The sequence below is a fragment of the Paramormyrops kingsleyae genome, chromosome 16, assembly GCF_048594095.1.
Source record: "Paramormyrops kingsleyae isolate MSU_618 chromosome 16, PKINGS_0.4, whole genome shotgun sequence".
Lineage (NCBI taxonomy): Eukaryota > Metazoa > Chordata > Actinopteri > Osteoglossiformes > Mormyridae > Paramormyrops > Paramormyrops kingsleyae.
The window spans coordinates 8,217,675-8,289,763 of NC_132812.1; the positions used below are offsets into that span (position 1 = coordinate 8,217,675).

A 72,089-nucleotide genomic window follows, 5' to 3' on the forward strand; every position below is an offset into this window, starting at 1 on the left:
ACAGCTTTGGCGGGGGGGGCAGACAAACCCTGACAGGATTCATGGTGTTTATGTGTTTCTTTTAATGACAGCAGTCAATTTAACAACTGAACTAATCATCAGAACATTTCTTTTTATGACAATTATCCACAAAGTGTGCAGCTTTTGTCACTGCAGTGTATCTTTCTGGGCTTCTGGAAGGACATTACTAGAGCCTCTTGATATGGGAAGTCAGAAACATCTGGCCCATTTATTGAGATCTGTATGCAGGCTGCAAGATGCTCTCCTGTTTGTCTTGACCTGCAAATACATTAACTGTTAGGCTTTAAAAATAATAGCTGATAGCTTAAAATAGTGATAGTGTAAAGCAGAAAATGTGTGAAACATTGTGAGACGTATTTATTACCCTGTTCATGGTTGAGAAGTCCCTCTCCCAGTTTACACTGTTGACCGGGACCGTCAGGGCAATGGAAAAACGCAGATTTTTGTCTACATTTGAGGTGGTTGATGCGACATATTTTCCGACGCACACTCTCGGTCCGCTGGTGGAGCGTGCTCACCTGTGTGTCTGTGCGCGCACATCGGGGCGGAACTCCGCCATGTGCGATACAGAGAGCACAGGAGAATTGTAAACGCACAACTGTGTAGAGACAAAAATGACAAGCTGTTGTGTAAATAAGACAAATAACATAAGGCTATTTAGTTTGTTTAATAAAAGGACAATTTATAGACCTGTTCTATAGGAAAGGCAACCTTAAATGACTTCTGTTGTGATCTAGCGCTATATAGAAAATAGAATTAAATAAAATTAACTTGACCTTCAAGGGGGGCGGGAGGTGCCGTTGGGGGCGGGGCGCCCCCCTAATATAATGGTAGGGGAAACACTAGAGGTTTAACGATACGCGTATTCGTATTGAACCGTTCGGTGCAAGGCTTTCGGTTCAGTACGCATTACAAACCGAACGATTCAGAAAAATACTTTTATCCCTCTGGAGTCGACGGCATCGTCAGCGATGCCGAGTATCTTTCTTGTCTATTTCAGTTCATAACTCGCTGAAATCTTATTATAGAAACGTGAAAAAAAACGCTGACTAAATCCGTAATCAGTCTTCTTTTCAAAACGTCCATTGTCGGAAGTATTAAAGTTTTTAAAATTAGGTTAAATCGGCAAGAAAGTAAACCATGTCACCTTACTTTGTTTTACCTGCATCGGGGGCGTGTAGTAATTAAAGCTCTCACCCGAAGATCGCTATTCACATTCTAAATAGCCGCATTATCGCGTATTCAAATCGTATTCGCATGGTAATTTTATTAACAGCGCAACTGTGAAACGCGATCCAGAAATGTTCCAGTCAGAGCCATAAAAAGGGGGGGGGGGGGCGGACGTGGCCAGGTGACAATGGCTCATTCATACACATTAAAGTTGCTACATATTCAATGAAAGGAGCCAGAAATAGTGGCATGAGTTCGGATTTTCTTATTTATTTATCCGACTGAATGTTGCAACTATACCATTTAGTCATCTTCATGTAGCCAAGACTTTGGTGATCAGATATCTGGGATCAAAACAAACTGGCACCATTGCTTACTATGTACTTTTATTATGTGTCTGCAACTATTCCAAGCTGCATTTTGCAATGTCTATACTTTGATGTGAAATTACAAACTTAACATAAATCTGACATATTTACACTAAGATAAAGATGAGTTTAATGCCAAAACAAATATATAAGAAAAAATTTATTTGCCATGAATTAAGTTTATGATATTGAATGAAATGTGTGATCATGCCCCAATCAGTGAAAGTGTGTTCCCTACCCCTAGACTCCAGAGGGTTATATTTGAAAAAAATAAAAGAGAATCAAGTGTGTAAAATATAAAGTTTTCAGTGCTACTACGCTCAACAAGGCAGCCCAAACGACGTGACAGGCAACGTGCTGACTGCCCCTCCCACCCCCAAACACTACTCCAGTCAGTTGCTGCACTAGCTCGTTGCAAAATGGCTAGTAACGTTAATGCAATTATCAGACCAGAAATAGAGGATCCTCCTATAATCAACAGGTTTGAAGTTTGGGAGCACTTTGGTTTCCCTGTAAGTTATGAGGGTGATGGCAAGAGAGTGGTGGATAAAATGTGGACACACTCATCTTTCTGGAAAAAAAACTTAAAAATTGATTGAAACTGAGTTCCATATGAAAACAAAATTTCTTTCTATTAGTTTATAACTACTACAAAATTACATTAAATTTTTTTATCAGGAACTTTTTGGTTTTGGTTATAAAGGAGGTTTTGTTTTATTTGCTGCTAAAAAGAAACCTCAGAAGATGGGTGAAGAATAGCTTCATCATTGTTTAAAGTAAAAGAAAAAAACAAGATCATACTTTTTTGATGTTTTAATAAATAAAAAAGTGAAAAAAATCAAAGAAATTATCTGGCTTTTTTTTGCTGTATCGAAAACATACCGAACCGTGACACCACTGTGTCGTATCGAACCGAACCGTGATTTTTGTGAACCGTTACACCCCTAATAATTACAACGTCGTCGGTGATTGGCTGTTGTTCTGGCGTTCAGTAAACCTCTGCTCGATAGGCCATCGAGTTGTTTGTCTCAGCGCATTCTCTAAAACGGAGCAAATTTGGTTGATCGAGTTTTATAGTCTGTGTGTATCATCGTGATCGTCCTTATTTTTTATCGATAAAAAATCGAGATCGTTTTATCTCCCAGCACTAATGGCATAGTTATAATTCAATTAAATTAAGTATTTCACATTCATTAGAAAGCACGGTCTTGGAGGTGCAAGTCAATCTGGAGGCTCATTCTCTTCAATTCAAAGCAGAGGATCATCACATAGCCGTATTCATAGCTTACCCGAGGCCTCTCTCCCTGGTACTTAATATGAACATCTTTCTGGTACATCCCATCTCTTTCCCTTGACGAGGTCTGATAAAATGGTTATAGGAAAGGATTGCTGAGAATATTATTTTCCATCAGGCCTCGTAACTATGACAAATCTGGGAGATTTTAAATGAGAGACATATGGACAATATAATTGAAAAGATAACATGAATTTGATTTAACGAGTAATGACACTTTACAGCAATGCCTTTTTTCTTTACAGTTGATCTGAGTAATGTGATGTCGATTCTAGCCCTAGTCTGTTTTTGGTCTTGGTCTTGGTCTCGACCAGTCTTGGTCTTGGTCTCGCCTTAGTGTGTCTTGGTCTTGATCTTGGTCTTGGTACCCTCAAGTCTCGGCAGTGTCTTGGTCTTGATACCCTCCGGTCTCGGCAATGTCTTGGTCTCGGTTTAGGCGGTCTTGACTACAACACTAGTAATTAAAAAACAATTTTAAAGTGGCATAAGAGACAAGAATCTTTCAATGCATGTATGTTCTTCTAATCTACTTACAAATACCTGTAACGTTTAAATTTCAAGATGAATGACATACATTAATGCATTAACTTATTTATATAGATTTAAAAAGGGACCTCGGTGATACAATCAAATAAGTAATGATTACTTAGGTGATAGAAGTCGCGATGCTGAAGTAATGTATACATTCCACCCTGAAGTAATGTATACATTACTGTACATTTGAGTCTGCGGAATAATAAAATATTTTCATTCAAATAAAATACCATAACTACTCCCATCACTACTGATAATAATAGTAAAAATAATAAAAGTAATAATCGACATCACTTCTTCTTTCACTGTCCTCATTATAATTCTAAAAGAGAAGAGGAAAATGCATTTTGTGCTTAATGCATTTGTAGGGTTGCATGTGGCATTAGCCCGTGGGGTTTTTTCAGGTTAAGGTGGTGTAAATATGGTTTCCAATTTTCTTTTCCCAGAAGTATGTCATTCTTGTTCAAAGCTGTAATTTTCTCCCTGCATATATATTCTATCATCAGACTGCCACCGTGATTTAAAGTGAGTGTGTTTTTAGATTTCCAGTTCTGAGAATTGCTTTTTTGGCCATACTAAGTATATTGTGCATGTACTGTATATGGTGGGGGTGTTTGTCTGTGTAAGATCACCAAGCATGCAGAGTGAGGGAGAAGGAGGGATTCTGCAGTTTAGGGTGGAGGAGAGCTTTTCAAGGTGCAAAGGCCCACATGGAAGGAAGATAATTATCTATGGCACCCAAGGATGCACTGTGAACTATACTTTTTATATTGACTATTATGTGTTTTTGTAAATTATTCTGTATTGGATAAGCTGTAGGTTGGTATTTGTTATCATTGTTAATGTGTTATTGCTAACTTCCATCCAGAAATCAGAGTTGGAGGAAATGTTAAGGTCCTTTCATTAAATTTTTGGTACAGATGTCACGGTATCTGTCATGGATATAAATTTAAATATTTTAGAGGATTCTTTTTTATTTTTGAGTTGGATAATGTTTAATATATTAAGAGGATTAAGGGTATTAGGTTTAGGGTTCAGGTATTTGTGATGTTCATTTTAGTTTTGATGGTGAATTTAATATGTAAATATTCCAGATATTGCAAGTTCCCAGCTCTGTATTTCTGGATTAAATCTTCAAATGACATGAAGTGATTGTTACTGAAAAGAAGGTGATGATGTATAATCCCTTTCTATTCCTTGGAGTAGTGGATCGTAGTATTTTGAAGGTGGAAGTCCGGATTGTGCCAAATGGGGGTGTGTTTACAGGGTTTAAGAGCAGACTTAGTCATTTTAATGACTTTCTTCCAGGCTGTCAGAATTGTAAAAATGGCAGTATTTTAAAGCAGTTATGTTTCTTTAGTGATATATTGAAAAAGGGTAAGTCTGCAAGCTTGAGGTTCTTACAGTACAATTGCTCCAGCTTTAACCATGAGGTGGTGTTACTACTGTAGTGTAACCACTTAGCTACGTATTGCAGATGATTTGCTAAATGGTAATGAAGGAAATTCATAGCTTCTATTTTGTCTTGAGAATTTTTTCTGTTTTTGAAATATGGAATAATTGATTTTTCCATTTTTGTATTTGCGGTAAAATATGAGATTAAAGAGTTAAGAGCTTGAAACTTTTCTAAAGGCATGACAGGAAGCATTGTGAAATCATAATTAATCCGAGGGGGAATTTTCTTTCTGATTGTTGTAATATGTCCTATTAGTGAAAGTGGGAGATTCATCCAGGGCCAAAGATCATCTTCAATTGTTTCGAGTAAAAGGGTGTAGTTGATGGTGAATAACTCTGACAGCCTAGGGGGAAAATGTTGATACCCAATACCTGATATTTCTAGTTTGCAGTGAAAGGGGTAAATCCTGATCTGCAGAATCTCAGGCATCTTCAGAGAGTGGGAGTATGGTGGATTTGTTCCAGTTTACTGTGTCGTTTGATGGTTTGGAAATGGTATTAATAAGATGAAAAAAAAAGAATTGTATAGTGAAGGTTGAAGGTTCTGTAAAAACAACAAGATATCCTTTGCATAAAGACTAATTTTTATGTTGTGAGTTATTGATTTCCATTTATTTTACTGTTTTGTGGTATTGCTGCAGAAGGCACTTCTATGTAGATGGCAAACGATGGAGAGAGAGAGAGGGTTCTTGCTGTATTTCCCATTGCAGCACGACTGCAGGTGATGTGATCCCATTTGTGATAACTGTGGCTTTTCATGAGGTGTACAGTATCTTTTTCAGTGGATATAGAAGTCTCCAAAGCCAAATCTGTGTAATGTATAAAAAATGAAATGTCCAGTTGACTTTGTCAAATGCCTTTTCTGTGTCTAGTAATGTAATTGTTGTTTTAATTTGATTTCGTTGAGCAATATTGACTACATTAAATAATCTATGAATATTGTGTGTAGCATGTCTTGCCATGCTGAAACATGCCTGATGAGGATGGATTACAGTGGGGGTGACTGCCTCTAATGAAGCGCCTAGAGCTTCTGTATTGATTTTCAGGTCTGAATTCACTACTGAGAGTGGCCAGTTACTGTGGTTGTGTTGGGTCTTTATTGGGTTTCAATAAAACTCTTATGGCTGCTGTGTTCATATGTGATGGGATTTTGGATGTATGTTTAAGTCCCCTTACTAGTCCATTGAAAAGTGGAGATAACATGTTCCTTAAGTGTGTATGGAATTCTGCAGGGTAACCATCCGGATTGGGCGATTCTGTTGTTAGGTATTTGGTTGAGGGCCTTATGGTGTTCTTCTGATGCTAATGGCGCATAAAGACTATCTCCTATTTTATTGTTTAATCTGGATAAGTCTAGATAATTTATTCTTTTATGTATTAATATAGTCTGCTGTTATGTTGATGAAACTTTGATTGTATTGTACAGATGTAATGCATTGTAATTCTGAATTTGCAAAGTGAGTTTCTTGTACTAGACATACTGTATATCTGCTCTTATTTTAAGGAGGTAATTAAGTATTTTTTTTTAGCTTGAGTACAAATGCCACAGACATTCCATGTCAGCAGGTTAAGTGTTTGGGGTAATTATTGCCTTTACATTGCTGAGTATATCCATTCATGGGTAACAGAAGAAATAAAGATAATACATCTAACATTAAGCACTTAACAGCAATTACATAAAGACAAAACGAAATTAAACAATTATACTGTGGAGTCAACATGAGGGAATCAATGCACATACAGCGCAGAGGGGAGGGAGGCAGACTACTTGTTGCTGTTGCTTACAAGAAAGACAAAAGAAAAAACAGATGTATGAATTACAAATGTGTGATTGTTTTTTTGTAGTGAGAATGAGTGGATAAAAAGGAGGAAGAGTGTTTAGTAAATAGAGTGCATGTATATGTTTGTGGGGGGGGGGGGGGGGGCAATATCATCACCTTGGGAGTCCAGTGCAAGGTGTGAAGTCATCATTAATGTTATTAATATAGTTGTTTGTGGTCTGGTTAGACAAGCCATGAAATGATCTTGGTATTTCAAAACAGTTGTCCTACTGTCAAAAAAAGTTTTAATATCATGGGTATATACGGAGGTCTATTTTCCAGAAAGTCTTACAGTAGTGGGAAAAACACTGGGATTTGAATGCCTGAGCTCTTCATCGTTAGCAGAATGCTCTATTTGTTGAGATACGGGGAAATGATGATGTAATGCTAAATCGTCCTTTAGCCTTTTATTTTCTAATACGGGGTCATCACACAAGATACAGAATGAATGCCAAATAAAACACTGAACAAAAAAATGAACTTTTTATTTACAGTATATACAAGGCATTAGCAACAATAAAAAAGAACAGTATTTACAAATCAAAGTATTTTTAACTCTTGGTTCTTTCACTTAGAAAGAAATTGTGTTCTGAATGGTTACAAATGGCTAATCATTCTCCTTTTCAGACATACTCAGATATCATATTTCCTCAAATAATGGTCGGAGCCTTTTTTTTCCTGCCACAGTAACTCACCTTTATTTGAGGCAGCCTCGCATTAGAGGTAGGCTGGATTAGAACCAGGCCTCCATTTCGAATTCCCTATGTTACTGCATTACGCTGTTAAAACAAATTCTGTATATGAATGAATAAAATGCCAGCATTGTGTCATTTTGTATAAATGTGCATACCAATTTGTTTTTGTCTATTTAATTCATACCATGTCTTTAAAAATGAGTCCCTAGGAGTTTAATCACTCTTGCCCCCCGGCCTGTATTTGGGGCCTGGACTTTATATATTCATGTTGACCATGCCCCCAGCCATTATCTGAGACTTGGCTTTTAATTGAATCCTGTTTTTCATTTGAGAAATTGAAACGCAGAGTGAAGCTTGGGGTCCGAGTGCCTCATTAAGCTGGCGAACATGGAGCACTTCGTGTGACAAATTTTGGTGAATGAAAACACCACAGTATAAAAAAATATTAGTACAAGCCTACCTTACACACTTTCACCACTTCTCCAAAAAAGGACGATGAAATTCATCCACAATACATTTCCCTGAGTTACCCACAATACATTTCACTGATGGGTTACCGCACTGCTAAAGAATTTACCAAACGGCGGCTAATGATCAAAAATCCATAAAAACGTTATTATAGAGTATGCATAAAATCATCTGACACCCCCACAGTTTCAAAAAGACTCACTTGTGCAAAGATCCATAGAATAACTGAGTTTAAATGATTCATGGAAGATTTGTGTATACAAGATGGTAGCTGCAGGCTCCATTTTTCGCTCATGGCTGCACTTAGCTGGAAGTTCTAATTTTGCTTCTCTCTGTAATTGCAATTTTGGATCTGATCAAATGTACAATTTTAGGTGTAGATATTCATCTGTATGTTATTTGTGTGTGTTTCCTAAATAGGGAAAGTAGAGTAAATAATGACAAATAAATCATGTTCATAAGAATAAGCCTGTATAATCATCTCATCCTTTTCTTTGCTGTCACTAAGTGCTGTTGCTTTAGTTTTGGTGCAATTTGTGAAAATGCCCAGATCTTCAAACATCCAATGTGCCTGCTAAGTTAGGAAAAGGTCGGACAAATACTTTTTGAGTTATTGTGCTAACGGGACCTAATGTCTGAAAGCACCCCTTTTTGGCTATCATTGTGTGGCACTGCTTCCATGTTCGAGTGATCTGTCTCAAAATTTAATCACTTCCAGTTCTATGACCATACGATGCCTCTTAAAAGATCTCTTAAAAAGGTTTTAAGTTATCTTAACAGGAACAATTGTCAAAACTGCCACTTTTTCTGTTGCTGTGTGGCACTGCTTGGGGTGACACTTTGATCATTTAAAGCATGTCATTCTTAGTGTCCCTGCAAAGTTTGAAAACTTATGTAAAGCTTATACAGTAGTTACTGTGTTCACAAAACCAAGTATCTTCAACAGCTGCTGTTTTCTTCCTTTGCTGCCACACAGCTGCTTGTTTTGTGGGCAATTTGTCTGAGAATGAATTCAGGTGTAGATCTTCATCAATATAATGTTTTTGTGAAGCAGTAATAAGATTGATCAAATACGTTTTGACTTACAACATTCATAACGTCAAATGTCATCTGATTTCACACTTCCCTTTGCTGCCACTAAATGGTGTCGCTTCAGTTTTGGGGTGAACGGTCTCAAAACTTAGTCAGTTCCACATCGCTACAAAATTTGATAAAGATCTGTCAAAAAGTTTTTGAGTTACCATCTTAACAGGATCAACTACCCAAACTGTCATTTTTTTGCCATCACTATGCGGTGCTGGTTCAATTTTAGGGCAATCTGTCTCAAAATTTGGTCAGTTCCATTCCAACCCCCTGTAATGCATCTGAAAACTTTGAAAAAGATCCATTAAACCATTATTAAGCTATCATCTTAATAGGATCAAGTGTCAAAACTGCCTTTTTTGAGTAATCACTATATTTTGGGGCAATCCATGACAGACTTAATGATTTTTACTTTCCCACCCATACAATACTTGTGCAAAGTTTGAGGAAGATTTGTCAAACAGTTTATGAATTGGGTTGCATAACAAAGTGTCTGCAGTGATGGAGACCAGCAGGGGTCAAAAACAAACTGGGAGAAATAAGAATAAACTACAGGAACCATTATGAACACGGCTAATAAACTGGGCTAAAAAGGGAGCAGGACTTTTTAAAATTATATTTAAATACACTTAAATACACACAGGCAATCAGGGCAAACAAGGGACAGGTGTAACTCGATCAATAATCAATTAACCAGTCATGGGAGGCGCAGGAATAACGAGAGACGGGTGAAATTAACCACACAAATGTGAACAAAAAAACAGACACCAAAACTAGTAAATATAATCGCTGACGGAGAATGTTAGGATGACACATAGTACAAAACAAATTCAGAATGGAAGTTAAGCAGGGTAATCTTAAACAGGGAGACAGAGATACTGTAGGAAAGAAATACAGGGGAACCAAAAAACATTAATTACAAATAAACCCATGACTGAGAGTGTTGTAGTCTTTACCACACACTCAACCCACTTAGCTATGCAGCTGTCCAGGGGAAACACACAAGGGTTAATGGATAGAGAGGGGGAAACACAGAATGACCAGCAATGCCTGCTGGCCAAATGGGGAAAGGTCATAAAGGGAGGGTTGAGAAGGCATTGACCCTGACGAGGTTCAGATTAGGCTTGGGTGATATCTCATTTTTCATAGTGTCATTCTATCCAGACATTACACCGCAGTATATGGCATTTTGATGGTACGGTATTTTCAATTTGTGGTGATAAAATTTTCTTGAACGGTGACTCACTGTTACGGTAATTAATGTATTACCGTAATAGAGCCAAACTTAGTTGAGATCATCATTAAGTTTCACTAAAACGTATTTACTTTATCATAGCAAACGAAACCTCTCTATTGTAATGTTCCTTTTCAAAATTATGTAGTATGTGTTAAAAGATCAATCTAAAGTTTCCCGCTGTTACTTTCTCATCTGCATGTGATCTCAAAGCCAATCATAATCATTTTTGCCCTTGCAGTCAGACTCATAGACAGTGTGGTGCACATTGAAAAAGAATTGGCCCCCAAAGACATTCGCTGTCCTCTGAATGGAAATATTTTGGATTCTCCAGAGAACATATTCTGCAACACCACCAATTTAATGAACAGATTCTATTGGAAAGTAACAACTTCAGTTTTGCTGTAATTTATTTTGGGTAATTTTTGTCTTGTTTTGCTTTATACATGTCAAAATATTTATCATAATCATATGTAATTTTTTTCCTTTACTGTGCAGCCGTAACTCATTCACTGACTAGAGAAGATATGCACATGCAGGACATACAGTACCTTTCAAAAGTTTGAGTACTTCTCATATTGTAGTAAATAATTTTCTATAAATACAAAAAAAGGCATTGCTATATTAAAAACAAATTATAAGATGTCCCAAAGCAATGTTCAAGGAAAGAGAAAATTGTCAGATTCCTGAATATAACCACAATTTCTTTTGAAAACAGCTTAACAGACACAAGGTATCCCGTTAACAAGTTTCAACAAGGAATCATCCAAAACGTTTTTCTCTGCAGCAATTCTCAAGAAATAAAGGATTTTTTTTTTTTTTTTTTAAATCTTCTGTCAAATTCCTTCTTTAAAAGTTCAACAGGATTACAGACAATACTGGGAAGACCAATTCAAATTTCCAAAACTCAGTCCATTTTATCTTTTTTTAAGGTAATACTGCCAGTTACGTAAAGTCAGGCTTTGTCATCGTACATTACAGTACTGGGAACCAAAACTCACTAAGCCCTCTTGGCAATCCAATGAAAAATGTATGTTAAATTTCCAAAACACAGTCAAGTTACACAGTAATGTTAATGTACGTTAAATTTTCAAGTCCACAAAAATTTTCTCAAAAACATCTTGTGGAATGAGCGTATTTTGGAAATTAGTTCATTAGTTCATTCACTTCATATTTTATCAGATAGCTTTTGTATAATTTTGAGGTGTGTTTTGGCTTATTATCTTGCTTAATTAATACCAAATCAACTGATACTGAAGGAAAGGCCTGCTTTGAAGTATTCTACGATGGACAAGCTGGATGAGATTGTTGTGGTTTTGGTCACTCAGCAGCAGACCAACCTCAGAGCATGATACTGCCTCTCCAATGTCCGTAAAACACAGACACAGGTATCGTGCTTTGACCCTATCTGTAGGAGTCCATTGCCCACAGCAGGTGCTTATTCCCCGTTTGGCCAGCAGGTGTTGCTGGCCATCCTGTTCTCTCCTCTGTCTTAGTCCTAAGTCTGTAGTGTGTTTCCTTACTCCCTGGACTTGGCTCAGTGGGTTGAGTGTGTGGCTCAGGTTGTTAACCCTTTGGTTGTGTGTTTAAGGCTTGCCTAGCCAGCCTCATTTGGTATTTTGTATTTATTGGTTTTTGATTCCCCAGTTTTTATTATTTTCCATTTGTCTTAGGTTCGCCCTGTTTGTATTGTGGTTCCTTGTTACTTAACCTAGTGTGGCATTCTTGGTCTGGGCTTTGTTAGCGTTTCCTCGTCCTATGTTTGATGTTATCAGTTACTCCACCTGTTGCCTGTGTTCCAGTGCCAGTGTTTAGTTATTAATCTGTTGCTTGTTGTCCTGCACCCTCCATGGCTGGTTGATTGTCTTATGTTTCGCACCTGCTCATCCTCATTAGTCCAGATATCAGTGTATTAAAGTGTTTTCCTTTGTTTTGCTCCTTAGTGAGCTATTGTGTGCTTTGTTGCTGTACTGTATGTCATGCTGTTTCTCCTAGTTCTGGTCCCTGTGTTGCCCGGTTTCCTTTGTATGTTAGCTTATTGTTTTTTTTGTTTTGTTTTGTTTTTTTTTATTGTTGTTGTTTTTCCTCATGTTTAGTTCTGAGCCCTTTGTTTTTTTACCTTGGTGTACTGATTTTTGTTAATAAACTTCTTTTGTTTTGGAGCTGCAATTGGATCGTCCACATTTTTTCCCACCTGCCCCATTCTGTGTTGTGACAGTGGGTGCTTTCACAATGAAGTTCTAGAACCTGTTCCCAGTCTACAAGTCCCTGGGCTGTCTCGACATGGGCCTTTTATAGCTCCTGGCCACTTTTGTGTGTGTCACTTTCACACCACACAACAGGAAATGGGACCTTTATGCTAAATAACTGTGGGAGAGGCAAAAAAAATTTGTGGGTTAAACTTGAAACACAATCTCATACAAAACTACACTGCCACGGCAACACAATGAATAAGTTGTTTTGTTCGTTATTTGTTATTGGTTGGATTGATCGCAATCAAAATGGGACACAGCCTTTTATTTATATTTTACTTGTATGACCCACAACATTTTCAAGATACTTATTAAATCTAGCCTGGAGATCAACCTTTCGTTTTCCACAGAATAAAAAACAATGCAACGTTATCCCACTAATAAGCGCTGGCAAGTTTCACTGCCAAGATCAGTGATATTAGACAAAAGTATATTGCTTAGCAATCGACCTTTCTGATGCAGAAATATGGAGATGCAAACACAAATTTATTGATTGATGCATTAAATTAGGGGTCTCCAACTCCGGTCCTGGAGAGCTACTATCCAGTAGGTTTTCTATCCTACTTGGCTTCTGATTAACCACACCTGTTCCTGGTATTTACCTGAGAAGTTGGAGTTGGATACCCCTGCATTAAATGTAATTTGGGTATTCAATATGCTCAATATTGCTCTGCTACATCTGGTCAAGTATAGTCAATCAATCAGCACGCTATTGCTGTAAGCGCTTCCCTAGTAGTTTGTGTTTGAATTGAAAGTACTGGTGTAGGCATGAAAGTTCCAAAACTACCTCCAAGGAACTACATTCTGGTCAAATTCTTGTAGTGTGAACATGACAAAAGTCCCTGGTACAGAAAAAAGGTTCTGGTTCCACAAGTTCCACTGGCGTGAAAAGCACCTTGTGTCATACAAATGCAGGACAGTTGGTCAAAAATATTTCACCTTTTGACTTATTATTCATTATTTTCGTGGATTTTTTTTAGGTAAGCCATATGTTGCTCACTTTTTAAAAAGCTGTGCATGAATAAAAATGAGGCAGTAATTATGATGTTTATTTGCATTAGGCAGATATGGGGTGTGTTCAGTTGCAGTACAAATGCTGTTTAATGTATAAAGTTAAACTAGCAAGTATTGAATGTTAAGCAATCAAAGAATTTTACATGCACACTGAAACCAAGTGAGTTTCGGGAGGACTGTTATGTCAGATTTAACTCTAGTTGGAGTGTCACAAACTCAATAGGGGGCACCTGAATGCCAAGGAAGTTTCAGTGGTTAATAGGAATTATATCTTTAATCAAAAATACAGAATGATATTCTGCCCATCCTAAAGGGGCAAAACAGTATATCACTGTTTATGGGTTCAAAGCCAGCTCCATACCTCTGTCATGTACATTTTACTAATGTTAATTGGATAAGAAATTATTTGTCTAGGTATTCAGTAATTTAGAACTTTTATAAAACAACTGATAAGAAATGTAAGGGATATTATGACACTGAGATATATCATTATATGAATCTCTTTATAGGATTATAGTTATTTCTGTACGTTTGAGAAAATGTTTGCTATGTATTTGTAATTTCATTCCAGTCACAATGTACCTATCTTCTGGAGCACATTAAGCAAAACATGCATTATAAATCTTTAGCCGTTGTTGTTGTTACTGAGGTCTTCCATCTTTGATGGGGCCTTTCTTATACAGAAGGGCCCCATTGAAGTTCCCTTAAGAATTTTTGAATTAGAGTTTGTTATACATAGTTTTTATCCCTGAGTTCTGTATCAACAAGAGCCACCTAATGAAAGACAGACATTTGCTGTCTGCTGAAGTATGGAGAGTTCTTCCTTCCTTTATGGGTTTCTAATAGCTGCTTTTGACCAACCCATTTACCAGATGCACTGAAGATTTGTGCTTTCAGTCCAGGGCAGCTGAAGGCTGCCAATGTGCAGATCTCTAAATAAGGAAATTCAGACATTTGATATCCAGAGAAACCATATCTCTTACTCTTCCCAGCGTAGACTTTTATAAATCCTAGTCCATGTGGTCTGTTTGCATATGAGAGGTTATGTCATCTTAGGGTAATTTAACTGTCTTTGTGCATGATTACAGTGGTTTGTTTTATAATGCCTGGTTCTGTGGCCCAACTGGTCACATTGTAAGATTTGTCAACACGTTTTAATTGTTCTGCATGGAAAAAAGGCAAAATTGTATATTTGCACACATCAGTTATTGAAAATTATTATGGTAAACGTATGTTTGTGTTCCTCATTTTTATTCCCTCTGCTTTAATATAACACATGACACATGACAAAGGAAATGTATTAGGAATAAATACCATTTCAATTTGTAATTACAAATTCAGTATTCAAATAAAATAAAACATAAAGAATATTCAAATTATGTATAGTCATTCATTATATATATATATATATATATATATATATATATATATATATATATATATATATATATATATATATATATATGTATGTAAGCATGTATATGTGTATGTGTGTCTGTGTATGGAGGTATATGTAATGTGTGTGTGTGTGTGTATTGGTTTGTAAATTTTGTCTGTGTGCCTATATATGTGTGGATGGAAGTAAATTAATAACAGAACTTCATGATGCAAAAAAAAAGCAGGTGAATGTGTGCATCAAATAAAAATTCATTCACGTTAAATCTAATGTATATGAAGGTGCAGTGTTTTTTAAAGCAGTTTTTGTTTACTTTTGACAACTTTTACTATACATAGAATATGCACATTCTCCTCTGTCTACTGATAGCATTTGACATGCGATTGACCAATGAAAAGATATGTGATGAATTCATCTATTTAACTACTATTTAAGTTTGTATTAATTAACATTTGTGTTCATAATGGTTATTTGTATGGGTAGATTTATATAATTAATTTTGAATAATGTAACATTTATAACTAGATAATTAGCTAACATCATTGTTAATCCTGAATATGAAGTGTGATGTGATTGTATCTTGTATCTTAACACTAACAGCAATCCACATAAGTCCATTTAAAAATGTAACTATTCACTGGCAGCTATGTAATGGTAGGTTTCTATGTGGAGTCTCTGATTACATTTTTTGCATTTCTTTTATAAAGCAGCTTCTGATAAAATGCATTTTTTTCCACATGCAAGAGATATATTTTTGCCGATACTTGATTTTCATTGGACAACCATAATATGTTTATTTAGCACTATGCCCCAAGTTAGCCATCCTTAAGGTCGCAAAGCTTAGTGTTACCTCTCTATCAACTTGTTCACACTTGTTCCAAGGTGAAAACGTGAATCTCACCCCTGTTCACTGTGTGTAGAATTTGCATATTCTCCTTTGGATTGGATTTCCTTCTACAGTCCAAGGACATGAAATTAGGTACAGTAAACTGACATCTCTGTATTGCTTGTAATATGTATGTGCTCTGCACAAGTGTAAATAAGTGTAAATACTTTTGTCGAATTATTTCCTCACCACATGATCTTCAAACCAATGAGGTCTATATAGCCCTACTTATGTTAAATCTGATTTAAATTTCACCTGCACTTCTAGGTGTAATACTACTAAATTTTAAAATCACTCCAACAGGTTACCTGTGTTTGCTACCGATTTAGTTTGCATTTTCAAGGTGAAAAACATTTTCTGCAAATGATTGGCCAGAATTGCTTTGTAAGATCAGAATAAGCTTCAATTTTTGGGACTGATTTTCTGCATCCATCCAGATGCAGTAAAAATTCTTTTTAATGACCAACTGGCTTCCTTCTGCAGCCCAAACCTTTTCAGTAGCTGTTTGCACAGCTGGACATTCATTTTCCAAATACTTTAGTTTTAAAAGATATTGATATTCAGCCCTTTTGGTACTACAATTAAACAATTTTCCAGTCCCATACCCAAATGATTCTTCTGTTCTATCCTTCTATCCCTGTGTCAAAGCGCACGTTATCTCACATATAACCCACACACTGATGAAAGGTACTGTATGTGTTTATAAATCCAAGGTGCTTCTGACATCTTGTGAATATTTCCCCTTCAAAACATAACACCAACCACGTTTAGTTACTACTGTTGCCATTATTATGTAAAATACTTTTTTGCTGTTTTTTCACTAACTTATGAGACGAGTTTTAATAAGTTTGCAAGCAAGGTGTTAGTCTGTCTGTCTATATGGATAAATCTGAGCATGTTACCATGTGACAGGGAACTACATGCTTTATTTCCTCAAAAAAAGAAGACAATCCATAACAAAAACGTTCTTGGAATCTAGGTTTAAATTATTACTGGAAATGTAGTATGATGTGGACTGTGATGTTGTCATACTGTACAAAGATGTTACGACTGGATATGTAGGAAAATGTTCATATGTTAGAAAACTTGGCAATCTCTGGCATGTCGTTTTTTTCGGTGAAATTGTATCTTCTTAATTTTGTTTAATAACTTGATCATTGTTTTACTCGTAAATTTATTTCGACTAGAAATAATCTACAATCAACATATATTGTGCAAAATATGTAACTTGAAAACGTGTTTTCCTCTGCATTCGAGGTACAAAAATAGTGCATTCATATATTATCCTGTAATTGTTTGACTGTAACAAATAAAATCAGGTACGTTTTAAACATTTTTAACCAGGTTCCGTTTCATTCTTAACAGGATCAAAAACCTTTTCTCAATTCTATAGCTGCACTGAAATATGTATAACGGGGCACCCTGGGAAATGCTAAATAACTTCGCTATTTTCCAATATCTTACTTTGGATAATCCGTAACCATAAAACAATGCGGAGCCCAAACCGTATTTCATCATAATGTTTTCTCCTAGTCGGTGCAGCTGGGGTTTACGGGTGTGGGAGTGGCAGGGCGGTCGGGCAGGGCGGAGCAAAGAGCGTCCATGTGCGGAGAATCGGCCGGAAAACCAGCCTTGGGTCCCGCCCACATATTTAAAGCGCCGGTCATCATTCGGCTGTATAAACATGTTTATTGGTCCGCGCCCCTGTCGCTCAGGCTTGAACTTCGGCTCCCTCTTCCTTGTCGGGAGCGCTTTGAAATTGTTGGCCACCCTAAAGGGGAGGAAGTCAATCGGCTTTTTGTTTGAGCAACGTCGGATAGATACCGGCCCTTCTGTATAAGTTTTCTCTCCTTTGTGGTTCTGGTGGTGGGTGTAGGAAGAAGCGCCTAGGTATTCCCCAGGAAAGAAGTTTACATTATCTTTTTTGCTGTTGTTGTTTGGTCGTTTTCATTGTCTTCGTTACGGTCGTTTTGTTTGGATGTTTTGTTTCGTTTTGTTATCGGTTGCGGAAAAGTGCGCTTTGCTACGTGCGAACTGTCTGGCTGCCAGGCGAGGGGACATGAGCGTCTAACGGGACAATGCGGCCCCGCTGGGGAAGGAACGGGGATCCCAGTGGTGCCCGTCCGAAACCGAACCCAAAATAATAAGAATAATCATAATCATAAGTAGTAACACTAAAAGCTCCGCAGAACTGAAGTGGGGGCGCAGTCGGTTCCGGAACCGGCACCGTGTTGGAGTAGCTGGAAGGAGTGGTGGGGGATTGCGGCGCGTTTTCTAGGATGGCATCGGCCAAAGGCGCACTGGGGGCGGACAATGAGGACGGTTCATTCCGGGACACCGGCGGCGCCACAGGCGGCTCCCAGATGCATGGGGACGCGCCGCAGCCACCCGGCAGCAGCAGGACGTACGCTTTGGACGACCTGGACACCGTGGCCACGGTTGGTGAGTCCAGGCTAACCAGTCTTTCAAAGTATACCTTTAAAACGCATATGGATGGATATTCATATTTTTTACAAAATGAAAAAAACCTGCACGGGCTGCTACGCATCCAGGTCGGATTCTCATTTTTCTTCATTTTAATGCATACTGACAGGGTCGCCGGGCTTAATTGTCCGCTTGGGTACCCGAATCTGAGTAAAAAATACTACATGACAGGTCACACTGGTGCAAACTTTCCTTTCTTTTTTGCACTGGGGCTGCTGACGAATCCGGCCTCAGTGACGGTGTGAGTATGAGTATATTACTTTATTATAGTATATTATGGTACAGTATTTACAATACTCGTTTTCTCGTGTATATGGGAGGTTTATTGTGTAATAACTAAGATATCATTGTTACCCAGCAAAAGAAGTGGCGTCCATAGTATTAACAATTTGACCAAAATAACATTATTGATGTGTCTGTTTGGGGGGTTTATTGTCCGTTTCTCTTCTCAGGACCTTGGCTGAAGTTCAGCCTGAATGCGATCAGGATTATCAGTGAAATCAGGCGCTCTGACTAGCGTACTGTTTAATGATGATGCCTATGCTTGTACTTTTTTCTTACTTTTAAATCATTATACTTTGTTATTAATTTTGACTTTGTTGGTTCTTTCCATGGAGATCGAAGAAAGTGCACTGTGGGTCAAACTCACTATTCTTTTCATGAAGAATTAGTTTAATTAATAATCTAATGCAGTTTCACTGGTATAATCAAATCATTGATAATTTATTTCTGGGAATCCTGTTAGAGATGTGGTGGTGATTAATTATTGTAATTCCCCTATTGTCTCTTCTCAAATGGAAAGAAATTAATTGAGGGAAAGTATTGTGGGATTGTGTAAAGGGCTGGTGGAACTGGCTTAGTCTTCATTTTTTTGATGGGTAGTTATTCCCGCAATTTGTTGTGATATTTCCTTCAGCGCTAAGACATTACTGTCGATCTGGCAGTATGATTCTTGGTAAACAGGAAGGGGAGGTAATAATGGGAAAAACAAATGAAATGCTTCTCTGTTTGCTCCAGATGTAGCAGGACATGCCCCTTCAGGCCTGCTCTACCTGCTGCTCTACCTCATTTCTGAGCACTGCTGCTCTGGTTGCCAGGTGCTGGCCACCTTGCTGTTTTACAGATGGGTGGGGAGTGCTAGCATAGTTTTTATTATGGCATGGCAACCTCTACTCACTGTGCTGCATCATCGGAGGAAAATATTTCCACAGAGCCTGCAATTCATGAAATGTCATGGGGCTTTTTCTTGATTTATGACCAGTTTCTGTTTAAAGGAAAAGTAAAATCTGACCTCTGGTATTCTGTAGGTTTCTTCAGGTAAAGTCAGGCCAGTAACCCATAAACCAAATTTAGATACACGTTCTGTAGCAATAACGTCTTTTGATAATTATTTGCCTGTCACTTATGGTAACGTTTGCATGTATCAGGTATGCAGATTGGATTATGCTTTGGAAAGATTTTGTTATGCGTTGCCCTGGCAGCTTTGCAGGGCTGTTACTGTGTTTAATGTGTCTGGGCAAGCATTATTTTTTAAATTTTTTTTGTGGCCTAGTCACACCAAAACTTGTGCCTGCAATCTATGCGTGACGTGTTTATGTGTAACACTGCCGTATCTCTGTTTAAGTGTAGGTGTGTCTTTTATAGGGATGGTTTGAGGTGGTGCGTCAAGCCAAGAGCTTCACAGGCAGTGTGGTTTTTGAGAGCAGCACTTTCGGCCTTGTAAGCTGCAGTTGTGCTGAAGTAAATGTCAAATGAGCGTTTCCCCCTTCCTCAAAGTGAGTCCTGCCATCAGAAAACCCTGTTTCCCTTATTTCCCTTATTCCCTTTCTAGACACCTGTGCAGGCCAATAAAGTTTGGGATTTATCGTACAATGATGCTTGGTGGTAAATGTCATTTAAGGGTGAGTTTTTATTGTTAACCATGTTAAGTTCATGGAAGCATATCAACCTCTGATGTAAAGATAATGGAAAATACTGGGGTCTTGTTGGGTCATTATAATCCTTTAAATGGCCAAGACCCTTGACTGCTGTGTAATGTAATGGATGTTAAATTAATGAGAAACTTCAGGGACCATAGTCAAATACCTGCAGCTACCAAGAACTTAATTTTGTTGAGTTTATATTCAGTCACTAATACGGAGCATAGTTATACCATACTATATTGCATATTTTCCTTTAAATTCCAAATGATTGTAAATATGAACAGCTGTGGGAGAAATAGCTTGTAATTTATTATGGTGACAATAATAGTTTCTACTGAGTTGCATTTTGAAATCATCACAAGGTCATTAGACCTAGGGAAGCATACCATACTATCTTACAGAGACGCCCCAACCTCGGGTTACCATACATCTGGGTTCCCCCGGACACGTCCTCTTTTTGGGCCCCTGTCCAGGCAGTTTTTTAAAAAAATGTGCGGGTTTAGCGCTGCAACCCGTATGACCCAATGTGGCAAGTTACGGTGGAATACCAAGTTAAGGAAATGGCACCAATTTTCAATATATCGCAGCCACTCAGTATCATCACACAGTATTTGCAAGGTTCGTGCACACATTTACTTTAAAAATTAAACGATATGCACATCCCTACATGTCACACTCCTCATGAGTGAGGTCTGCTTCCGTAAACCATTGTCACTTTGTATTTGCGTGAACCAGAGCATGTGAGCGAAGCGGAGCGGGAGTGGAACGATTTTGGCCGGAGCAGGAGTGAACATGGAGTGGAATATTTGAAGAAAAAAAAACACTTGAGCATCAGCTTATCTCTCGCACCGTCTCGCATGACTGTCACATACCGGAGCCGCCCGCACTATGCCTCTGTAGCATGACTGACCCAGAAATACATTTTGGCTTGAATGTGGATTTGGCTGCTCAGTTATTTTGATGCCAGGCTACAGTTTAAGCTAAAATGAAAAGACAATGCAGATTAGAGCTGGGCGATATGGCAAAAAAAATGATCACGATATTTTTTCCTGCATTGACCGATATCGATAATTATCAATATTATACTTTCACAATGCTGTTCCGTGTAATAATCAAAATAATAATCAAAATAACCCTATTCTGAAATGAATAATGAATACATGGAAATAAACAATATTAGTAAACAAATACTTATTTTCTAACTTAAGTAAGTTTTACTGTTTACATACAAAATTTGCTTAAAATTATAAAAGGTTATTGATTTTCAAGTATTCAAAGAAACATGGCTCAAATGAACAAAACCATATAATAATGTAACGATGTGCAAAACTGTATAATATTGCAAATATGTTAAAGGGCAAACATAAAATAAAGCAGGACAGAACTGACTGCAACAAATATCTTCCTTTATTCTTGGTCTCTTAAAAACTTTTTAAAATTCTGAGGTAGAAAAGTATCTAAACCAAACAAAAAACACTTATTAAAAAAATGCCAAATCATGGTTAGATTCTTTTGTCTGGCGCTGCAAAACGTCACCACACGTCATGTCACATGGTACAAAATCCTCGCGAGAGCAAGACGACTCGAGACAGACCGTGCAGCACAAACTTTAACCGCCGTCACGACACAACTTTGCCCTTATTGGCTGAAGATTTTAGTCACACACATGACGTTTGTATCCCAGGAAGTTCCAATGCATTATCTGTTATTTCTCCCAAAAAGCACGTAAAGCAGTGAGAACTGGTTTTCAGTTCATTTACCTGGTAAAATTAAGTTTAAATAAATTACATAAATGCTCTAACAGTCCACGTAAGTTAGTGGTTTATTTATTGTTAGTTACTATAATGTTGCGCTGCTTTATTTGTTTAATCGTCCAGTCTGTGAAGGCATTCAAGTAAAAATTGCATTGTACTCTGTACATGACAATAACTTATATTTCAAGGATTCAATGTATTTGATCTTTTTCCTGGCAGCTATATTTTTACATAGAGCCACTATACACAATAGTTTTATTCACTGCTAACAGTTTGTATCAGGAGTTGGTTATGGTAAAAGAAGTCATGTGCATGCAGGTGGTATTTGTATAGATTTATCTACACCCTTCTGGCAGTGCTGCCATTGCAGTCAGGTCTCACAGACTACGAGGAGTAGAAGTTGTCCGACTTGGCCGCAGTCAGTTTATACTCCATAAGGTGCAGAAAAAGAGGCTACAATTTGCACGAGCTCACCAAAATTGGACAGTTGAAGACTGGAAAAATGTTGCCTGGTCTGATGAGTCTCGATTTCTGTTGAGACATTCAAATGGTAGAGTCAGAATTTGGCGTAAACAGAATGAGAACATGGATCCATCATGCCTTGTTACCACTGTGCAGGCTGGTGGTGGTGGTGTAATGGTGTGGGGGATGTTTTCTTGGCACACTTTAGGCCCCTTAGTGCCAATTGGGCATCGTTTACATGCCACGGCCTACCTGAGCATTGTTTCTGACCATGTCCATCCCTTTATGACCACCATGTACCCATCCTCTGATGGCTACTTCCAGCAGGATAATGCACCATGTCACAAAGCTCGAATCATTTCAAATTGGTTTCTTGAACATGACAATGAGTTCACTGTACTAAAATGGCCCCCACAGTCACCAGATCTCAACCCAATAGAGCATCTTTGGGATGTGGTGGAACGGGAGCTTCGTGCCCTGGATGTGCATCCCACAAATCTCAATCAATTGCAAGATGCTATCCTATCAATATGGGCCAACATTTCTAAAGAATGCTTTCAGCACCTTGTTGAATCAATGCCACGTAGAATTAAGGCAGTTCTGAAGGCGAAAGGGGGTCAAACACCGTATTAGTATGGTGTTCCTAATAATCCTTTAGGTGAGTGTGTGTGTATGTATATATATATTTTTACAGGGTGGTTAGGGGGCACTCATTCATAGTCATAAGAGATGTGCTACCCGATTGGCAGTGAACATAAAAACTCATTAATATTCTGATCCCCAGACACATCCTATTTTTCATCTTACCAAATATGGTAACCCTACCCCAACCTACCCTTAATTTTATGCTCTTCAATCGTAAATATTAGTGTAGATGTTTTGGAATTGTTGCTGCTGAGTACATTCTAGAGTTTTTTGCATTTTCGGTATTAAATTGTACCAATCTCAGGTATTTAACTCATGATGTGAAACAGTCTCTCTTTTAGACTTGCGTGTTGGTCAACTACAAACTAAAGCCATATTTTCCCAAGCTGAAACTAAATGAAACCATCAGGATTTCACAAACTGTCCAGTGTTGTACATTGGACAAAACCTGTGTAATGCTGTACGTTCACATACATGTTGTGAAATAGATTTAAAAATGTAAAAGAATTGGAGATGTCTGCACTGTGAACGTATTATTTTTAAAATGTTATTTTTGCCTTGTGTAAAAAACTGTGGATTTTTATCTGATGTGCTCACAAACAGCTTATCTTCTAATTGATTTACAATACTTTAATTGTCACAGCTGTACTTTTTTTGCATGTTCTCCCATTCTTCTGTTGTTTCAGGCAGCTTCCCCCCCCCCCCATTAAGGGGGAAAAGATGACACGTTGTAAACTTTTAAGAGGTGACTAACAAACATGTGCATTTCCGTGTCTAAAAATGCCTGTTAACTGTTCTTAATGATCTAAAAAGTGCCATTTGACAAATGTAGCTCACAAGTTGTTGACTGGAGCTGTGTGTTAAGATTCATCACTGTCACAGCTTCATGATGAAGCGACTCCTGCCTCATCCTGCCCCCCCCCCCCCCCCCTCCAACCCCTCCCACCTCATCCTTGTTGAAACAGGCAGCATTGAAGGATTAGACTTTCTTTGAAACTGACTCCTTCATTTGAACAATGCAATCCTATACTGCTCTGCTGCTATATGATCAGTGTGTGGTACTCTGTACTACTCTAATGGGTTATCCATTATTTTTTTGAGAGGGGTGTTTGCCATGGGTCAAAATTAAATTGGCAGCCCAAGCTTTTGCTGAAAGTAATCATTTTATATTCTTAGTATGTAAGGTTTATGAAACTGTAATAATGTTTTCTCAGTAGTCTGCTGTTTGATGCTGCTTTTCTTATTAATATTTAAAATGTTTCTGCAGTTGTGCTCTGTAGCATTAGTATTGTGCCTTGGTTTTCATCTAATGTGCAACAATATAGATGTAGACAAATGACAGACAACTAGTGAGATGTATGTAATGATTATTTTGTTCAATATTGCGATCAGGATTAATATGATTACTTATTGACTTTGGAAATGTTATGGATTTATTGAACTTTAAAACTCTACATATAATTCAACTGAAGAATAAAAATGAGGTGGAAAGGGGTGCGCTGTATTTATAACACCAGACAAAGCGGGCGCAGCATTGAGAAATGAAATGCACACAATATTAGTTTTATATCCAGCAAAAGCTGTTAATGTAAGCACACTTGCCTCGTGATTCGACGACCTGCTAAGGGAGGAGTCATCTTTCTCATTTGATAGGGCAAGACTTTACTTTGGCTTTTAGAGTTTCACCTTTAATAAAAAGTTTTACGCCCATTTCTGTTGCCGGCACATTGCATGTGCTTAATGCAACCTTAATGACCTACTTAATAAACGTCTCTGGTCCTTGCTGTGTAGCTTGAGCATTAGTGCTTGTTTTTGCGGTTAATGTCTAATGTGCTCCTATGACAATTCCGTAGGCTTTTCAACTGCTGTGTCATCGTGTTATGATTACACTAGGTGACCTAAACACCCGGTATAAAGTTTCAGTCCTGCCCGGCCCATTTCCCAGAACAAAAGCCTTTTTTATTTTAGCCCAGTCGGGCCAAACACTAAGTAAGCTCCCTAAGAGATTCCACTCCATCTTATGGTATTGACGGTAGCTGATTTCAAGCTTGGACCCAGCAGCTGACTACCTGTGCTAGGAATCCACATGGACAGAGGGAATGAGGATCATTTTTTGTCCTGGTCTATGACTGGTTACATTCGGTTGAACAAGAAACATTGGGAGTCATTATCACAATATCTGAGCATCACATCTTTTCCCTGAGAAGTTTTCTGCATTGAACTCTGACTTTCTCATGAGTGCACTCAACTATTGATGGGCTTTTTAAGTTTGATATGGCATATCAGGAAAACGGGCAATGTCAGCAGTCCTCATGACCAACACCCGCCTTCCGATCCATTTGTCGAATGCTTAGTGTCACATGATCCCCAAGGGTGTGAAATGGCCGTCTGGTTTGTAAAACATTATGTTCCAATTGTGTGCTCAAAGTTCCTGTGGAGCTGGTGCTTGTCATAGTAATGGGATCGCTGACTAAGGCTCCCCACGCGTCATTTTGTACATTTTGGTTGATTTTCCATTTCTTAGGTGTGTTCTGAATTGTCAGTTTTGGAAAATTTTCGTGACCATATTCAGAGAATGAATCAGGTCAGCCCTGAAACTTGGATCACCAATTTATGAGAGGATGGATGAACAGATGGATGGATGGATGGATATTTATGTTTTCTTTTTGAATCTCTGTCACAGTTAAAACCTGTGCTGTGTGCCTTATCATCTGTTCCTGTGTTTCCTGCACTGCTTCCCGCATGTTGACATTAATACTTAAGTTAACGCCCTCAGTTAGATAAACAACCATAATTTGTGCACTTCTGATTTTGTCCTGTCTTTTTGTTTTGTTTGCAGCTAACTAGTTAGTGCAAGAAGGTGACTGAAAATTACCAATAACATTCAGGCTATTAATGGTACAAGTCTTCCTCTGCACCTATCCCTGAAGGGCGAGTGCCTTTGATATCATGTTACTGTAATGTATAGTCCAAGTCAAACACCCTGTTGTGCATGTTTGTTGAATGAACTGAACCTCTTGATCATCAGACACTTTCTGTTTACTCTGTAAAAAGGCATTTATTTTTGATTTCTTTTAATTGGCAGTTTCTTTTGTTCTGGGTCACAAAGTGTCAACTGCAACCAACTTGCCAATTTTAATGCTAGCTAAGCTGCATACCCCCTGGTACACTATTTACTCTAGAAGGTCTACTGCTTTGACCTCAATTGCAGCATGAAACTTCTCATGACCAAAGCCAGCTGGTATGGTACTTTCTAGGGTATCAAGAGCAACCATTATTGTTCCTCCAAACTTTTATGCTGACTGCTTATGATGATTAATAAATGAAACCCTATATTTTTAGATTTCTTTAAGAACTTGAATGTAAACTTGAAGTAAAGTTTAAATGTTTAAAAGTTTAAAAGTCATTAAAATGTTTCAGCAAAATTAACAGGCTAGTAAATAAATTTGGCCTAAAATAAAAAACACTAATAAATAAAATGTGACCTTTTTGTTTCCAGTTAGAATGAAGTAACAGAGATCTCCTAAATCCTGTCTGCAAATACTTGTATCAACTAAGGATTCAGATATACACAATAGTAAAACTGTTCAGCTATGTGTGCAGTTACCCATCTTACTTGCAAGTTGTGCTGTAAAATACAAAAGATATCGTATTTAACGTGTCTTTATTTGTTACATATACTACAACACAAGCATTTAACATAAACATTAGGGCTATTACAGTACACATATTCGTTGTGTAATGTTTGGTCCATCTTTTTTTTTGTTTTGTGTACACAGCGAAATAAATTAATGCATTCTATTGACATGGGCGGAACCTAAATTCATAAGTAGATGTTCAACATGGAAAACAACATGCTAATTCTAGCTGAGAGTTAATCACGGCTAATGTTTCATTCCAACCAGTTTGGAATTATTTTGGTTTCCCAATAAATTACACCAGCACTGAAAAGATGGTAGTCCTGGTGACCCTAACTGTTGCAGGTTAGTAACTCTATTTGAAATAACAGATAAATTGAAATTTTTAGGGCGCTGTCTAGTATGCTTAGGTTTACTTGTCAAATTATATAACCCCAGGAAATATTGACAATTCATGATAATTATGAAAATTAGTATTTCCTTTAAAAATTGTTAGAAACATTCACCCCAAGGTCATGTGTGTACATAAGTGTGCATGATAATTCCTGTGAAATTTTGATTTTAAATTGAAATGTCAAATAGTGTAAGCATTTAGATTATTTGACTCCTATTACAAGCCTTTCTATTAGAGGCCAATATTGTCAAATATCAGTAGTTTATGATGCTGGTTAAGATGTAATAGATAGTAAGTTTATATGTGAGACTTTTTTCAAGTGTTCAATGCTGCAATTTTGGGAAAAGTATTTATCCACAACATTATTATGACTTTGACTAGTTCTTTGACTGTAGATGCAACATGGTCAGGTGGTGTAACTGGTTTGTGTCAATTGGCGTAACCAGTTTTTTTTTTTTTTTTTAAATAAAAATATAATATGCTGGAAAATTAATGTAGGAAAAATATAATCCTCTATTGCAGTGTAGTAATGTTTTTGTTACATTATTTCATAGTTTGTGAAAGATTATTTAGAAAATTCAGGTTTTCAGCATATGTCCTTTCAATATTGCAAAAAACATTAACTTTCAATTTAGAGATAATCCTAATAAAATCTGTTTTTACGTGATATTTACAATGAAGTAATTATTTTGTATATACTCCAGGTGCATAACATTTAATATTTTTCATTCCTTTGTTTTTAAGCTATTTGACATTTTCAGGCACATTCAGTCTTACCTTTTGTAAAAAATGTCAAGGGTGACATTTCAAATGACATGAAACCAACTTGAATACAAAATGCACATTTTAACAAACTTCACGTGCTTTTAAAACAAGTTTTGAAAGATTTTTGAATTGCTCATCTTGCCAACCCTTATCTCTCACTGGCCCATATGCAGCCAAACTGGGTAGTAGAGAATACAAGATGTAATTCATCATGATTGTTATGATTTTATATTTTTGAATTTTGCATATTTTAACATAGTGTTACTAACTGTTTGTAGTTTTAATAAGTAATTTCAAACGTGATTCTTTTTTCATGCTGTACTGAAATTGCACTGAACCATGAACTCAGAACTGGGATTTGTACTGAACTGTGACTTCTGTGTACTGTTTACTCCCCTAGTAAATGTATAAAACAAGGGACAAGTTGAAAGAACATTTTGAAAAGAAAAGGTTAACATTGCTGATTTGCAAGCTGTTCCAGACTTTTCTGGTAATAATGTTCATTGGCTCTATATGCTCATTGTTTCTTTTTTAATTTACTTTTGGAATTTAAATCGGCACTCAGTTTGGATGACAATTCTTATTTTGAACTTTCTGTATGTACATGCTCATAAAATGCAAATTGAAAAAGGTTCTGTTTATAATTATGCAAGAAAATACAAAATAATTGAATTGGGATTTCAATATTGTACAAATCAGTCGTGATTATTATGATAGTTATGCTATACTGTTGAAGGCAGCAGCTGTTCTGTTTTATTTGCTGCAACTGGGATCTTTTTTTAATCTATAGGTTGTGACTTTCTTTCTGTGTCTAAGTTGGTTGCCCCTGGTATCAAGGTTCCATGCTAATCTAGCGAGAAGCTGTGTGCTAACTAGGGGACCTTCTCCAGAAAGTACCTTACTTTCTGTTGGTCGCAATTAACCCATAGTGTTTAATTAGTGCTCAATGTATAGTTAAAAATATTAAACACTTGAGATATATTGATACGAAGATATAGTTGTGTGGAGTATTTGGGGATAGTGTCAGTTGACTGGGTTTGTTCGTGTAAAGCATATAAATGTACCTATACTGCTGCATGCTCTCAGTAACCCAGATGCTAGCTTGATTCCAGTTCCAAGAACCATAATCTGCTTCCATGAAGTTGTTTCCCACATTTAGGCTAGCCCCAGTTTCGTGTTTGTCACGTCGGCCTAAACCCCACCCAGTCTCTGTCTTACCCCGAGGACTGGAAAATATTTTGAATAAACTAGCTCCCTGCTGCCAAGTCACCGAGTCATGTGCTTCTGTTTGCTGTCCCAACTGGAGACGTCCTTGCAATTGCATGGCATTTTCATGCCAGGGATATTTCATTTAGCGTTCCGCTGAACACTCGCACTAACTTAAATTAACCTGGCAACACTCACAGCACGGTTGTACCCTCAGACAACGCTCTGTCTTGTCGTTTGGGTTGGGCGGGTATGGCCGAGCTACCCTTCCTGATAGTGTGATACCCACCTTGACCTCTGGATCAGTTCTGTGTAAAAGGGGCCATAGCATGAATGTGCTTCTTGGCTGGAAGCGCTGTCCTGGGGCCAGACTGGGGTTTGAATCACTATTGAATCATTGTTTTTTTTGTCCTTTAGCTACTGTTGCTGTTTGTATGAGATGAGTGATTTGTTTGTTTGTTGCATTTTATTATAACCAGCACTATAGTCTTGCATTGGAAGTATTTACAAGGGGAGGGTGTGGATGTTTTGGGGTGCGGTGAGGTCGGGGAGTCACCTGTAATTTAGTGAGGATGCGTCTTGGAAAAGGGATCTGAAGCAGTGGTCTCGCTCATCAGGGTTTTGCTACTGTTTGCTCGGTAGTTAAGAGGGCAAGATGTGCATTTGTTTTTCTTTTTTCTTTTTCCTCTGGTTCCCCTAACCATCGTGTCCCCGGAGTGCCAAGTAAAATTGTCCCTTTTTATCCTCCAAGCAGTCTGGATCTCTTTGATATAACAGAGCCTTTTTATTATCCACGGGACACAGAGAGAGCATGTCGGCTCTACTTAAAGAACCTGAGATGGGAGTTGAACCCACAATGCTGGGGCTGTGAGATATAAGGACACAGTGCTAACTGTTGCACCACCAAACTGCTCTTGTTGTGTTTAACGCACATCTATTACAAATTAGCTAAAAATGGAAAGGTTTTAGATTGTATCACATGCCTGTCAATCCAGATGCAGGCTTGGCAGTCGTTGCTGGCTCTGTGAGGTCCTGTGCCATGTTACAGGTCTGTAGCTTTCCCCAGAAACAACATACTCAGGTGACGCAACAGGTAACAAGTGACTGCAAATGCGTGTTTTCTTTTTTCTCCTGATCTCCTACAGAGGGAAGTATTGTTTGCCTGTTTTGCATCGGTTAGTTCATGTCAGTCTGGTCTTGGGTTGGACTCATTTACTGTCAGCTGGGTAAAATATTACTAGGTATTTTCTGCACAATATTTTAAAAGTTTTTTGTTATTTAAATTAAGGGATGACCCAAAGTGTCACTCAAAGGACAAATGTGATACTCATTGGATTAAATTCAAACTTAAAATCAAACTGTGCAGCAAAATTGATTAAGGGTAATTATGTAATTTTCATTACACCTATGACCCTTTCATTAATGGTCTGCTGCAAAGGCGCAGGAGTGGGAACATTCCCTACAATCCCTGAGAGATGAAAGTGGAGTTTTGTGAACTAATTTTTCATTCAAGCGAAGGGAATACGGAATACCCATCAGGATTGTGACTCGTTAAAGAAACGAGCAGCCTAGCCAATTAGCCGTGGCTCTGCAGAAGAGTGGGTGGGCCAGATCGACCCAGCAGAAGTGAAAATGGAGGGGGGAGGGCCTCTCGGTTGCATATCAGCAGGATCTTCAAATATATCATCTCATGACAGCTGAAGCATCTCATTTCCTAAGTATTTATTGACATTCATTGTCTGTGCTATTAGACAGCACAGTTGCTCTTTCTGCAGCAGTCAAAAGGTTGGTTTAAAGCTCGAGAATAAAAACACCGTCCCACACCATGTCATGCTGGATATTACCTCCGTGATATTGGTACCATGATGGAGAAACGTTGGAAAATCCCACGGATGGCTCTTGCAATTGAATCCGACAGCTAGCTGTCTCGCGATGTAATTTGTGCAGCTATTACCCGGAGGCTGTCCACACATTCCAGGTGTCCTGTTCTCCGTGCAAGCAGTTGTTGTCTTATTTCATTGTGTGTCATGTTAGGTGTAAACTCAGTCGAGTCAGAGGCAGATATATTAGTACAATATCTTCGAAGCTGTGGGCGGACTTTCCTGGCTTGGGGCTGGTTCCCCACACCTGTTTGGGTTTCAGGCATGGAACTGCAGGTGAACGATGAGGAATCAGAAGACTGGTGTTTATCTGCTGTAAGTACATGTCCTGGAGGGTGGAGGCAGGAACACTGTTTGACTTCTCGTCTGCAGGATTGTCTGCCACCTGCTGCTCATATCTGCCCTCAATCCCCTGAAACTCTCCATGGTCATCACAGCAGTGAGCTATCCTGCAATCTGAAACTCATGTCCATGAATGTGCTCCAGCATTAAACTGTTCATTTTCATGCCATGAGCACAAAGCCTGAATAGTTTATTAAGGAAATATTTTTCATGCAAGTTATGTGTATATTTTCATAGTAATGATTTCTGCATTCCATTTGGGGGAATGTTTTTTGTAGTGGTGACAGTCCGCCCACGATGGTAGTAGTGGTGTGGCCGCTTTTAAAGTCTATTTTTAATGGACAGCAGCATAGTCAGTCCCTGCCGGTTGTTCATTAATTATACAGAAGGGGAACTGGTGTGAGAGCTGATTGGGGAAATGAGGTGTGCAATTAAAGGTGAATTGACTTGCAGTCTTTGTGATTCTGATCATTTGATTTATTGATATTTTTGAGGCACTCTGGTACATCAGAATATCAATTTAAAATTAAATGTGTCATTGTGGAATGTGATATGGCCTTTTTAAACTTTATCTTAACCTCAGTGTGTGTGTGTTTTTGATGTCAAGTTTTGTTTTGGTGGCACAAGTTGGTACTTATTAAGTTCTGTATCATTTGACTCATGATTACTGATGTATACAATTATGGGTCCCTCATTAAATTCCCTGTGCTCTAGTATTTTAGTAGTAGCGTGGTACAAGATCTGGATTATTAATGTGAAATGAGAAGTTTGGTTCTATAAAAGGGGAAAACAATTTTGGACAAGTTTTTCAGCAAATCAGCTATATTGATGGTTTTAGTAGTTTGTTTTAAGGAGTATTTACAATAATAAAAATGCATGCAATGCACCGGTTACCCTCATGCCAGGCACTGTTCCCCAGCTCCTGCTGACATGCGCCTCTACCACGCAGGAACCGGGACGTTCGGCCGAGTGTTTCTCGTGAAAGACAGAAAAGCCAACGGCTACTTTGCACTGAAGGCAATGAAGATCCCAGAAGTGATTCGCCTGAAACAGGAGCAGCACGTCCACAACGAGAAGGCAGTTCTTACGGAGGTGAACCACCCCTTCCTAATCAGGCTGTGAGTATCGCTTCCTGTTTCCCTCAGTTTAACAGAACATGCTCAGATACATATTTACATGCATGCAGAATCATCTGCCACGATTCCACTGCCCAGAAGTATTTTACAATGGTGTTCTGCTCTTGGGTTATTCCTCTTAAGTATTACTATAAAGGTTAAAAACCTTCTAAAAACCATTTCTGAGAATTATTTGAAACTATTTTGTGCATTATGTGATTGAATTCAGTAAAAATATGGATATTTATTCATATGCTTTTGTACTTAATTACTTTATTTTCTAGCCATTCTTTTCACATAGTAAGTTTCAGTTCAGAATAATACAGTATGCCTTAAGTTTTTTGACGGGATAAAAGGATGACAAATCCTGTGTTTAGATGCTGAGGCGGCTTTCCAATTACAGTGCTGTTTTTCCTGGCGTGGAAAATGGGGCTGTCTGCTTCCGCTGCCTTGTGTTGCTGCTGAGTGATTGGGACCCTGGTTTCTTCAGCTGTGGGGAAAGCTGCCTTTCGCACCTGCGCTCTGCTCCTCAGGTTTTGGACGCACCACGACGAGCGCTTCCTCTACATGCTGATGGAATACATAGCCGGCGGCGAGCTCTTCAGCTATCTGCGAAACCGGGGCAGGTTCAATAACAGCACGGGCCTCTTCTACACCGCGGAGATCGTGTGCGCCATCGAGTACCTGCACTCCAAGGAGATCGTTTACAGAGACTTGAAACCCGAGAATATACTGCTGGACAGTGAAGGGCACATCAAGCTCACAGACTTCGGCTTCGCTAAAAAACTGAGCGACAGGTAATGGTCACCTCTTTGCTAAGTGGGGTGCATGAGGTTTGATAAAAGCATTACACTGCACTTCATCGCATTCAAGGTGATGGAAGCAAGCTGGGGTAAATATGTCTAAATATTATAGGGGTAAACCTGATACAGTATCCAAGTGCAAACAGTGTTTATTTCTGGCACTTTGTGTGCTTCTGAAATATCCTCATGTGATTATTTTAGTTAAAATCAAACTTTATCTAGTAAGGGATAAACCTGTTAAAGCTGATTTACACTTCTGCGTTGAGCCTATGCAGAGCTTACGCTGTGGCCTCCACCATCCCGAACATTTATACTCGTGCACTGGTGCGTCTGTGTCGATCAGCAATTACACCAGCAAAGCTCTAATTGGCTGAAAATGGGTGGTTTAATTTTTAGTGTCAAAGGAGCAAAAACTTAACAAGCTTTGCAATTCTAATGATTTTTCTTTCTCAATATTATCTAATATATGTTTGAAAATCAGTTTAAAGTTTGCAGCCCCACTTTTGCACGAGCTGTGTATGCGTTCCCTGAGCCAATCATAAGCAGTTTTATCCTACCCGTTTAAATCACTCACAGATGGGTCTGAGAGAAATGTATTTATTGTTAGCTCCTTTTTAGCTTTATAAATATTGTAGTATTTATTGCAAAAAATCACCAACATCATTTGTATACGAGGAAGTGCAATGCTACCAAGCGGAGCAGTCACAGTTGCTGCAGTCTGCATTGCCGCGAGGTATAGTTTCTGGGGAGGTGCACGTCAGAATACGGCGCAGGGTATACGACTATGGCGGACCTACGGTGTAGATTTTACACTGGAGTATAAATCAGCATTTAGCAGTATAGTGTATCAGTAGAGTTTGCGTGGTCCACTTGTATTGCTTGGGTTTACTGTGAGTACTCCTGTTTGCCCATGAGTAAATTGCCCATAGTATGATTGTGTGTGCCCTGCGATGGCCTGGCATTCCACCCAGGGTGTTTCTGGGGATAGGCTTCAGGTTTCCCTGTGACTCTGACTCAGAGAAGCGGTTCAACTTGGATGGATGGATCGATTGATTAGCATGCATTAAACTCTTGGAAATGTTTAGACATTTGTGCCATGTGACTATTCAGTTCAGGATTTCTCTGCCTTAATGTAATTCAAGCAAAACACAAAAGCTTATGATTCAATTTTCCATACATCTGGATAGTAATAAACGTATCTGTAGTGGATGTTTCTCTGATGCGTAAGCATCCTGCTCATATAATGGAAAACAATAACACTGAACAAATGCAGCTGGAAGACGACTTCACCATCAGTAATGGGCCGTTGGCTACCCAGGGTTTTTCGCACAACAGTAATTGCATTCACAGTGCCATCTAGTGGCCATCTTTCAGAGAACATCGTCAGTTTAGCCAGCCTTGACTGTCGCGACCAAATCTGTTTTGATTTGATGTGTAGTGAAGAGGAGCAAGCTGCTTTTTTTTCCTTTCAAAATAGTAAATGTTTGAGAGCATGGGAACATTTTATATGTGGGTGTGAAGCATTTTATAAACCTCAGTTTGATGTGATTAGTGTACGTCTGGAGATAAATCTTCCACATCTCTGAACAGTGCAGAACTGCAAGCCTCTGGGATAGTGTCATAGTGCAGAATGTCTATAGTGAGATTTGGCTGCATAGCTGGTCACGTGTCTGTTAATAAAAGAATAGATTAACTAGCCTCTGCCTACTCTGCAATTGCTTAAGTTGCTTAGGCAACTGGGTAATTTCAGACATCCTTCATAACTGATAGAATTAAGATTACAGTACATAAAGTTTAATGTTAAATGTTAAGTGCCACAAAAACTGTTGCACCATAATGAGCCTCTGTTAACCTGAGACCCATGTGTTGGCGTGTGTAGTGGTATCCAGAAAGACGTACGGTAATGACTCCTGGTCCAGTGGTCGATAGAAAATGGTGACAACACGAGGAATAAAGGCAAGCATTTGTTGACATTGTGACAGCCTAGAAAGGCAGTAGGAACGAGGAGAAGGTTAGCCTTTATGGTAGGTCCTTGGCTGCTTTATGATGCATCATCAACTGTCACTGCATCACCACATCTTGTTTTGTGTTGAGAGGTCAGTGAGTGAACCAGGGTGTGCTTTTATCTGCTGATGCCTTGACCATAAGTATAAGAGCACTCAGAAGTTCTGCTCTGATGCGGATGAGACTAGGACTGCAACTGTAATATTTTGACATTTTTCTTTCTCTGTATTCTTTCATTATTCTTTAGAATGCTCTACTCATATACTTCCCTACAATAGCCAGCTTGGGTTTCTTGCCTCTCTTCCCTCTGCTTTTAAAAAAAATCCTTTCAGTTGTAATCATTTTGTGCCTAATTATCACGATGTCCACTCTGCCTTAAGAATACAAACTGGAAATGGAAAAAGTTGCCAATTTGGCTAAAGTATCTGAGTAACCATCATAGATTATAACTTTTTTTTTTTAAACATTGTTTTTGAACTGATCAAATTTATAGAGTTGTTATCTGTTGCAGCCTTATATGGTGAGCCTGCACCGAGGCCAAATGAGTCCTTGAGAAGAGAGACCGACAGTGTCACTACAAACTCAATTTCCCCCCTAGTGGGCACAAGAGGCAGCCATTAGAGCTTGGGCCCCGAATGGAAACAAGGTCTTGCGTCGTAAATGAAATCTTGATTTGCCATGTCGCCTAGCCATTTCAGGTGTGCTTGAGTCAAGGTGTCCAAGTCAGAATTACAGGTTAGCTGATCGATTGTGATCACTTGGTAAGTTTAGATTTTTGTCTACTTCATTAGCCTCATCCTTAACATTAAACGCAATGCATCTAGCGCTAGTGCAAAATAAATTGTGCATAACCATGAACCTGGTGCTTCTGGAGTAGAATGAGCAATCAGGGTACTTCAGTTAAGTGTCTAAAGAAATTCTGTATAGTAAAAATTACATCTCTGCATATATGAGCTGCATAATCAAAAGATTTGGTTAACATCATTTGTGTAGAAAAAGGGGCATTTGCAGTCTCTGCAGGTAGAGTCTAGGACCCAGTAACTCTAGCCATCTGCCTGACCAGCATCACACATGAGTAGAACTGCCGCCACCATGGCAACAGTCATTACAGACCAAGCAGCCAATTAACACGCTGTCTGAATACAGCGAGGAAGCAGCGGGACCCTAACTGCCCAAGCAGAGAGGACTCACCTTGTGATAACGGGGCGGGTGGATGTTTTACACGCTTGCCGTATGGCAAACACCTGTGGAGAACTTCTCACTACTTCAAGGAGGACAATATCATGCCTTCCAGGCCTGATGCGTTACACAAAGAGCCTGAAGTACAAATTCTATGCCCTCAGCTTTTATCCTGCTACCTTTCGCTCCCTGTAGCCTTCCTATGGTGCTACCAGGCAAGTCTACATTAAACGGATAACCAGTTTATCACCAGGTCGTTCATAATCATGCCGCTGTTGCCGGTGATAGACTGTCCAACACCAATTACCTTGTAGCCTCGTCTCATTACGGTGGCTCCCCACGTTTTTTCCGTTTCCTGTGATATCCTGTCCCTAGCCGTGGCTAACGAGTCTATCTGAAGCACATGTCCCGCTGAATGCTACAGCTGCAGCTGAGCGATGGCGTGAGCAGCTAATCCGCTCAACGCCAAGTGAAGCAAATGGCTTTTAAAAATGAGTCAAACTGTAATTCGGTTTCCGGCTCCCCTGTACCGTAGCTACTGTGCAGCATCTAAGGTGTTTGTACTGATTGAATAACTGTGAGTTCATACTATTTGAGAACCTTTACTGATGCAGAAAATAAGAATTCTGAGTAAAGCATTCGACTTCATTGCTGGGTTCTCATGACTGGGCTCCCGAAACCAGATGATTTGCTGACTCAGATGCTAAGCAATTTAAAGCCTTTAATTTAAAATTCTATTACGATTTCTTTTGCCAAGAAGCTACGTATCTTACATGCTCAGGGTGTAAAGCTGCCCCGATTTTGCCCAGTTTCATCGATTGCCATTGCAGTCCCCTGATCCAGCTTGAGCCTTCCGCCAGCCCCAAAACCCTGGAAATGGAAAATATTTAGAAAAACATTCCCACCTAATAAATATCGAGTTCAGCCTGGTTGTCTACAAAAGCTTTGTAACAGCATTGTCAAATGAAGATGGCTCCCTTCAGTGTTAAAGTCTGCTTTTTAAAAATGCCTCTGGAACAATGATTAGTGCCAAATAATGTAGTTTGTTGTTTTTGCTTTTTAGATTAGCGACTCTGTGTGACGTGTGTCTACGGCCCTCTTTTCATGCCTGCACAGGACCTGGACTCTCTGTGGAACCCCAGAGTACCTGGCGCCCGAGGTGATTCAGAGCAAAGGTCACGGCCGAGCTGTGGACTGGTGGGCTCTGGGGGTCCTCGTCTTTGAGATGCTCTCTGGGTAAGTCACCACACCACTTGAGGGGCGCGTCTGTAATGTGTGTCTGCTTCTTTATCTCCCTGGTACTCTCAGCGTGGACATTAATAGTCAATGCTTCACGTTGGACCATGAACACAATATGTATGGAGTTACAATGGTCTCTTTGGTAATAGGTCCCTATTAGTAATGAGAAGGTCTGTATTTCATAGTGTGCTGTATTTGTGATGGTAGGACATCACTCTAGATGCTCCTGTAAGTGTCCAAACTGGTGTCTTCTGCTCGTGGGACTCCCTTGGCAGGGTCGCAGTGACAGTGGAGAAGCCCTTTCAGTGTCTCTGGAGAGCTCAGTCTCTCTGAAAAGTGCTGTGAGCATCAGCTGCTCCCTGAAGTGGTCCACCATGGGGTTTCTCTGTCTCTCAGAACTCCCTTCCGTTCAAATAGCCTGACTGGAAAAATACTGCAGCACTGCATCAGAGTGGCTTTGGTTCTGCCCGGATGTTTTTCTTTAGTGTTTTCGCACCCAGGTGGGCCGTCGATATCCCCGGCTTTGTGTCTTGGAATACAGCATGTCGATTTAGGTTCTTGTGCTACAGGAAACATCAGAATACATGCTGCTTCAGCAGTTTGACTTTCTCAGTTTCTCATGTGTGCCCGAGGGCTTATTGCCGGCTATCAGTTTATAAAAATCTGAAAAGCCCTGGAGAAAGCCGCAGGAGATCAGGATCTTCAAGGGAAACAGCAGCTCCCATGTTATCTCCATCTAACGCCCATGTCGCAGTCAGGATGAAAATATGTTCAGCATCTTGTAGTAAGACCGAGAAATTTAGTACCAAGCTCAGCTCTTTCCTGGGTAGTTCTCACCTCACCTCAGTGCTTTAGTTCCATTTCTGCAACGCCCCTACTGGAGGGTGGTTTGAAATTCACAAAGAATATCTGCATGCTTTAACTCTGTTAAGAAAATGAGTGATCAATAAAGCACTTAAGGAATATATGGTAAATAAATATATTAATAATATATTAATATATTAATAAGAAAAGGACTAACAAAATCGGTGGTGGACCTTGAGATCCATCTTTAGAGGACAGTGTATTGGACCTCGCATGCTTCAGAATAAAGAACAGTAATGAGCACTTTCTTCTAATAATTTTGATTTAAAGGCATATGCAGGTCATTTTTGATTAGATTATATCAAATTTATTGATCCCTTACTTTTATAAGTAGGTTATCCATTACATTTACAGCTCTCCATGCATGGTCGGTGATGGTGTGCTACAACAAATGTGCATTGCTGGCCCATTGAGTATTTATGGTGATGGATTTATCTGTCCAGTGGAGGGCAGTCTTAGGTCTTTTGATGTGGAGACTTTGCAAACGTGGTGGACAAGTCACTGTACTGCGCACATAATTTGGATTGCCAATTTCAGAAAAACATGGTAGTTTTATGGCTGCAGTAATTCACAGTGCTATATTAGAAGTAAAATTGGGTAAACTGTTGCTGTGGTTACAGAAGGCAAAGACATCGCCCTTTGCCTGCAAATACAAGTAACCGCTGTGTCCCTTTCCACATATCTTTTAATTCCCCCTATAAATCCATGTATTCAGATTATTGGTCAGTGATAAACTGCACAGAGAAAGAATGTTACAGCTTGTAGGACCTGTTTGCTGCATGTTAACTGCATTTGTATATTTTGCCAAGCTATAACTTGTGTTAAATGAAGTATTTCTGTCTGCCTTAGATCTTAGATTTCTTTAGCTGTGTGGTTTTGACTTCACTCTTCAAAGTATAGCAAGTACATTGACGATCAGTGCTCCAGTCAGGATTTTGGTCTGTTGACCTTCAGTCCAGAGCCAAACCCCAAAACTGCTGATCATTCAGAGCCCTTCTCCACAGGGACACCCGGCACCCGTGGACACCTCCCCCACCTCCTTTTCACAAGTGTGACCCGTGCATGAATGGCAGGACCAGAGGGGCTGTTAATGTTGGCCTGCACCCCCCATTGGCCAGATCTCAAACGGTCAAACAGGATGGTCGTTTTTCTTTCCATGCTTTTCTTTGAGAGCAAATAAAATGCCTAGTGCAGGATTTCAGCACCAGCGTGAGAAACTTCAGCAGAAGGTATACGACCAGAACTCTGTGGGCTCTTGAAATCTACTATGATATAATCTACTGGGCAATTCGGGGCTTTAAGTCGTTTTCCGATGAAGCGTCATGTTGTCTGAAGCAAGCTGAGGAAAACAAAGTACTTCGTATATTTGAAGGCAGTGTCTAACCTCCATAAAGGGGACAGAAAAAGCCCACCACCCTCCCTGTCATTCTGCAGTGAATCGGGTGCCCCTTTGAAGTGACCGCTCCTATAATGGATGTCCTTCTTTGCCCCTGGCTGCAACCACAGAAGTCAGCTTTCAAGAGCCAAAACAAATGGCCCTTTGAGCCTGGAGGCCGAATGCGCTCAAGACAGTGTGCTTTAGTCAAAGGTGTAGCGACGCTTGTTTGTAGATGAAGACCATCTTCCCCAACTCCCAGTTAACGAGAACTTCCAGCCTCTGCGATGAACTCTGCAATATTATGTAGCCATGTATCTGCATCACCTGTGAAGTTTTCCAGAGCATCTGAAATCGAAAGAATTCTTCTTGACAACTCGCCCTCTGGATAGAAGCAGGCCCTTAATTGAAATAGTGCGTATGCTCATATTCTACTGACAGAGTTCGCCGGCTGTTTATGCTGCTCTTTTTGCTCCACTTGATTTATGTTGCTCTTCTGAAAGTTTATTGGCTCATCTGTATATTTCACAGTGAGGAATAAAGAAATTCAGCTGTTAACTGTTTTCTTATCGCTAACTCGTGTTTCAAAGCAAATTCTGAAACCCGCTTTCACCGTGGCCGCTTTTGGTAAAGCTCATACTGCTATCCTAATAGTATTTAAAAAGTATCGATGACCATTAATCGTGATATTGGCCATGTCTCAGGTGTTATATAAAACTCATGGCAGCTGTTACATAACCAGAGGTGCTGCTAATACTGCAACTGTCAACTTGCCAGGTATGGCAGGCAATACAACAGCAGTCTGGAGCCCCAGCTTCATCCAGATTAGCTATGCTTGTCTGTCACATACTTCTTTATAAGCAGCTTATAGGTATGTTAGCTGCTCTGAACTTTCCAGTAGCCATTTTCTCCATTTTAACTATTAGGTAACCAGCTGCCTTTCAAGTCTCTAATGCCCCCAGTGAAGTATCAGGATGATGTGGGACTCGTCCGACTGCTGTGGTTCCTGTCTTTCCTCCCTTAAACCTTTGCCCAGTCATGCGGTTGTTGGAATAATAAGGGTTCTGGTTCTCAGAAGAATCCGGATGTTCTCTTACATCCTACTGACCTTAACCTGCAAAATGCATTAGAATAACCAAATAACTCGCCCTGAAGTTATAAAACACAGGAAGGCAATTCTTTAACTTTTCTGCACTGGCTCCTTTAAGTATTCAGATTTCTAGCAGAGGATTTACACCCCTTTTGGTGGTGTTTTAATAGAGGTAAGGCTCATGTTTTTGCTGGGAGAAACGTTTTGTGAAATTGGCATTTGGTATCACATTTTATTTTGTCACCCTAGAACACTTAATTGTACCGGATTATTCTTGTATTCCTGGTATTCATGTATGCAAATATTATTTAAAATGCATTCATAAGGAAATTCAGAAGGTTTTTTTTAGGTAGGAACGGTAAGAAAGAAGATGACAATAAATAGCATTAATATATATCAATAATGAAGCAGAATTATGGCTTACACAGCTTGTCCGGAAAGTGAATATTCTGGGAAATCTTTTGGCATAATTAATAGATTCACAAGCTTTCCACCATAGCTGCAGACTTTGTTAAAACAAATGAGGTTTTGGGTAAGAGAGAAGGTAACAATGAGACTCCACTGAAGCTTCATGACTGGAGTCTTGGAATTTCATGGATTTGTGTTTCAAAGATTTTTTTATAAGATGCCATTTTTAATGTTGAAAACCACATTAAATATTAAGACAGCTGGAATTCTGGTAGATAACTGTTGACACAGTTGTTGTCTCACAGTTGTTGAGATGAGTAAGATTGAAGTAATGATCAAAATCTTGAATGTTGTGGATAGCATTGCCTGTGTGTGATAATTTGCCTCGCTTGTTTTTTCTTTTCTTTTCTAAAGGTATCCACCATTCTTTGATGACAATCCATTTGGTATTTATCAGAAAATCCTTGCTGGTAAGCTGGAATTCCCTCGGCACTTGGATTTCTATGTCAAGTAAGTTGCTGATTACTCTGAAAATCACATCTGAGGATTTAAAAAGCAAGTCTTTTATCTCCCTTTGTGTGCGAGTAGTGTGTGCATGTAAAGCTGTCAGTTTTTATGTGGTTGTTTATGCTTTATGTATTTCTTATGCATGAGATGAAACTGGGATTTATGTTTAATTTTGCCCAAATGATGAGTAAAATTTCAGAACAGCTGAATACATTGTCTTTCAAAAAGTAGGGGAGAACATCACATTCAGCACTTTCACTTCTCCTTGCATTATTGGAAATGCAAGGGAGATTATGGGCTTTAAGTAGATTTAAGCTGCTTTGTATAGATGATCAATAGCAAGACCAGACAGATCAGCTACAAGATTCCAAATTAGATTTGGAACAGAGCACATAAAGGATGATGAGTACACTATTTCATTACACTGTACATAAAAATCTCTCTTTCTTTAAAGAATATATGACTGCTTTTATACTGTTGGACAGCAGTATCAAGGAAGATAAATTTATGCATTACAAAAGAGAGATATGACTGTGTTTGCTTTTATTTTCAGTGCCACAGTATAATGCAGTGGCAAAAAATTATTACATAGGGTCAGCAAATGTCCACGCCTAAATATCGGAAAGCCAGTTTCTGTTGAATCCTGTCTATGTCTGTTGTCTGTTTGGGCAGTAGGAGATGTAAACATTTGAAGTATCAGAACTCATTTTACACCAATAATCCCTACAAAGCACCTATTTTGGGTGAAGGACAAAATAGTGTAATACTGCATATGTTCTGGATTGTGTTCAAACCGATATTTGTTATAACATCCCAGTAGCATAGACTCAATGAGTTTTGTTGTACATTAGAACTTGCAGTGCAAGTTTTTTATGAAATTTAAAAACAAAAATCATTAAATCTCTACATGAAATATATATGACAGCATGCCATTTCCCAAATGAAGTTCCTATTTCATGTCTGATTTCCACGTGGTTCTCTTGGTTATCCTGCTGGCATTCTCTGTCATCGGGTTGTTTTTATCTGGCGAAAGGGCACCTAATATAGTAGTTGATGTGGGAGTTTCTGTTCTGTTGTTGCTGAGAAGCTCATAAAGTTTCAGTGTGAACTCCTTATTGACATTGAAAATGCACAATGTAAAACTGCTGAAGCTCTTACACTAAAGCTGTGGAATTTAATAAAACCATGGGCTTGATGTGAAAATGAGCTGCTAAAGAAATGTCAGAGGCAGCTTCAGTGTCCTCCTATATATGCCAAAGCTAGACTGGTGCATGGTCACGGTTTCTTCTAAGAGCCCCCTATTCATCCATCTTGCTATGCATTCCGAAGACGACAATAACAGCGTAGTCTTGAGTCCTTTAGTATGCTGCCACTGGTTCACTTCTGTCTTCACTTTGCTCATATTATGTTTTTCAAAGGAAGTTTGTGACTATTTTAAACTCTGCTATTTATAAAATATGTTTCAAGATTACCTGTGGTAAATAAGCAAGAGGTTCAGTTTTTACCCATTAGCAGAAAAGTTGTCATTTTCCATTATGAGTTCCCTTCTTGGCCTATGTTGGACTTTTAGTCTATTTAGTTTGGTGATGAAAGAATCACACTTCATAGTTTCATTTAATGGCATTTTTTTTTTTTTTACTCATCTGAAATATTTTTTTTCCTTCTTAAGAGACCTAATCAAGAAGTTTCTGGTTGTTGATAGAGCTAGAAGGCTGGGGAATATGAAGGTAAGGACCACCACAGGTTCTTTTTTTTAATTCCATTTGTTATTAATATAAGTATTGTAACTGTGTGGTTTATATATGCAAGAGAAAAGACCAAAAAATGCAGTAGAGTAATTGAGAGATTCCCATCCATATCTGGTCATCACAGTCCCTCTCAACCTTAAACACCTCAAGACTCTACTCAACCTAGGTGCATTTATGACTACTTGGCTACATGTTGGTTGTTCACTATCTGCCTTACTTAATCGTCACTTTAGATAAGAGGCTGCTAAACAAAGTATTTATCTATATCCTCCAATGATTTCCCTCATGTCTGGACTATCTTAGTAGCACCATTTTTGTATCTGTACATCCAGCTGACACCTGTAGGTACATATTTTACACCCAATCCTGTTTTTGAAGTGTTATCTGCTGCCATAAGCCCAGTTTCTCCTTGTTCCTCCCATGTTCCTCCTACAGAACTTAGTTGTGGTTTCTGAGAGTCTGCATCTAGATTTGCCTGCTGTATCTACTGAGGATTCTTCCATCCCAAGGTGATGAGTATGGAGAATTGGCTGGATAGCTTGAGGAAGAAAGTGGATGGATAGTTGGCCTGCCTGAAATCTCCATACAGGAGGTTCATAAATTCAGCTGCAGGTCCACGCTGCAGTTTACATATGGATGGATTCACAACATCCAGATATTTTAGGAGAAAATATTACTGGATTCTCCTTTTGGGAGAATCCAGAAGAAAGTTTTTCCAAAACCATCTACATATGAATGGAGTCCAAGCTTTGATTAATTTTTCTCGACATGTTAAACAGAAACCATATGCTAAAATGAATCACTTTGTGATTCCTCTTACATCACAGATTGGCATGACTCGTGGCTTTAAGTCTTACTATATTTTTCCTGAGAGTAGAGCGTACTTCACAGACTGTACTGGCAGCCGATGAAGCAGAAACATCGAAGATGCCACCCATGTAACAAATGCATCACAGCGAAACGCTGGGTATAAGCACTTCCTACATTGGTCCCCAAGTAGATACTCAGCGATAATTTGATGTCACTGTCAAAAAAAAGTTCTTGAAGGAATGATCCAAATCAAGGGTTCTTGGGAAGAGACTTTTGACATTTGGGTAGATGACTCATTTAGGAAAAGAATCACAAGAAAGAATACAGTTGCTCCGGTAGATGATACTGTACATAATAATGCATATGTAAGTTTTAAAATTGTATTTGATTGGTAAAATTGTGGGATATCTGGCCCTGGTGGAAGAGTGAGCAGAACCAAACAGAATGTTACATGAGGAGCCAAAACGACATAGTCTTTTCGGCTGAGTCGCTAATGCTGGTCATGGGCCAGGGGTGGGGCGTCGGGGTCTGTGGTGTGCTATGGAACAAGAGAAGAAAAACATAGTGCAGGCTTACGTAACGATCCATAAAAAGGATCCTGGTGGAAGTAAATGGAAGTTCACCTGAGTTCACCCCACCCTGGGAAACCTAGTCTTCTCTTATAGTTTGAATATCAGCTTTATTTTTAGGATGTAGTGCTACACTAGAACACTGGACTACTGCGGGTATACAGTAGTCCCTCCTATCTGTGGGTGATGCATTCCAAGACCTACTGTGGATAGCTGAAACCGTGGATAATGGCAGACTTTTCACGGACCACTTATGACCCGTGATTTTCATGTATATACATATGGAAATTGATAAATTGCACATAGTAAAGACATTACCAACATTACATACAATAATAATAAAGTACATTGTACTTTATTATACAGTACTGCGCGCTGTCTTGAATTTTCATTCAAGACATTGAGTTTTCTCAGTCACCATGAGTCACAGAGACATTGACAGGTCCTTGTGTGTTAACCAGAGTGTAGTATTTGCCTATCTTATTCTGGGATTCCCAGGGGGAAATGATCCCAGTTTCTCAGCTGTTTATGAGCTGCTCTGTGTTTGTATTAGTGTTGTCATATCTCATCACCAGGAAGGTGATCTCTGTAGAGGTAGGGAAAACAAACTTCCCCTGGAGTTAGCCCCCAAGCGCAAGTGGAGCGTGCAGAATTGGCGATAACAGCTGTATTTACACAGGCTAATGTGGAGGCTTCCCCAAGCCCTGTAACTTGGCAAGCGTGACATATTGCTAACAGGCAACATTTATCTAAGAGAATGGCGCAGTTTTTTAAGTAACACAAGGAATATTAGGCAGTCAGTGGCTAAGGGAATAACCCGTCACCTTCGACGGTAAAACTCTGTCTTCCAGAACGGAGCGGATGATGTGAAAAAACACAGATGGTTCAAATCTATAGACTGGGAGGGTGTGCCACTGCGGAAGCTGAAGGTGAGAATCGCTCAAGAGCCGCATGGGACATTAAAGGAAATCTAATTTAAAATGCCTGACCTAGAGGAGGCAGCTAACCTTGACTGACTTTACTCTATGGCAGTATTTTGTAAAACTAGCATTATTAAAAACATTGACACCGAACTGAATACATTTTAATATCTCTCTTCCTCTTCCAGTGTATATTTATGGTAGCCTATTGCTAAAATTAAGGAAAGGTAAATGTACCTAAATTTTATTTTTAGCTATAGGTATTTTCATGTAAAATTTTTAAATATATGGCTTTTTATGTATTTGCTGTGTTTTCCTTTCCATTCATGTCCCTCATGCTGAAATATCTCCATGCATGTGCTGCATGTGATTAACAGTTTTTGCCAATGCCTTAGCCTCCAATAGTCCCAAAAGTTACCCACGACGGGGACACGTCGAACTTTGATGCATATCCTGAAGATGAGTGGAAAAAGGAGGCTCCAGTACATCCCAAGGACCTCGAAATCTTCAAGAACTTCTGAAAGGTCTTCGGCATTGAAGCAGCAGGTAAAGATGCCCTTTTCTGCCCTCTGGACTGTTAACCTTTCTACCTTTCTTCTGGTTTTTGTGCACACTGTAGTAACTCTGCCTTTGGCATGTGCTCTGGATCAATGGGAGAAGTGCATTTCTAAATTTAACCCAGCCTCTCTCCGAGAACATTATTACGACCCGTATGCGATCCGCAGGCTCTCTTAGTGCCTTTTGCAGTGAGATGCTCTTGCCAAGTCTCTCATGTGCTGGAGGTGATGGCTTCCAGCTCCTGACGCTATGGAAACACTGCTGGTGTTGAAAATGGGGCAGCTCTCACTGCGTGTCTCACGTGGCTCTGTGCAGCCAGGATTCTCTAATAGCAGCTTAATCCATAACAATAACGGCATAATCCATAATAATAACAATAGAAAGATTTTTTTTTTGTTTGTTCCTCTCATCCACGTTTTATATGTTGACTTCAGATGCTCTTTGCTAGGGGTAGAAGAAGAACTACATAATATGATCATTCAGCCCTGGCCTCTCCAATTACTAAAGTCCTAGTGCACACAAATTTTTTAATAACCTCTGTTGCTGTATTGGAAAAATAATTTCTTTTTTTCTTTATTTCAGTCTAGGTGCTGCCTCCGTAATTCAACTGAACTGCTCAAGTTTTTCAACCGTCCTCTTCCAATGAAGCATTATTCAGTGGCTCTAAATCCACAATGAATGTTTTTTTTATTTTTATTTTAATACCAGTCTTGTTTTGAATTTTTGAAATACGTTAATGTATTTCACTACAGGGAAAATGTGCAGTTTCTTTGAGGTTTGCAGCTAATAACTGTAAAAGTGAATGGAAAAGGATTTGAAGTCTAGGCACCTGGTTGGGATGTTTTGCAAATTAGCTATTGAGTTTTATTTCAGCAGAAATGTTACATGATGCAAAGCATGGGAATCAGGCATTGAATCTTTGTCATCACAACGGTACAGGTAACGTGTATAAAAATATACTTCTGAAGCTATCACATCATGCACATGAACAAGTCTACAGGCATATACCTCAAAATGGTACTGTAGATTTTTTTATATACAGCACATAGTTATATTGATATTGTTTTGCTGCTGAACATCAAATTGGATACATTGAAAGAGAAAGTAATATAAATTACTGTGGAGGTATTGCATGGTAAATCCAATTCTTCCAGTTTTGAACTATATATATATTTTTTTCGTATTGCGTAATCATTCTGCTGAGCAGTGTGTTTAACACAGAAATTGTATAACAACAAAATCAGGTCCAGTTAAAACAACAAAAGCCACGTGGCTGACATTACTGATTAATGAACTGAACTGGGTCAAGCCTTTTTCTCCTAAAACTGACCCCTCTCACTGAAGATGCTTGTAAAACCAACTGTTATATCAGAGTAAATATAGGAACAAAACAACATCCCAGTGCATAATTTTAAAGCATTCTCATTACCAAATGCACTGATGAAACTGAGAATTAATTTGGTGCTAAAATTTTCTATTATTTAATATTTACTTGTCAAGTGATTTTGGTTTATTTATGTCTTTGATGTTCTAAAACATTGAATGAATTTTTATATCTGTTACCAATGCCTTTTTTTACTACCTTATTTTACCTTATTTTAATGCGCTGCCTTTTTTTAACCAGGACATGTCTCGTTCTTCAGTAATACGTCCATTGTTAATTATTGTTGTAGCATTTTAATGTTTGGGAAAATGATGACAATGATGGCAGTTCGCACATCTTTAAATATGGTTTTAATATTCATAATGTTCTGCCTTTTTGGGAGGTTGTATGTGTATTACCACTGTGTTTCCTACAGCCAAAACCAGTTTCTGAATTGCAGATTGAAATACAGATGATTAAATCATCACTTGAGTTTGTCATGTTTCTTTAAGAACTCATTTTGTCATTAATTTGTATAATGTTTTGATTAGGTATAGTTTGATCTGTTTGGTCTTTTAAAGTACTTCACATAATTTTACTATATACTCTGCCCGGCCAAAAAAAAAAGTCGGCATTTGAATTTTTTGTTGGACCGCCTTTAGCTTTGATTATGGTGCGCATTTGGCATGCCATTGTTTCCACAGGCTTATGCAACATCTCACCCTTTATTTTCATCCAGATTTGCATTCATTTCTCACAAAAATCCTATACTGACAAGTGAGTTGAACCACTCCATAAAGCCTCCTTCAGCACATCCCAAAGACCTTCAATGGGGTTAAGGTCACAACTCTGTGGTGACCGAGTCATACGTGAAAATGATTCCTCATGCTCCCTGAACCACTCTTTGACAATTCGAACCCAATGAATCTTGGCATTCTTGTCCTGGAACATGCCCATGCCAACAGGGAAGAAAAAAATCCATTGATGATGGATGGAGGTGTAACCTGGCCATTCAGTAGATTCAGGTACTCAGCTTTACTTTATTGCTGCATAACGTTGCAGGGCTGTAATAATGATCCAGTCATTGGCTCATAGGTATTTGCTGATATATATTGAAATGGCGACTTTTTTTTTGGCTGGGCAGTATATAAAACCATTTCTTTTGTAGACAGCAACTGTTTCTGTATGGGAGTAAGTACCGTCATGCACGGTAGTAAATGCTTTTCCAGCTGTGAGTCCTTTCAAAAGAAAGCTGGGGAAGGAATCCTTTTGTTCAGATAACAAATGGGATTGTATGCATTTTAACCAGACTTTTAATCCCCAGGCATTTGTTGTCTGTTTTTTGGAGAGCAGGAAATGAAATATGCTACTTTGAGCAGCCTTTCAGAATTAGCTATTTTCACCACCTTCAATCGATTTGCCGCGATAGAAAGGACAAAGTCCTCCAAGGACAGCTGCCATAAGTCTTGAAGCTCAGGGCTGAATTCTTCCTGCTTATTTTTCCATAAGTCATGTTTGTGTTGTTGCGTTTAGTTGTCAAAATCTGTTGTGTTGAATGTTCGATCTTAATATGTGCATCTAAAAACAGCATGTGAGGGAAATATAAAGTTTGTAGGTGATTCAGGAATTGTATGCTTAATGGCCAGCATACAGTACGATAAATGCCCTGTAAATCGACAACTGCCCTGCATGAATGCACTTTCAAAAACCAGTTGTTAGGCAGCGGAGGGGCAGCAATATTGGATTTAATGTCTAGTTTTAACTGCTTGAACAGAGGCTGCTGAACAAATGGGCAAAAATCATGATAGAATTCTTCAGCAATGCATAACTAATATATATACACAGATGCCTACATTATGGAAAGTTGGTCACGCTCATTGTGAGAGATCCTTTGCAAATATGGTGTCTGTGTGACCAATTGAATGATGGTGAGGAAACGTTTAACTATGTGGGCTGACCGGAATGACTCACTTCAAGGGCTTCCCAGTGAAAGATGATCTCCACAGTGTTTGGCCAGGAGTGGCACCTTGGTGACAGTTGACATTGTATCCTCTGACATTACTGTGTCACTTATGGCAGCTTGCCGTGTCGGTCTGTTCCAGCCTGTCTGTGCTTGCAGTTGACGTTTTCCCAAATATCTTGCATTTCTGCAAAATCCTCTCAGTGCTGCAACAGACTCTGCATATATATCAAATGGTAAGAAAATATGCACATATATTTTTAAAAAATACATATTTTTTCCTTTTTGAAGTTCTTTTTTCTCCACTGAGGGCAATTACAGCCGAGTTTGAACCCATCTCATTTCAAGGCATGACTGATTAACAACACAGGTGCCTGTCAGCCCCTGGGGTTGCCAGAGAAACACACAAGGGTCTGTTTCATTGGCCCCTTTGCTGAGTGCTGGACTAGACCGCTTTGCTATCAGCCTGAAATGACTTCAGCTTTTGCGTGAAGTATGTAGATAAGTTGTGCTTTGCTCCTCCTCAAGTCGGCATCACCACAACATGCCTTTTTGTAATGAGAGCTGTGTTTTGTTTTTTCGTCCTGTTCCTATCAACTTATTTCAGAAAGAAATATATCGGGGCACCATTCATTACCTTCCTCGTGTTAAAATCGACAATATATATAGGGAAAAAATAAGCTGGAAAAGAAAGCATGGCCATTCATGATTTTTAATGCTTACATGTAGCTCAAATCACACTTATTTTAATGTTTGTTGTATATGTGTAGCACTATGTAAAGAGCTATAGCTATATCTACTAATTGGAAATGCATTTGAACAAGACATAAATAGGCTGGATAGTGACTGTCAACTAGTTTTAAATGTCGCTGCCCCAAATATTTTTACTCAATCTGCTAATCCTGGCCTTGTGTTGATGGATCTTTATTTCTGATTCTGTCTCCCATTCCAAGTGCAGACTGAGGTCTGTCTGCTGGTGCCAGCGTTTGACTTGGGGGAACAGTTGTATCCGAGTCCCCATAATGACCTTAACAGATGTCTCTAGAGCTTCTGCTTCGTGCCACATTCTTGCTGAGGCAGGGCTGCGTGTCAGAGGGTTTGACCTCATATTGTGCATCCATGAGGTCCTGATAAAACCTTCACACTCCGGCTCCCGGGAGGCCATGAGAGTCAGCGTTGGGACAGGGTGCGGGAAAGGAGAAAAGGGAAGCAGACCTCCGAGGTGATTCCCGCCTTTGGGTTCATGCGGCTGCTAAACGGCAGGCAGGGCGGCGCCTTCAAACGCGCCGCACATCAGCCAAAGCGCATAGCCTAAAGGGCCAGGGGGACAGACACCTCAGGGTCTGCAGCAGTTAAACCACAGGAAGAGCAACATTTTATAAGTAGCGCCTGGGTCGTTTTATTAGTGTTCTTGTTCTAAGAAAATTTAATTTATACATTTGTAGGGATTTCAAATCTTTATTAGTATTAAATCCATAGAATTAAGTATGGTCATCTCTGTAATGGTTCGTACTGTGTTTGAAAATTATATCGACACCTGTAACCTCAAGAGGCTGCATTTGTCACCTGAGCGTTTATACATTTATATTTGATTCAGAAGTCTTTGTTTTCTGGAAACAAAAGGATTTTGAAGTACTTTATAGTTGTGTACATTTTATTGTAGGAGTTGGTTTATTTTGATTTTGTATTTTTATGCACTAAATGTAAAAAGACCTGAAGTTATTTGGGTGGAACTAGTGTGACTATGATGTAATTGACTGGCTTATGATCATCATCTAATGACTTAAATTAGAGGTATGGAAACAAAGCAAATGACTTTAATTAGAGGTGTAATGTCTTTTTGTTTGGACAGGTTGTACTCGCCTGCTTTTTAAAGCCAGGCAGGGTAAACAGCACTAAGGAAAAGGCAGATCCTTTAATGTTCATGCTTCGCCATTTGATACCATACAGAAATAGGCATAATTTGAAGCTGCAGTCATAATTGATGGTGGTGCAATAACATTGTTAACATAATCTTGCATTGTGCTTTTGCAGATGTGTTGATGATTGAAGATTTAAAGATTTTAAGTCAGAAACAAGGAATGTCTTCTCCCATGTGTTTGGACTGAAGTTATATGCTCAATGAAAACTGAAGCCAACTGAATTAATTTCACAAGACATTGATACTTGTGATTTGTATTCATAAGGCAGTTTAAACCACATTTAGTAGCAATTTATGTGATCAGGCTCATTTCTATATATATTACAGATTATGCTTAGTTACAGTTGAAAAGCAAATTTCCAAGACTCACTTGGTCCATAGGATACCTTTTTGGGAAAATTTAGCGAAAGTTCCTCATTGGATTATATGAGGACTGAGTGAGTTTTGGTTCCCAATACTGTAACATATGATGAGGAAGCCTGACTTATCTCAGAAAGAACAAAAAATATCTGCGAGTTTTGGAAATTTGCTCTTCAATTGTGTGTTTGAGTTTTTACTAACAATCCAGATACGGGCTTAAGTTTAACTTAGGCTAGGCTGCTTCTGAAATGTAATTTCTGTATTTTGAATGAATTTGATGTAAATTTCCCAGCGCATTTAGCTCCAGATCTCCCTGGCAGAATGCAGATAATGATTCCTTTAATGACGGTATGTCATGCAACAAAGCTGTCTGACACTATTAGCATTATTATATTGCTGAGGAGGATCTAAAAGCAAAATACAGATTGCTTTTCACTAGACGTAAACAGGGTAGTGTTAGAACAAATGTCACCTTGCCATAAAACATTGTACTACAATTCCTGAGGATCACATGAATAGGTTTTGACCAACATTTATGTTGCTTTTGGTGAGCAGTTGTTTCCAGCTTCCATCTCTGACACATGTCCCATTTTCCCTCAGTTATTTTGGTAGTTCAGCCAAGGTGAAGGCCGGCTGTTGTGGGTGTCTGACAGTTTTCCATTAGGAAGTTTGTCTCTTCTGGAGAGATTCACTACCAAAAGTATCTTAATTTAGATAATACCAGTCAACTATATTTTATTTTGTAAAACTTTTAAAATTATGATACTCTATGACTAGAGTATCTTCAATCCTACCAGTGACAACTTGATGACTGCGCACACAATCAACTCATATTTTAGTTTTTTTGAAGCCAAATGTATAAGAAGCACAAATACAACTAGACAAGCCCTGATTCACTGCTGAGCTTGGAAGAGTGGTGACTGGGAAAAGTACACCACGGTCAAAGACAAACTGAACAAAGAAATCAAATCTGTCTAATGCCACCACTAAGACAAACTGGTGTCACTTTAGCATGTGCTCTACTGGCTTAGATCACATTTCAGCGTATTCAATATTCATAATAACAATGTGACTTCAACCTCTGCTTTGACTTTATTCTCAAATTCCTCCTTATTTATTTGAAAGTTAAAGAATAAAGTGATTGAAAACATAATGCAAGAAAATGCATGCGTCATTGGAACATGTTTATTTACGCGCCACCCAGTGGTAAACCGTGAAAGCTGGTGGAGTACAGTACACGGTAAAAGATTACCGAAAAACTTGACCAGCCACTCTCCACCATAGATTGTCTTTGGACGCAACGGTTTGTTGAGAATCCACCGTCCACCAGCAGGGGGTGATCAGCACCACGCAGGCCAGTGGTTGCCATGGTTTCCTCACCACTGGCCTCAAGAAGAGCCAATGGGTCAAAGCTGACAGCTAATAATTGGCCCAACCAGGTGGCAGAAGTCTTCCCTTGCGAAGCTTAATGCCCGAGGTGGGAAGAAGCCAAGCGAGGAAGGGAAAGGAACGCCAGCTCTGTGAGCTTCTGCAGGTGGATAGTGGAGTACAGCCATCCTAGAGAGAATGCCATCTTCCCACAAGGGACGGAATACTGCTGGACGGCAGATTCCCATTTGTACAGTGTTCCTCATCTCCTTGTCTTTTGAGTCTCCACAGGAGGCTGCTCAAACAACCACGTGCTATAAAACGAGTAAAGACTGTGGAGTCTCGAAGTGGCTACAGAATCTCTGCTACCAAACAAGCTAAATGCAAGGTGTGAAGTGTGGCGGACTGCAGCTAGCAGCCTGAGCAGCCCGTTCTCAGCTCCTCACTCCAATTACCCCATTATCACCAAAACAATATGCTAAGAAAGCTGCTGGGCCTGAGCACCATACACAGGCTCTCAGAAACACCTTTAACCACCCCTACCTGCCTTAAAGCATACATCAGCGTTCCGGACCTTAAAACAACAAAATGTCTCCTTTCTGAATGAGTACACACCCATATCACTCACAACATAAAAAAGCTTATTCCCAGAATTGCTAATACCTAATCACCTAAATGACAGCATCTTAAATTTCAATGTAAAAAAAAATGTAATTATTTTTTGTTTATCCAGAATCATCTCTGGAACCCATCCTCAGTCTTTGGCAACCCCCAGGGGTCACACCCCACAGGTTTGGAGCCCCTGCTTTATACTCCCGGTCAGCCTCATGTTCAATGATGATGATTCAGCCTCCAGGACGGAAGTCAGCCATGTTCCCTGTGCCTTGGGGTGGCCACCATAACCTGGAAACGAACACTCTCAATACCAAGAAAATTATTTTAAATTTCAGAAGATTTCTGGGGACCACCGTCTGACACAACCATACAAACCTTAATAAGGCTCAACAGTGCATCTCCTTTGTCCCACAACTGAGGAAGATCAGCCTCTCCCAGGTTCAGGTCAGTGTTTTAATCACTTTCAGAGTCCATGATCACAATATCCATCACAGTCTTATACCGTCATCATCTACACACTCCAAGATTCTATGAGTATTTTGGTCCACAGTGAAGGCTATAGTGTGCCACTTCCCTTCGGATTTGCACTAATTTAGAGCAGAGAAATAAGCTGAAAGTATCATCCTTGACTCCTTCCACCCCATCAATCACCTTATTCTGTCAGGGTGCCAAAAACTCAATGCCATCTCGACAGCTTCTGCCCTCCAAACAAGTCACCTATCTCAGTGCTGATTGGTGATTCATCCAGACATTGCATTACCCCAATGTACCTATATCTGCTTACCTTCACCTTACTACCATACTACTTACGTACGTCGCACTTACTCATCGTTTCTATATTCTCTCTCAAGCTCAAATCCTTTTCATTTCATACCCTAACACATCCCTATTCATCATATTTATGTGCCCCATATGTACATAAGTTCCAAAATGAAACACCGCTACTAGGAAAAATTCATTACTGCCTAATGTTCATGGTGAATAAAAGTAATAATGATACATTCAGTTTCTACAGTGCTTTTCAAAACCCAAGGACACTAACAATATACAATAATGCAGAACACAGCAAGAAAGTGACAGACACAGAAAAAAATGGCTGCAAGAAGCAAGCAGTGATGAGCAGTACAGTAATGCAGAATACATTCAGTGGGACGTGGATGAAGCAAGATGAGTGAGGAGGGCACAGAGGGATCAACGTGGAGTAACGCGGGTGGAGGGAAGCAGTATGCTTGGGAGAACAAGGCGGTTTTAAGGCGAGATTGGAAGACTGAGAGAGAGGGGGAGTCACTGATATCATAGACCAGGGTTATTCAACTCACGGTCCTCGAGGTCCGAGCACTGCTGGTTTTCCAGCCTTCCTTTACCTGTCAGTCAGGTGTGAAGCCTCTGACCAATCAGAATCAGTCATTATTAAACAACTACCTGGAAGAACTGAAAACACGGCCCGGATTTGGAATCGAAGTCCAGAGTTGAAGAACCCTGCCATAGACAGCAATACTGATTCTGAGCTCAGGACCACATGCTTCAAAACAAAAAAGGGATTAAGTACCATTTTGTGAAGTACCAAACATAAAAAATGTCTTTGTGACCGTTTAGAAAGTGAGAATTAATATCAAAACTTTCTGTCCATTAGAATGCTTCAGGAATTTATTTTGATCATTGAAAAATGTGCCTCAAAAACTTGCTTATTGATAATATGTCTACAAAGGACAGAGCCAGACATATTGACATGATACTTCTTTGATTGTTGTGTAAAGTAGGGGGACACACCTACAGATTATGTTTGATGTTTGAAGAGTCTGTGCCTGTGACTGGAAGGTTGCCAGTTTGAATCCTGTGGCTAATGGAATGATCCCACTCTAGGGTTCTTGGGCAGAGCCCTTAACCTCAAAGGGGATGCTGTCTGACCCGGTCTGCTAAAATAATAATAATAATAATAATAATAATAATAATAATAATAATAATAAAATTAAAATTAAGTATGTTGATACAAAAGTACCTGTCAGTTAAATAAACAATCTTCCCTCACAAAATTACTGGTCTCCAAAAAACAATTTGTGTCAAAATTATGGGAAAAAAAATCAGTCAGGAGCCACATTGTCACGCTTCACTTTTGTTGTTAAAAAACAGCACTTCTAGATATTAAATAGTAAAGGAAAATTTATTATTGAATATATTCAAATACATGAAACCAGCTGTCACCCATACTCATGAAAAAATATCCATGATACCATACATTTTCAGTTGTTGGTTTTCTTTGATCATTAATTATGTTGTTAAATATATGTGGAAGTCAGCATTATCTCTTTATTTTAAAGGCACACACAATTAAATGCAGATGTCAACAAAGGGCTCTCTGTCCACTTATACCAGTTAGAAAAAAATCCACTTTGGTTCTGATCTGGTTCTAATTATTTTTTATGCCAACTTCTTCTATGGGTTTTGGCTAGATGTCAAAATCCAAATAATTAGCCTTGTCTGTATAGCTACTGATCCTTGGTCCTGTCAATTTAAACCCATTGGTCTGGGTAGTGAATGCACTATTTAACATTATAAAATTTGCAAATTAAAAGTAACCCAACAAAAAAATAGTGATAATTTCTTCTGTTGTCCAAAAAGTCAGTGATATCTTGTCGGATGACTAGAAAAACACTGCTTTGGTTCCAAGATCTCTGCTCAGGGGCACCTCAGCCATTCCCCCAGCCCTGTGTGTGTGTGTGTGTGTGTGTGTGTGTGTGTGTGTGTGTGTGTGTGTGTGTGTGTGTGTGTGTGTGTGTGTGTGTGTGTGAGTGTGAGAGAGAGAGAGAAAGAGAGAGAGAGAGAGCGAGAGCGCGCGGGTATACCGTACCTTATGGGGACACAATGTCCCCACAACGTGATGAATACCCGTTTTTCTTTGCCTTATGGGGACCTTTTATTTTGCTTGGTTACTAATGGTGATGCTTAGGGCTGGGTGGTAGGGGTTAAGGTGTGTGTATGTCTACACACACACACACACACACACATATATAATTTGCCTCACAATAGAATTTTCATATGTAGTGAGACATTCTTGACTGTAATGAACTCCAACTGTAATCCTTGAAAGCATATATAACATGACATCTGCTGTATGGCTAGGAATGGTTACCCTGTGACATCAAATGCAAGCCTAGCTGGGCTTCACATTTCTGGGTTAGCATTTGCTAAAGAAAACCTCTCAGAACTACTGATGCTTCTAACACTGTCAAAGAGCTCACCTGCTAAGCAGGTGCTTTAACTGCTTAAAGTCTCGTTTGCATAAAGTCTTATTTTTTAGACAAATGACTTTTTCTGCTAATTGAGAAATAATTGTTTGAAACCCATTCATCCATCTTATAACTGCTCATTCCGGTCGGGGTCATGGGTTCTATCCCATCAAGCGCAGCATGGCATATCAGTTCCTCACAGGGTACACGTATATACACACAGAAATATGGTCGGGTCCCTGTATCCACTGGTTATGTGTCTGCAGATTCAACCAACTGGGGATCAAAAATATTTGAGGAAAAAAAACCTGTAAAGTTCAAAAAAGCAAACTTGAATTTGCTGCACATTGTGCACTATGCTGAATCCATGTGGATGAAGTGAGAATGGAGAGATAGTATTAATTATTTATATTTTATCTATTTATAATTATGGAACTATGTACTATGATGGCTGCATTTGTAATGAACATGTACAGACGTTTTCTTGTCATTATTCCCTAAACAATACGGTATCACAACCCTTTAATTAATACCAGTAATAGGTATTATGAATGATCCAGAGATGATTTGAAGTATATGGGAGGATGTGCGTAGGTTATGTGCATATATTCCACCATTTTATATAAGGGACATCTGGGGATTTTGGTACCTGTAGGGATTCCCGGAACCAGTCCCCAGCAGATATGGAGGACTGACTATACACACAAAACAAACTTTCCAAAAGCCTCCACTGACTACCAGCTGAGAAGACACATCTCAATAATATCAAACAATTCCTTCAGATTAGAAACATTACTATCAGAAGATTTCTGGAATTTAATAGCTCAGTAGCATAAAGGAGAATATGACAAAGGCACAAAACAATAAGAGCAATAATAATTTACCTATAATTTACTTCAATGAAATCAATGAGCACATTATGTCATTTTGAAATCGACATTTATTTTGCTGTGCCTGGATTAATCTTTCCATTCCGTGCATCCTTTGCTTAGGTAACAGGCCATGAATAGATCTGGACCCACAAGTGACTGCTTAAAATGTGTGCTTTATGAACTGCTTCTGCAGTTAATGGACCAACATGCTTGAGGTCATGTTAAAATGCTGTGAAAGCAAATTCTTTTGAGATTTAAAGGAAACTGCACCAGGAAACCTGACTCCATTGACTGTAAACATTGCTGAGATACACCACATAAGCACCTTATTACCCTATTACCAGCAGATGTATTTGTTTGAGTCAAGGAGCAGGAAGAAAACAGGCAATACGGGGTTCATGGTCAGACGAGTCACACACTGCAAAATGGCCACAGGCCAGAAGGCTGCTGTTCCCACTCTTACACGAAAGGTAAACGTCAGTGAATATGAAGCCACTCTGAATAAACTCTGATCTCATGCTCATTCTGTGGTGACATGCTTCCATCCTGACGCAAGTGGAATCTTCTAGAATCATCCAAAATGAACTTTTTTTCAGGCTGCAGCTCTTAATTTATTCTTTGAAGTGCAAATGGAATATTCTGGAACAGTGGTCTCCAACCTTTTTAACAGTTACCACTGCTCTATATCAAGAAAATATTCTGGGGAACTACTGATCTGGAATGGTGGGCATCGCAACTAGGAATGTCCTAAAGATCGTCCTGATGATTGCAATCAACTGACTACTGACCATTGCTCTAGAATCTTCCAAGATGAAATGTGTTTTCAACCTGCAGTTCTTAATCTGTTCTTTAAAGTCCATGTAGAATCTTCTACAATCTTCTAAATGAATTGTATTTACAGCCAGCAGTTCCTAATCTATTCTTTAAAGTGCAAGACGAATCTTATAGAATCTTCCAGAATGAATTGTGTTTGCAGCCTACAGTTCTTAATCCATTCTTTAAAGAGCTTGTAGAATCTTCTATAATCTTCCAAATGAATTGTATTTGCTGCCAGCAACTCTTAATCGATTCTTTAAATCTAGCTGTATAAGCTAGTAAATAAAAAAACCCAGTTTTCACTTGAAACACACCTTGGCAATAAGCTAGTAAGACTACACGAACAGGTGCATGTCAAGGTTGTTTATTTGTTGTTTTTACGTGATGGTGCTTGGATACCGTGCAACGATATCACAATACTTTGTAATGAACAAAACGCCAACCCAGACTTGTTCATTTCTGTTGTGCCTAAGTCTTATTTACATGAGAGTGGAAAACGGCCCCAGCTACACTGCAGTCTTGAGACTTCAGGCACACCCTGGAAACATTTGTAGAAGCACTTGGCAGTGATAGAATCTGATTCAGATAACAGGTACTGCCCTCTGAGTGACCCCATGCTTCCCACTCTTGGTCTCAAAGCTGTGCTTCTCCCATTGCCCCCCCTGCATGCAGTCATGAATACCCCCGCAGCCCTGGCTTTACATTTACTGGAAGGCAATGTCGGGCCCTTGGCCTGTTAACTTGGTATCCCTGTCCGTCTTTCATTGTGGGGAAAACAGATGAGGTGAATCTTCAAACTGTACCCACGTATCTGGAAGAGACAATGGACAGTCTTTTCAAGAAAAGGCTGTAAAGCCTGGAGCATATTATTTGCACACATTTTTTTGCTTTGCAATTTAAAAAGTATGCATTAGTGCTTGAATATCTGAAAGTCAGTTTGCTAAAATTGATCTTTATCTGTTCTGCTCATTTTAAAATGACTTTTTTCCAAAATCTTTTACAATCAAGCTGCATTGTGCAATGTTCTCATATCCCTTGATTAACTTATTTTCTGAAAAAAATGTCACGTTTTCATTTTCCTTCTTATTTATCTCTAGAAGGAATGTCTATGTTGTATGTGTAATTTATGTAGTACATATAAATAATGTTATTTGTAAAATATTTACGCAATAAAAGTCTGAATTTGAGCATACATAATCATTAGATATCCCTTAAATGCAATTTGAAAATAAAACATCACTTCTTACTAAATGTTGAAATGATTTGATTTGGAGCCATTTTCCATATTTGGAACCAGAAATTCAGAGGAATCTTGACGGCTCATTTCCAAATAGTGAAAATTCTGTGCGGCTGCTCTTCCCCCGAGCAGGAACTGGGAGCGGCGAGAACAGATGAACGTGTGAGCAGCACTGGATATTGGCAGGAGTCCATTTCTGTGAGGTTTAAGATCAGCAGGAGGTGGAGGAGGCGGAGATTTTGCTTCTAATCATCTTCTCATCTGCAGTATCTTAGTAAAAACAACAGAGATTTTGCACAACACTCAGTTTGAAAGATTTTAACCGATAAATCTTTTCAGTTCCTTAAGAAACACTCAGTCTGGAACATCTTAACCTATCAAACTACCATCCATTCAGTTCCTTAAAAGACACTCAGTCTGAAGTTTGCTATTCAAAATCCATGAATCTTCTCGCTATAAAATCACAACAGATTTATTTGTGTACAGAGCATTGCAGATGAACAATCCTGAACTGCAAAATGTTACATTATATTGCAGAGCTCTTGGCGGCCACACACTACACTGAAAATACTTTCTTCTACTCTTTTAAAGCAAATGAGCCTGACATCACAAGGCCACAACTTAACATGTGTCTAGCATTTAACTGTGGCAAAATGAATACTTAAATTTAATGTAAACCAAACCATATGCCAGATATTCAGCACCTGATCCAGATGGTACCCACCTGGAAAGAACTTGCTTTTTATTGTATATTTTTTATTCTCACTTAATAACTTCACAAATGTGTCTCCCAAAAGTGTGTGTGTATGTGTGTATATACACACACACATACATATATCTACATATATAAATAAAGTAATTTATATATGTAAAGTAACATGAAGTAATCATATATAAAGATAAAGTAAAATATTACATATATAGAAACTTAAGTAAGGAAATTTTTGTTTGGTCGATTATTTCTTTGTTGTGACAATGCTTCTAGGCAATAAATCTTATAAAGCCTGTTTATTTCCCTTTTAAATGGTGCCACATTTGTAAGGAAAATGCATTTTTGGGCTGAGCAGCAGAGTTGAGTATGTAGGTTGTGCCCATGCAAAACCTGCCAAATCTTCTCTACCAAACAGCTGATTCTGCTGTTGACTCTTGTTTGGTGTCGTTTACTGGACTGAATGATTGAAGTTTGAAGAAACATTTTAACAATTTATTCATTTAACAAACAGGAGCCTCGGTGGAAGAACCAGACACAACCACAACAGCCTGGCACCTTCTCCTCATGCTGGGCACCAGCTTGTTCATACACTGCTGTGGGATGGCATCGCATTCTTCAACCAGCATTTGTTGCAAGTCAGCTAAAGTGGTTGGGGTTTGTCACTCTGGCATGAACAGCACGCCCAAGCTGATCCCACAAGTGTTCAGGACTGCAGGCAGGCCATTCCATCCTCTCCACTCCCAAATGGAGGAGTCTCTGATAAACCCCACTCTGTGGGGGTGAGCATTGTCATCTTGGAGGATAGAATTGTGTCCTAGACTGTGGAGACCTGGGGTTGCCACTGGCTGCAGAATCTCATCTCGATTGAGATTGCCTCCAATGATGACAAGCCCAAAAATGTACTTTCCTTACAAATGTGGCACCACTTAAAAGGGAAATAAACAGGCTTTCCAACAGTATAAGATTTACTGGCAAGAAGCATTATCACAACAAAAAACACAAATTTCCTTACTTTTTGTGTTAAGTGGTCGTGAACCAATTTGTATGTGAACCAAGGAAATGTTTCCCATAAGAAAGTATTGAAATTCGATTAATTCGTTCACAAGCTTACCAAATAATATTTTTGTTAATTAATTTTCTGTTTTTTATAGTAAAAATGTTAAAGTAAAACACAACATGGCGTGGCGACAGGCGGACTGAGGCAACGCAGGAGCAGGGAGAGACATGGAGACTTGCTTGCCGGGGAAATCACGCTCTTTATTAACAGTCCTTAACCCTTGTATTGTTTTATTGTTGATGTTAATGTTAATGATAATGGTTGCATTTCCCTATTGTCGCACGTGTGTTTGCCCGTGTCTTGCGTGTACCTTGTGTATCCTTGCGTATATTTAGCGTGTGTAAATCTTCCACCGTGTGTGCAGCTTGCAGTTCGGCGTCTGACAACCTTGTGTTTCCCGTCTGTGTATTTGGGTTAGGTGCCCGTTGGTTGCCTGTTGTGGTCCTTCTATTTACAACTGCACACAGGGCATGCTGGGACATGCTGGGACATGCTGGGGCATGCTGGGACATGTGCCCCGCGGGTGCTACACTAGTATAAAAAAAGGAATCTGGTCAAGGAATCTGTTCATCAACCAAATTTTGTACGCGAACCAATGCATTATTTTCACTAAATTTTTGGTCACTAACCAAATATATATATATATTCATATATTCTATATTGGGGTGTATCCCAGCCCTTTTGCCTTATATACACATAAGGTTCTCACCCTCTGTCTGGGGTACGACCCTTTCACAACTAAAGACTAAGGTCACATGAGTTAAGACTTGGCAACTCTGATTTCTAGCATTGTTCTCTGTGCCCTTTGAGGGCGCAAAGGGGAAATTTGAGTCTTCCTAGCTTGATATATGGTACCTACCAGACAGATGATAGCCCAAAAGGACTACAAAGTACAGCTTAAAGTAAGAGGGAACTTAAAGTAAATTAATCAACATGCGTGTGTTGAAAGTAGGTGTTGTAACACACTTTATCTTCTAAATTCCAAACCACTGACATAAATCCTCTCTAATTGTAGGATGTTAGTAGGGTAACATAGCCAAGACACTGATTCATAAGAAACCTTATGTTGGAGAGAATGTCTGTTTATTTACTTAAAGCGGTAAAGTTTCCTTATAATCCTAAATAAAAGGTCTGACATTGTTATGGGCTCAGCTGGTCTCTTTCTGGAAGAAAGGTAGGCTGTTTCTGACACCAGACTCCTGCAAATATCGCCCTAAGAAGACAATACAGCTATTGAATATATAAGGAATAAACAAGTAGGTGTGTGGTTGAATGAAAATAATTAACGACAAGTTGAGGTAATGTGGCCCGATGCAGAGTGGACGGTCACTAACCAAGCTGCAGTTTATTTTCATATAATCGCATACCTCCAACTTGTTTATCCTGCTCGTCCCATGGCTAAGGAAAAAAAAAAATAGAATTAACTATTCATGCTATTTTTTTAAGAATGAACAATTACCATGTAATAGTGTTCCAATTTCTCTTAAAAATATAGTCCCTATAAGGATAAAATATCTGGTCTGGCCAATCACAGGAAGCGGCAAATCTGTTAGGTTACCACAGAAACATGTGAATGACTGCTTATTCACACAGTCACGCAGGTATTTATGTTAACATGTTTAATAAAATATAGAACTTTTAATAGGCTGCTGGAATTACCCATGCAGTTACACAAAAATAATCAACACCCATGTGACAGCTCTGGACCAATAAGAAAATAGTATTTACTAACGCCGTAATATAAACACATATTGGTCATCATGGCCCAACATAAGACCCCAAACATTTCAATTATTTTCAGTATTATTTAATAGTCTTCCAACATTTTGTCACTGGATAGAAAAGTGACTGAGCAAGTAGTTTTGTTGACTGGCATTGCAGAAGCAGTAGGTTAGACTGCAGTTACAGCTTGGTCTGTCTATGGCCTGTTTCCACCGTGGGTTGATTAAATTTACTCTTAGTGTGCATTGGTGAGGACAGATTGCTGCCCTGTTTGCTAATAGGAAAAAAAAGATTAAAAAATTCAAAGGTATTCATTTCTTTTTTGTTCATGCGGGGAGTCTGATCATGGGTAAAAAAAGAAATGTATTTAAATCTTTAGAAAGACAAGCTCCAGACAGAGACTGAATGTCCTATTGTAACAAATTTTGAAATTATTTGAATAATGTGACTTGTTATAAAAATTATTCAGGAAATTCTGAGAATTATCGCTCTCCATCTTTCAGTTACTATTTACTGGGATCGCAGGACCAGCTGTGTTGCTTGATTATTAAAAGCATATTTTTGTCAGGTTTTTTGTCTGTGAGGAATGCCTCTTTACATATACGTCCTTCCCTTTAACTCTGTGAAACAGTGCTGATACTGAAAGTTATTTTATAAAATGCTTAAGGCTTTGAAAAAGGCACAGATGGCCTTCTGTTATGGTTTTGATTTTTGCAGGTTCCAAGTATTGATCTGATCGATTAATTAGGTCTGAAAAATGATGTTGACTTCAACAACAGACATATTGCACAACTTGCATGTAAGGGGAAAAAGTCTGTAAAGTAATGATTTTCTAAAATATATAACTCAAATACCTTATTTGAGAAAATTGTGTCATTTATTATACTGGAATCCCCTGCCTCATGCCTTATGCTTCCTAGGATTGGCTCCAGGATGCGTAATGGAAAACCAATTGATGGATATCATTTATTATTCTTTGGAAAATCCATGAAGTTTATGTGTGAGTGTGAGTGTCTGACGTTGGGCCTACTTTTTACAAAAATAAACATGATTAAAATGGATGGTCTGAGGCCAGTTAGGAATATATACGTGCCTTTTTATTATTTTATTGTTGCTCATAAAAGCCAAATTTACGGTGAAATACAGTTCTATGCAAAACTCTTAGGCGGTCAAGGAAAATGTTTAAAGTTATTCATCTAGATAGTAAGTGTATATCTACTCAAAAAAACACAATTTAACATTAGAACTTGTGCAAATTAACAGGAACACAAAAAAAATAAAAGGAATGTCTTCTGTCTTCTGAAACATTACTGATATCTTGTTGGATAGCTACAGTAGATGAACACCACTTTGGAGATGATCTCCTCAGGAGCACCTCAGTCATCCCATGTATATGTAAAATTTCACTGCCAGCGCAATTAATTCATTAACTTAATTAGTTTAATAACTCAATGAAGTACTGATTAGTCAAACAAGGTGGAGTAGTGGTTGAGTCGAAAAGCGTATTGCTGTATTGGACAGTTGCTGCAAATACTGTGTTGACTTTTTGAAATGTCAAGCTGACACACTCTGTCAGACATTATATCATTGTTTTATGCCAACATGAAGATCATTTAAACAATATGTTCTTTGACTGCCTAAGACATAGACACAGTACTGCATATAAAGCCATATTCCCTACAATTAAGAAGAAAATTACTGAAGAAACACTGTGGTACTGACCTTCTCATGAGTCCTTGAAGTTTCACAAGAGCATAAGCTCATTAATCCACTCGTTCTCTACTGTGAACAATCAACAACGTGACAGTCACACTGTGTTTGGGGAGATGGCAGGTAGGTGACCATAAGAAGGGCAGGTTAGCTATTTAGGAGACATTTGATACCATCACTGAGAATGGAGCTTCGTGAAAATTTCAATAAAGCCAACAAAGAACATACTGTAATGATGTGGGAAGCAGTGGAATGATATTACAGACTGCAAACTTGACTTCACTTCAAGTCTGTAGCTATACATCACCTGATAAACTAAACTGGAGCTGTGTGGAAGAAAACAGGATTTTAACTATTAAAGCTGTGCAGAAAAAGAGCTGTTAATGTGTCTAAGGATTCTGCATGTCAGGCCCGGCTAAAATGAGTGTCGAAAAGGGTTTGGAGATGACAGGCCTCCCAGGCCGGAAGGCATGGTGATTTTCCTGCTGAGCTCTTAATTAGTCTTCATTGATTGTTGGCTGAATGACTTTAAACTGCGTAGGGAATTATAGCAGGTCTACACACAGAAAATTGGAGCAATAATCACAAACATGAGCACAAAGGTGAGACTGAAATTTCCTACCCACCTTGCAGTGGCTTGTTAATGCAATAGAAAATAAATAAATTCAGGCCATTTGCATGACCTTTCTGGCGTTGTGACTCATAGGCAGACAATGTGGAAGACTTTTCTGGAAGTATGAAACACTGTTTTTGTATTGATAGCCCAATGTCAAGCCACTGCAAACTTATATGCAGTGCACATACCCACCTGGATAGGAAATACTTTTTTTTCAGCAGTTATAAAGATGTATTCATTCTGAACTAGCACATTTTTTGAGACACAAACCTGGCAGACTGTGTTCCTTTTTTCCACTGCTGTCTAGACTGGAAACCTGCACAGCTGTTTCACAGAAATGAGGCTGTTTATGCATGGCCTTCTCCGATATGAAGTAATCACATGTGGTGGCCAATAAAAGGAGTCTAACGACAGAGGGCTAACTTAAGCAACCACAAGCTTTAAGACTGTATACAACATGCAGTACAGGCAGTCTCAGAAGGTCATACCTTTTTTTCTACTTGCAGTGTATGAATAATTTACATTTTTTTTGTATTTGCTCATTGGACAATGCCATAAGCCCAAAGGTTTGTGCTCTATATGTGTGTATGTGCGTGCATGTGTGTGTGTGTGTGTGTGGTCCAGGTATACCTTACCCTGGGTGGACCAATGTCCCCACAACGTGACGAGTACCCATATTTTTTTTACCTAGTTTCCTGGTCCCCATATGGGAAAACTCTATTTTATAAAAATCTGTGACTGCAATGAAAAAACTAAAAATGCAAAAACTCTTGCATTTCGTTTGGTTACTTATGGTTATGGTTAGGGCTGGGTAGGGGTTAAGGTTGTCATATTTGGGATTAGGGATTTGCCCATAGAAGTGAAGGGAGAGTCCTCATAAAGATATGAATACAAATATAATGTGTATGTGTGTGTTTGTGTTTTGGATAAGTGTTGGAAACAATTCCTCTGACTGGTTTGCATCATGCAGATGAACTATGCAATAGTCAAAAAACCAGAAAGTACAGAGGCCTGCATTCTCTAATTTAATGCAATAGCATGTGCTAACAATTTGTTAATAATGATGGTTTGTGTTTATTTTTGTATAGTTTCACGATCCCTTTTTCACAATGTAACTTTTTCACATATCACACTGCTGTGATATGCAGTGAGATTAATTGCACACTGCTGAAGATATGCAGTGAAAATAGGACGTCTTTGGTAAAGACAGCAATCAAGGAAATTGTAGCCCGTGTGGCTTATCCAACAAAAATATAAAGTTCAACCAAATTCAAACCAATTCTTCAGTTATGTGTTCCAACAAAGCAATGTTTAATGCACCCCATGACAAAATAAAAATATATATTCCAGGAAGTTAAACTAATGTAGTTGTAACAGTTTATTGAATATTTTAACAAATAAAATACAACTTTAAAAATATTTAAAAGTCTCTCTATGTCTTCATTTATTTTCCTTTTATGTACATAATTAAAAACATGTTTAATTACGGGTTGATTAACTGTAATTATCAATGTGTGTGTCTATATATGTGTGTGTGTGTGTGTGTGTGAGAGAGAGAGAGAGAGAGAGATATATTTATGTTTGAGAGATGTTTATAGACACACACACACGCATATGTGTGTATAAAATGTTTGTGATATATATTTAGCATTCAAATTTCAGTTTCCGGACCTATGGGTCACGGCTACATTTATTAAATGTTTTTTATCTAGAGTAAGCACTTCCCCACCTGAATGAATGCGGCTCATCCTTGATTCCAGCAGTGCACCATGCTTGCTAGCTTTTGTTCTGACTTCATAAAGCCTCCTTTGCTTAGCTGTTGATTGAATGAATTTGATAACTCAAAACACAAGCATTTTTCTGAAGTGGTTTCAATTAAATCTGCTGAAATCAATGAGTCAAATGAAATATTTATGGAGGAAACCTGTTACAAATTATTTTGCAATCAAGATATTCTGACTATTTGTGAAAAGTTAATAAAGCTATAATTTTTATAATGTAGTCAATACTAAGATTAATTTTAAATAAAACATGTTTATTATTGTTCATTAAAGTCTTGAAAACAATAACTTTTGTTTATTCTATAATACATTGGAAGTATTCTTTGATTAATACATGTTTGGTTTAACTACAGTGAGTTAAATTACACAATGGCCGACATTTTCTGGGATTCCAGCTGGAATCATGTTTCACTACCACAACCAGGCTTTAGATCCACAAGTCTTTGCTTCCAGTAAGATCTTTACATAGAATGTGGCACACTGGTCATTCCCTTCAATTTAAACGTCAGTCATCTGCTATTGAGTACAATTAACTTAAAGGCAATCAGAACAAGGCACATATGTCAATGTTCATGGAGGATGGTTTGGAAAATTGTTATTTTTATGTTGTTATTAAAAATTAATTCTTATGTAATTTTATTTCCCAATAAAACATCAGAAAATATGAAAATATGTTCCTGCTGCTTTGTAGACTGTCCTTCGTTTTCCTCTGTCCTAAGTGGATAGAGAGCTACACTCTCTATCAGGTCAAATTAAAATAAATCATCAATAGTAATTAACTGCATAATAATATATGTACATATGCCAGTTAACATTGGCATTAAAAATCAGGGCTCTTAATATCCCCACAGCAGCATGGCTATTATGGATTTTTTTTAATATAAATCTGTTTTCAATTAATAATATGTTGGTCTTTTGGATTTTGATTGACATTCTGGATTTCATAAGGCTGGAGAATTCTACTGTAGTTGATGTTCACACGTCTAAAATCCCTTATGACCCTGGGGAAGTTCAGATTTTGGAATTCTTTTTGCCTGGGGCTCAATATATGCCACCGTAGTCTCTCAGCTGGAATTTTTAAATGTGTTTTTGAAGGCATATCTTGTTATGTATTAATTTTCTCATTTGACTCCTCTAAAAGTATAACAAATGCAGACAGATATTAAGGGAATTAATAGTAATGCAAATGCCTATAGCAACAATTTATATCCAGTAAATAAATGGAGACTAGCAGAAATTTTTCAATTTAAACCTTTTTCTTGAAGAGTAGCCTAATTTAAAGCTAATATGCTGTTGAATAATTAAATACCATATAATACATTTTATGGCTCAATATCTAGAAGTAAGTTTACTGCGTATTTTTATTAGTAACTATCAGTTAATAAAACTACTGGTTACTCTTTTTAGTATTGTTTGTATATTTGGCCTGTTCAGTTTATTCACTTAATGTTATATGCAAATTTTAATGAATCCCCAGCTGTCTTCAACAAATAGGCACCAAATTATGTCTAAAGCAGAGATCTGTTATTACTGGAGTCTTTAAGATGGTGCTGGTTGTGAAATGAAACAATTTTACGTAAAAGAAAAATTCTCTGTAAACAGAATTGTAGTTTTGAAATACTGTAGTAACAAATCATTATAAAGGCCACCAGTTGTTTTACATCTTGCGATGTCAAGCTTGTGAGACAAAGTTTTCTTTTTCAGGGTTGATCTGATTGACCTGTCTAAGGTAGGCCATTTTTTAGAAAACATTTTCTGTTTAATCATCGATTTACATTTATGTCATAGTCTAATGAGCAGATAAAAAAACACCAAAAACGTTTGTTCACATTATTACAGAACTGGCTCAGAAAAATCCATTCATTCCAAAACTTTTTTTGTAACTGAAACAAATTATCACTGTCCAAACTGAAGATATTAAGTTACATCTGCAAGGATTCAGAAGCATATTGTAAATGCATCTTATATCTCAGTGGAACACATCAGAGGAGCAGTGCAAGTGCTGGGACAGCTCTGTTTATTCATCAAGGACCTGATACTGGGGGGTGACAGGGATAATCATCACTCCCCCATGCATACTAATTATTATATGTTTAAGTATAAATCTCTTATTCTGTGGTTTGTAGGGGATTTTTGAGCATGTGGGTGATGGGAGGTTCATATTTGATTAGCAAGTTAAATTGGTAAAAGTCTGGAAGAATACACCGATTTCCCTCTAAAGAGAGGAAAAGCCAGATTCTCAAACTTACCCTACATGCCTCTGCTACTCTGACACATAGTAATTCAAAATAATAATCTTTCACACAAACCTATCAAGAGAGCATTAAGCATTCAGAATATTGCATCTCAGAATATGGCACTAAGAATATTAAAATCCTGCTTGGATTTTTTAAATGGAGCACACATATGCAAACCATCTGGGTGCTGGCAGGTTTGCACACAATGTTTATTTTCCAAAGGGTCATGGTGGCTGATCAGATACAGTGAGTCCGTTTCGTCCCAAGAAAAGTCCAGTCACAGTAGCAGTGAGAAGCATTGGAAAGTATCATCTGGCCATGCTGATGGAATCTATTCCTACTGCGTGTGAGAATAAGGTATGTTGGCTGCTTGCTCGTGTGAAACTTAAGCTTTATGACAACCCTCTGTTGTTAATGATAACTAATAACATTATGCCTCAGTTTCAGGTTACTCAGACTTACTTCAGAAGATACAATTACGACTTTTTATTTTGTACTGAACTAATTATTCTTTCTATGAAATATTGTTGGATTAATGTTAGTTGTGACACGTAATACATATAAAAAGACAAATCTATGCTCTGTGATTCCCTCTTAACTGAATACAAAATGGCTCATTCAGGGCCCTGACTCTGTCCACCTGTGTCGCATTACTGATGCACGCTTAACACCATTTTGCAAAGTGTTGTCTCTCCTTCTTGAGTTACGGTCTGAGCGTTCGTTTTGATTTCAGATTCTCTAGTTCATAACCCTTGTCTCGATTTCGGGATTTAGCCTCCTGCCCACCATCATTGTTTTTTAAAGGTGGCGATTTGTATCTTATCTTCATTAAATTAATATTCACACTGACGAAATACCTGCTAAAATAGACTTACAGCTTTGACCAAGTTCGGTCTAAATTTAGGTCAGATTAGGCATAACCAGCATAACAGACAGTTTCATAATAGTCCAAAGCCTGAGTCACTCTGGGGAATTTGGTTCCTTCATTTTAAATCACTTAAGTATCATTTTTGCAGTGTTTTGGGCCATTTGTCTGCCTCAGTTTTTTGCAGACAGAAGCAGAATTTCGTCATGGTTTTAAATGTATTTAGTTACACTTGTTTTTTTTCCTTCTTTGCTGACAGGTTCCCTAGTCTTTTGAAAATACATTCCCATAACATGACACTGGCACATCCAGACTCCACAGCAAGAAGAGCAATACTTGGCAGACACTCAATTTACGTAACTTGTGCTGACATAGTGCTTCAGATTTTTGTTTCAACAGATGACGGTCTTTGTGACATATGTCAAATGTGTTCCACACATACTCTGGATTTCACGTGAGCTTTTTTTTTCCAGAACACCCCCACACTGGATTTATGGAGTATTTAAGATATTATTGACATTTGGCAGCTTCCTCCATCTTAGCCATGCAGACCTTTTCTGTCTCCTCTCACCAGCTATTCAGTTTTGAAGGACTGTTTACATAGATTCTGTTTGATGGCAAGTCCTTCCCACTTACTATTGAGAATATCAGCAACTTTGCAGTAGATATCCATAATTTAAGAGCATTTGTGCTGTACATAAAGAAGTATGGGGGCAACACAGACTTGGAGATATGAATGAGAATAGAGAATGATTGGCAGAACTGTGTACCTTAAAAAAAAATTGATCGCTGGTGGCATCATCTTCCCCTATAAGAGAATTCATAAGGCACCAGATCGCCACACAGAAAAGATCACTAGAGAATTTCATAGAGAAGAATGGCGGAGATGCAGTTTCTGATCAATATGTTGAAGTGGTGTAAGTGTACCTGAAGCTAAAGAAGAACTGGATGGAAGTAACATATCAGTGTCAGAAGGACAACATCTATGTTCTGAATGATGCCCAGAAGCTATACAGGAACTGGTGGAAGATCAAGAAATAATTAACAGCACGTGGAACAAATTCAAGGAGTTGTAACATTCCAGGAAGTACTTAAAACCGGGAATAACAATGAAGGGCGGATATCGTTAAATACCTTACACCTGATCCAAGAGATGGAGAAGAAAGCTGCAGTCAACCGTAAGAAAAGAAAAAGAAGTCATGAGGATTGCAAAGAAAAATATCAGAGCTGACAAGAAAAGCTACATCCACAACCTGCCAGCAGAAGCTGAACAATGAGG

General features: G+C 38.7%; 1 protein-coding gene across 2 annotated transcripts; it reads left to right on the top strand.

Moving 5' to 3' along the window:
* The first annotated feature begins 17,399 nt into the window (after positions 1–17,399).
* On the top strand, positions 17,400–48,229 carry prkx (protein kinase X-linked). 2 transcript variants are annotated; one of them, XR_002839455.2, is made up of 9 exons: positions 17,400–18,132; positions 32,132–32,300; positions 32,831–33,094; positions 37,400–37,519; positions 41,674–41,769; positions 43,436–43,493; positions 43,950–44,023; positions 45,745–45,822; positions 46,209–46,346. XR_002839455.2 is itself a non-coding variant. In XM_023821643.2 (9 exons), exons 1-8 carry the CDS (start codon positions 17,970–17,972, stop codon positions 46,332–46,334), a joined length of 1,074 nt encoding a protein of 357 aa, XP_023677411.1. In that variant the 5' UTR covers positions 17,400–17,969; the 3' UTR covers positions 46,335–46,359; positions 46,954–48,229. The 2 variants fall into 2 exon arrangements, 1 of the variants encoding a protein (XP_023677411.1); XM_023821643.2 differs by lacking the exon at positions 43,950–44,023 and adding an exon at positions 46,954–48,229 and having other exon boundaries at positions 46,209–46,359.
* The last annotated feature ends 23,860 nt before the right edge of the window (positions 48,230–72,089 follow it).

Coding starts and splice junctions, on each gene's coding strand:
- prkx (XM_023821643.2), top strand. CDS start 17,970: ATGGCATCGGCCAAAGGCGCACTGGGGGCGGACAATGAGGACGGTTCA. Junction 37,520..41,673: donor GTCTTTGAGATGCTCTCTGG/GTAAGTCACCAC, acceptor TCTTTTCTAAAG/GTATCCACCATTCTTTGATG. Junction 41,770..43,435: donor CACTTGGATTTCTATGTCAA/GTAAGTTGCTGA, acceptor TTCCTTCTTAAG/AGACCTAATCAAGAAGTTTC.